This window comes from Pseudonaja textilis, chromosome 1 (assembly GCF_049901715.1).
Source record: "Pseudonaja textilis isolate UNSWEBS1 chromosome 1, rPseTex1.2, whole genome shotgun sequence".
Taxonomy (NCBI): Eukaryota; Metazoa; Chordata; class Lepidosauria; order Squamata; family Elapidae; genus Pseudonaja; species Pseudonaja textilis.
In genome coordinates this window covers 123,947,803-124,019,347 of record NC_141990.1, presented here as the reverse complement: position 1 = coordinate 124,019,347, position 71,545 = coordinate 123,947,803, and the positions used below count along the sequence as shown (strand labels likewise).

At 39.6% G+C, this 71,545-nt stretch overlaps 3 protein-coding genes across 7 annotated transcripts; all 3 read right to left on the bottom strand.

The window, feature by feature from the left end:
• Window positions 1-411: 411 nt before the first annotated feature.
• Window positions 412-9,301, bottom strand: LOC113432930 (glutathione S-transferase-like). Of its 2 annotated transcripts, none has more exons than XM_026695209.2 (7): window positions 9,131-9,301; window positions 7,843-7,990; window positions 6,841-6,892; window positions 6,112-6,244; window positions 3,988-4,129; window positions 2,847-2,978; window positions 412-917 (listed from the first exon to the last, which is right to left on the bottom strand). In XM_026695209.2, exons 2-7 carry the CDS (start codon window positions 7,927-7,929, stop codon window positions 795-797), a joined length of 669 nt encoding a protein of 222 aa, XP_026550994.1. In that variant the 5' UTR covers window positions 7,930-7,990; window positions 9,131-9,301; the 3' UTR covers window positions 412-794. The 2 variants fall into 2 exon arrangements, with proteins under 2 accessions (XP_026550994.1, XP_087772463.1); XM_087916337.1 differs by lacking the exon at window positions 9,131-9,301 and adding an exon at window positions 9,024-9,100.
• A 19,405-nt stretch (window positions 9,302-28,706) lies between these two features.
• Window positions 28,707-37,220, bottom strand: LOC113453894 (glutathione S-transferase-like). The gene is made up of 7 exons (XM_026725335.2): window positions 37,181-37,220; window positions 36,026-36,151; window positions 35,106-35,157; window positions 34,639-34,771; window positions 33,269-33,410; window positions 31,864-31,995; window positions 28,707-29,064 (listed from the first exon to the last, which is right to left on the bottom strand). Exons 2-7 carry the CDS (start codon window positions 36,110-36,112, stop codon window positions 28,945-28,947), a joined length of 666 nt encoding a protein of 221 aa, XP_026581120.2. The 5' UTR covers window positions 36,113-36,151; window positions 37,181-37,220; the 3' UTR covers window positions 28,707-28,944.
• A 3,494-nt stretch (window positions 37,221-40,714) lies between these two features.
• LOC113432929 (glutathione S-transferase 3-like) lies at window positions 40,715-59,848 on the bottom strand. 4 transcript variants are annotated; one of them, XM_087916308.1, is made up of 8 exons: window positions 59,763-59,848; window positions 59,381-59,428; window positions 56,318-56,425; window positions 55,306-55,357; window positions 49,951-50,083; window positions 45,633-45,774; window positions 43,470-43,601; window positions 40,715-41,203 (listed from the first exon to the last, which is right to left on the bottom strand). In XM_087916308.1, exons 3-8 carry the CDS (start codon window positions 56,402-56,404, stop codon window positions 41,072-41,074), a joined length of 678 nt encoding a protein of 225 aa, XP_087772434.1. In that variant the 5' UTR covers window positions 56,405-56,425; window positions 59,381-59,428; window positions 59,763-59,848; the 3' UTR covers window positions 40,715-41,071. The 4 variants fall into 4 exon arrangements, with proteins under 4 accessions (XP_087772434.1, XP_087772426.1, XP_087772441.1 ...); XM_087916300.1 differs by having other exon boundaries at window positions 59,745-59,827; XM_087916315.1 differs by having other exon boundaries at window positions 56,318-56,434; window positions 59,745-59,798.
• Window positions 59,849-71,545: the final 11,697 nt, after the last annotated feature.

The following is a 71,545-nucleotide window of genomic DNA, read 5'->3' as shown; positions in this document are numbered from 1 at the left end:
CTTTGTGTCAGGATTCTGGGGATTGCCCTAATTAATTCATGAGCCTCGAGCCAAGCTTCAAAAGAAACAAGCATAGGAATGTTTTATGAGTTGACACGTCAATGCTGCCCAAATCAGATTCTTCTGCAATGCTACCATTTATGTGGGGTGAGAACTGTGCTGTGTCTGTCCTCAGCTCCATCCTAGAAGGTCCAAGGGGTCAGGAGGGGGAGGGGTTTCCAGTGTGCCACGTGTGTTTTGCCAAAACAAACATGTCCACTTTCCAACTCCCAGGTGTGGGCTGGCTTGTTCACATCAGCAAAAGTTTGCAGTTTGAAGATTTCGTTGTTAGAGAAATGTCTGTAGACTAGAAGGCATTGCTGTCAATTGAAAGGATTAACTTCTGTATAGACTTGCGCAGAATTACATTTTACATGGTAACAAAAGAGAAATTTATTGACTTATTTTTCTTAAGTTATTACTATACAATAATTTCTATAGAGACAGAAGTTAATGACATTACATGTAAGGAATCACTGAGTTTCTTTTAAGGTATAACTGAAATAACATCATAAAATCATGGGGGGGGCATTATAACACATTAATTTTAGATACAAAACCTTCAAAAATATTTTTCATCTAAATTACTGATTTTTTTCACTGTTTCCAAAGGATTGTGATGATAAAACTAAAAAGAATTGCAATTGTACTTAGTTTATCTTTCTAATAATAGGGTCAGTTAAAATCAGCAATATAATGGGGCGGCGGGAGGGACATTTGTTAGTAGAAATATGCAGTATTTGGAAAAAAACCCTTTATAAATTCATTATTTTTTTTATTTGTGCCAGCAGGTTGTCATCCGGCGGAGGTTTCCTTTGACTTCCAGGCTGCAAGAATTTTTTTATTGTAGGAATGTTGCTTATTCTTGTTTTGAAAGCCTAGGAAAAAGAGAGAAAAATCCTCTTAAGAAACAATGAAAAGTAAGATACGAGTTTACCGCCTGAAAATGCTATCTATTTCTAGGTGCAAAATGAAAATGTAAGGCTAATTCAAAAAGTTGAAGTACTAAAATTTTTAAATGCTAATATTACAAAGTACTGTGAGAAAACATGACCAGTGGGGCGAGGCCAGAAATCTTAATTCAAAATATTCTTCTGAAAAGTAAATGGAAATTAGCAGAGGAACACACACTCCGTGAAAGCTTGAGGAACTGGTTGTTATTGCAGAACTATTGTGAGGTGAGATTTTCCTTTTCCCTTGTCCTTCAAATCTATACAATGAAATTCATAGGTTATTGGTGTTCATATAATTCCTCTGCAGAAACAAGATTCTTCAAATAATGCTCATGCCTCATTAATTAAGCAAGTTTATATTGACTAAGAATCATGTAAGACAGATAATATGTAGGCTTGTGGTTCTCCAAACTTGCTTTGTAATCTATCTCAGATGTTCTTGGTGGAAGACTCCCAAATCTTTCCAATATTTAAAAGGCCAAGAAATCATTGGGGAGTGGGGGGGTTACTACAAATCTATTTCTTTTTTTCCCTCTCTCCTTCACTCCTCTAGTCTTCCCCCTACGCTCCTTTTTGCCCATCCAATCACCTGATGGTTGAGCAACAATTGGAAATAGTGCGTAAGTATTGAGCAATCTGTACAGGTCCAAACTGCAATCCATGCTAAACTACAAAGGAAGAATCTGGCAAAGTATCAAAGCGCTGTGAAGCTTCATGATGTGTGCAGTGAGTGGGTGAGATTTTTAAAAGGAATTTTGCCTTATTGGATCTTTTTGATCTATACCCAATAATCAACTTCAAAGAAACATCAACTAGAGATAGTATTGATGAAAAGAGCCACAAGATTCTTCTGGAGCTAGACTGGGGAGATCTACCAGTGCAGAGTCTGGTGAATCAGGTAATATGCACATTTAAGGAAGAACAAGAAAGTACACTTAAGTGCTAGGTCCTCATGAAATTGACATTCAAAATCCTGATTGCACACGGAAAAGGTGTTGGGTTTTTTCCAAGTGTGTGCCATGTATCAGCATGGGCAGTGATTAGAAATACCTAGGTTTCAAAAGGGCTATACATGTAGTCCTCAACTTACAAAAGTTCATTTAGTGACCATTCAAAGTTACAACAGCACTGAAAAAAGTGACTTATGACCCTTTTTTCACAATTGCAACCTTTGCATCCCCATGATTCTGTGAGCAAAATTCAGATTCTTGGCAACTGGTTCATACTTAGGACCATTGCAGGGTAATCTGGGATCACGTGATCACTTTTTGCAACTTTCTGATGAGCAAAGTCAATGGGGAAGCCAGTTTCATTTAACAACCAGGTTACTAACTTATCAACCGCAGTGATTCCCTTAACAACCGTGGCGAGAAATGTCACAAAATGGGGCAAACCTCACTTTAAAAATTCTCAACCACATGAATTTTGGGCTCGGTTCTGGTCATAAGTTGAGGACTACCAGTACGTCATCCATATAAAGCAAATGTAAGGCATCCAGAAAGTATCCATGATATCAATCACTCTGAGACATTTTCTCTCCAATTGATTTATTTAGAAACAGATCTGGCATGTCAAAGGCAATTTCCCAAAGTGAAATTATTTTCACATGTTACACAGAATCTACTTTCAGCTGTCAGCAAAGAGATAGAACTTCATACTCATTCACTACATGAGATTGCAGATGTCAAAGCCATCATCATCATCATGGCATGCTGGTAGCTGCAGTGGTTCTTTTCAAGTAGTCTCCATCAGTGCCTGACCATCTAGTCTCTCTACACTCTGTGAAAATACAGATTGCCTTCTGCTGCAGTCACATGGCTTGCCAATTCCCAACAGTTTTAACAGTGTCCTTACCTGCAGCAGTGGGAATTTAGTGAGAACATCAGACTTGAATTCTTCAAGCATTAAGATAGCTTCCAAGAGATGAACATCTGCCCAACTGAACTGGTTACCAACCAGAAAATTTTGTCCATGATCTTTCAAAATCTGTAACATGAAGAGAAGATGAAGATATTTGTTCCCTAAGATTGCAAAAGGCAAATATATTATTTTAGACAGATAAACTTCCCTGGTACATTTTTTAAAATAAACTTTATTAATCTTTTATATTTTTAAAAAACAAACAAAAAGTGTAAATATCTTGACATTGACAGTTTGTGGCATTCATCTCTATATTTCTAATTCATGCATTATTTACAAATATACACAATTTATGAAAATGTAAACATTTAATCTATATGTTGCTTATCATTAATTCTTTCATCATCCATCTATCTTAGTTCAATCCAATCATACCATTTTTCCAAGTCCTATAATACTCGGACACCTCTTTCTCTTGCAACATCAGAATTAATTTATCCATCTTGGCACAAGCCATTATTTTCTGGATAATCAGTTCATCTGGTTGTATACTTTTATGCTTCCAACACTGGGTATAGGCAATTCTAGCTGCTGTTAAAATATGTAATACTATATATTTTATATTTGTCCCATATTTCTTTTTAAATATCCCCAGCAAGAATAATTCATTTAAATAATAATAATAATAATAATAATAATAATAATAATAATAATAATAATAATAATAATAATATTTGTTTCCCTAGTACATTTCTAACAGATGCAGTATTTGCAACAGGAGAAAAACAATTGCTTTGGCTACTGGTGCTATACAATAGATGGCTCCATATTCTTCAAAGGTAGCGTTAATGTCCAGTAACCATTGTTTTGGAGAGTATTCTGATTGCAAGATATAAATGCAATAAATAAATAAATTCTGCCACGTCCCATATTTACATCTTAGGAAACCTACACTGGAGGGTATAAGTTCTGAGCCAACCTTTCCAAGCTGGTATGTTTCAGACAGGCTGGATTACAACCCCCATCATCCTTAGCCAGTATAACCATGGGGATTATGAATGTTTTAGTTCAACCCAACTGGAAGGAAACACACGGGGAAGATGAGTTTTAAAGCCCCTGCCTCATTATCACTTACCTTCTCGTATGCTGGAAAATATCTGGTTGTAGCTCTTTCAATAATCAGGGCTCTTTGCTTTTCTTTGTTTTCAGCAGGCTGAAAAGGAAGCATCATTATCATTCCCATCAGATCAGTGGTTCCTTCCACATACATGTCAATCCTGAATGACATAGTTAAAGGGGAGAGAGAAAATATTTTTAAAATTAGGTGCCCCTGAGTTGGGTCCCAAGTGATTATAGGGACATGTCTCCACTAACTTGACCTGTATAAAAATTATTTAAAATTAGTAGTTAATTTTTTTTGGGGAAGCTACTTAAGAAATTTAAACCGGAACTTCCAGTTTGAAGGGCTTCAGTGACAGACAGAAATCCACGATCGTGCACGGTTTCTGTCTGGGCTCGCCGCTGGAATGCCCCGAGCCGGCTGGTTTCGGGGCTAAGCCACCTCGTAGAGGTGGTGAAGAGTGGGGAGACCACCAGCAGGGTTGAGGAGAGCCGCATCTCTCCTCCTCAGCTGGCCATTACTCCCTTTCCCGAAGGCGGTTGCAGCGGTGGTCAGAAATGGCCACCACACAGAAGAACTTGACCGGAAAAGAAGGTGCAGGAGGAAGATAAGAAGTGAAAGTTTTGGCTGACCGGGTTAAATTGTAAAAGCAACAACTAAGGTACCCTGGAATTTAAACTTACAAAAAATAACATCGCTCCCAAAGAAGAGTCGGAAGCAGCGAAGGAAAGTGAAAAGGGAAAGGTTTGGCTTTTTTTTTTCTTCTCTCTCCTTCCCTATACTGACAACTAAGAGACTTAAATAAGAAATCGGAAAAATTCGCTTTGACATCAATAGGCAATTAAGCTGAAAATAAAACAAAATGCCAAAGGCATAATAAAGATTTCTGGACATTAAAATCTTTCTTTTTCATAAGCAGGAAGGGAGAGAAAAAGAATAAGGGCAGGATCTGGAAGAGGGAGGAGACTGCCTGGAATTAAAAAGAATCTAAAGTAAAACTTCAACAAGACTTCTAAAAGATACATTTTAACTGAAACTTTGCAACTAAATAGTAACCCCAGGAAGAGAAAGTGAAAAAAAAGAGCAAAAAAGGAACAGCTTGCGTGTATTTGGATTATTTGGTGATCTTTGGATTTTTGGTTATTATATTTGAATGACTAAAATCAACTAGGTGGTTGTTTAAAAATTAATACAATGGCGCCACTTCTGGATGAATTGAAAATGGAACTTAAAAAGTACAAAGAAGATGCACAAGAAAGGAAGGGTTCTTTTGGCTTAGTCTTTCAATTTTTAGAAATGGAGATTTGGAACTATGAGAAACAACGAGAAAAGACTACAAAACAAGAAGACTGGGACAAAGAAGCCATCTTTAATGAACAAGTAATTCTATGTGGGGAAGAAAAAGGAAAGGGGGGAAAGAGAATGGAGAATTTAAGACTTAAAACAGTCGGTTCCTTTCCATAGATTGCCATTTATTAATGCATTAAAGGTGCATTAATAATTGGCAATCTATGGAAGGAAACTGACTATTTTGGCAAAAAGGGGATTTAAAACATCTTCCACAACTGCTATTCTATAAAAGTTATTTTTCTAAGATCACTGTGCAGGAACGGAACCTCACTGTTGGTACAACAGTGCTGACCTTTAAATCAAACACTCCAACCAACATGGCCAATATTGAGAAAAGCTGAACATTTTAACTCATTAACACCAGGAAGACCGTAAGTTTCTCATTCCTGCATCAGAGGAATGCTTTCAAAAAAAATAAAGGCTTGCTACATACACTTTACAGCTTGCCCTTTCAATCATTGTTTTCCTACTCATTGACAGATTGCTAAAAAGCTACATGTTCCAATCATTTGAAGTCCAAATGAAAATTTTTACCAAGCAGGCAAAATAATAATCTCACTGGATCTAGACTGCAAAAACTGGAGTGCCCAGCAGATGGAGCAAAGAGCTACAAAAAGATCCATCTCTTTTCTACCAACTAGTGGTTGTTTACAATACTGCAGTCTAACCTGTATTGTTGAATGCTAATATAAAGCTACACCTCAAACTACATCTGTACTACATGTTATATTTCTGTTACAACTTTGTAATCAATTCTAGATTTTAATCAACGTAGTCATAACCCCGTACAGTACTCTCTCTTTCAAATCCTTCCCATAGAGATTGTATTTTGCTGCAATATAGCTGAGAATGGCTCGGGTTTGCACCAGCTTCATCCCATCCATTTCCACCATAGGCACTTGCTGGAAAAGTAGCCATCCATCTGGTGAAAGACAAACAAGAAGAACAATTCAGAAAATAAGTTAAATCAAAATGTTAATTGAATATTTCAAATTGATTTGACTGGCCTATTTAATATGCTCTACTATTTTTAAAAAACTATGTGTTAAAAATGCAAGGATTACAACCTCAGGATATACAGCACCCTTAACCGAGAAACATCCATGTAAAACCAGGATAATATTTAATTGATCTGAATTAATTTCTGGGCTTCAACTCCCAGCAATTTAGGAACAATTTTGCTGGCTGAGGAAATCTAATCGAGCTCATTATAGGAAAGGCCCTTTTCTGAGAGCCACCAAGTTATTCACATCGTGGGGACAATTCTACTGATCCAAGTGTACAGATAAGAGATATGGAGTCCCCCTGGGGGCTAAGTAGTATAGTAGTTAAAAAAAAATATCCCTGCTTAGGATTGGATCTAGAAACAAGCTATCAACTGCCCAAGCTCCCAATAAATCTTTGCAAATCGGATGATGCCATTCAATTCACCTCAAAGCAGAGTGCCTATCAATTCTTGCCTTGATCTCATCACAAAGTGGATAATAAAATTGTATTCAAAATTTGCAGCCAACTCACCACTGCGCCACTTCTCCAAATCTTCTCTCGTTTCTAAAAAATGTTCTTCAAACTGCAATGCAGAAACAAAATGAAATGCTTTTTCCTTGTTTTATAAGATCATTTTGGAGAAAGTAGCTCATGCTTGGCATATATTTTTTTGAAATTAGTTGTGTTTAAAAAACAACAACCCAATACAACAGAAGCTTTCCCTATTTGGGGGTAGAGGCTGATTCATGTTTTTATGAAGAAGTAATAGTGACCTTTGCAAAATGGCTGTTGAAAGAGCCTTGTACATTTGCAAAGAGGCTGCCAGAACTATAGCACCAGTTAAAAAGATCCCAAATCTTTGAACAAGGTGACCTCAGTGCCTGTAATTTCAGCCTTGCAGTTTTCATGCCCACAATTTGCTTTCCTTGTTCTGGAATATTTTCTTCAATTTCCTCACCTAGCACATGGTCATGAACATTCCTGGTGCCCTTTATTTCAAATTCTAATCAAATTCAAGCCTGCTTAGCTTGTTGCAATCAACCAAGGTCAACTAAATGCAGCAAAAGGCTTTACCAGCATATCGTCTAAAAAGGAAATCAGCTCTGTATTTTTAATTCCATTGCAAAACATGACTTTGATCTGGAACCACTCTAATCCCCTTCCCGATTCTGATTTCACTATCCAGGCAGGTATATCAGCCTTCCCCAAACTTGCAACGTATCAGCTCTCTCTCTCTCTCTCTTTTGCACTCAGATGCTTTAAATTCACCAATCTAGAGCCCTTCCTAAGATTTTGAAAAGTCTGTTTCACAAGAGACAAGAAAGGGGAGCCCTGTCCCCCAAGGGAGAAAATATCCTATGAATGCTTTGATTCTTGCGCCTGTGGGTGAATCAACCCATCCATTTTGTGAAGAATCTGTTGCAAGGATGAATCATTAGTCAATCTCTGATGCTGGTTTTAAAATATCCTTTTGACATGCCAGCCAGAGCGCTAGCTGAATTCTATGCCTGCAAAAAGCATGGTAAAACAGACCTCAACTCCAGCTGCTGCCAGTAGCCAGCGGATAGATTCCATTTTTCCTCTCCCTCGAGTGTAGTACAGTTTAGGTTTCCCTGCCATCTTTTTAGAAATTCTTCAGACTCAAGCTCAGCGCAGTAGGATGATGGACTTTATGGATGTCCTAAAATAGAAGTGGAAGAGGAACCATTAAGAATTCAGAAGTAACTGCTTTTGTCACAGAAGCTAGAAAATACAGTCCATAGCAGGGGTCTCCACTCTCCAACCTTGGCAACTTTAAGACTTGTGGACTTCAACTCCCAGAATTCCTTAGCCAGCTTTGCTTTGCTGGCTGAGGAATTCTGGGAGTTGAAGTCCACAGGTCTTAAAGTTGCTAAGGTTGGAGACCTCTGGTCCATAGCATACCCTGAGCTGAACTTCAGGACTGGTCTTCTTCAAGAAGACCAGACTGTTGCTTAATGTTTGGGTTCTCATCTTGAGCAGATTAATTTTCCTCAATGCCACCAGTAGCTGGAAAACTTGGTATTCTTAAATTTCTACTTACCAGCGCCTCTTCAACAATGGAGAAACCTTGCTAAAAAAACAACCCTGCAGCCCATTTGAGCAGATGGCATTAGAAAATCTAAAACTACTTTTTGAAGTATCAACCTCTAACTTGAGAGTTAAGAAACCTGCAACAGAGCAGAACAGAATAATAGAGTTGGAAGGGACCTTGTAGGACATCTAGTCCAACCCCCCACCCAAGCGGGAGACCCTACACCATTTCTGACAAATGGCAGTCCAATCTCTTCTTGAAGGTCTCAAGTGATGGTGCTCCCATAACTTCCGAGGGCAAGCTGTTCCATTGGTTGATTGTTCTCACTGTCAGAAAGTTTCTCCTTATTTCCAGGTTAAATCTCTCCTTGTTCAGTTTCCATCCATTATTCCTTGTCTGGCCTACAGGTGCTTTAGAAAATAGCTTGACCCCTTCCTCTCTGTGGCAGCCCCTCAAATATCGGAAGACTGCTATTATGTTTCCCCTTATCCAATTACAGCTCTGTTATGGTTCAATTTTAAACTAGTATATCTCATCCGTCTCAATGCAATTTGTTTCAGCTTAGATACATCTCCCTCAAATCTACCAACTCCAGACAAGCTATCCATACAATCCCAAAAGTATCTAATATAATAGCATACATTGCAGGGCATGGATTTACCTGCAGTCACTTCCAGATGAGTCAAATGGCATAAATGTCCATGTAGATAACACTGATTATCATAGCAGGCACTGTAACTGACAGAAGAAGCAATTAAAAGCACTCACCAGGTGTAACTTCTCTGCTGTGTAATTGCTCTGAGAAATGACCCCCAAATCAGCAAGGAGCCTGAAGTCCTACCTGCTTTTGAACAGCAACTCTTCTTGGGAGGGGGAAACAGGGGGATTTAACCCAGTTTTTAAAATATGCTTAGTCATACCACATCTGCCTTCAAGGATGAAGGGATCCGAATTAATTTGTGAACGAAATTTTGCAACAATTAAAAAAAAAACAACTGACAGAGCAAATTATTAACTTGCATTTAGAGCTGGTGAAAGAAGGTCACTTATCAGGGTCATTCCTCAGCTATGTAACTGATAGGCCATTCAGCAGGAATATTGCCGTTTCTTTCACACAAGGAAAAGATGTATCAGTTGAATTTCATGCTGTCATGCAGCTGATAGAGGGAAAAAAATAATTCACCAGCCTTTTACTCCATCTTAGCTCCAATCCTGACAAATTACATTCACACAGTTGTCTTGGTTACAAGTTGGATCTGCCAATTGACTTGGGGCCCTTTTGGGAATAGTGAGTAGATTAGATAAAATCCTACCTCCACCCCGTTTACTCACTGGGATCCTTTTATCTAGTTGGTTACTGATGTTAATTTTTAATGCTTAATGTTTTAATATAACTTTGAATTGTCTTTATTGTTATTTATGATAAATAACAATAAATTGCCCAAAATTGATTGACAGTGAGGGGGATGGCAAATAAATTTAGTGTATAAATAAAAAATACAAAAATGGCTTGCTGTTTCTTTCTTCCAGAATATAATATCAAGCCCTTTACTTAATTTAAAGCACTAATCTTCCAAAGAGGTCTCTGACTGAAGCACAAACCAATTTTATCTCTCTTTAGCTTCCAAGATAAGCCAAAATGACTTAATGCCTGGTGAGGCTAACTAATCAATTATAGAGTTACCAATTTTATCAGAAAAAAGCAGGAGAGTTGTATTCTTGTTCTTCAAAAGATTGCTTGATATGAATAAACCAAGAAGCATTTTATTTTATGTCACACAAGCAAATAGTAAGGGATATTTAATAATCTCTCATTTCAAGAAATGTGTATGCAGGGCACACAATTAAGCCTATGATCAACTAGAAGATCCCAAGTTATCCCCCATTGTCATGCACCCCAGTGGTGGGTTTCAAAAATTTTTCCTACTGGTTTGGTGTGAGCGTGTGCTTTGTGCATGCACAGTGTTTGCAACTCATCTTCTGCTGCAAGCCCTGTGTGTAAAACAGCTGATGTGAGGCAATTGGATATGCCGTGCGAAGCACTTTGATTTCCTTATTTAAGGCGGGCAGTGGAACTTATGCAACTTTACACAGTGATCTTACTGGACATTCTACTGTTCAAGTATTGAATGACTAGCTTATTAAGAATACTTTCTACATACAGTAGATTACAAACAAAAAATAAAATCTATAGGTGGTTCAGTATTATACTGTTTTTGGTGGTGGTGGTGGAAATCAAGAGTTTACAAAGTAAGATTTTGGTGCTTCCAACTTCACACACTAATTCAGTTTTTTTTTTAATAACATGCAACCACTCAGAAACTCTCACGTTTCATCTACAGAGAGAGAGAGAGAGAGAGAGAGAGAGAAAACTAGATCTAACTGCCTTGGCCTGGTATTTTACAAAAAAATATGAATGTGATACTATGGAAGATGTTTCCAAAGGAATAAAAGAGACACATGTGACATCATACAAAAAAGTCAGCATCGAAGGCTAGAAAGCCCTTCCTATTGTTAAAAATTAAAAATAAGACAAAACAAAATTTGGAACATTTAAATTTTGGCATGTAGGCAACATGTAACAATGGAAAAAAAGGTAAAGAAGTAAAGAAGCCATAAGCATACAATGCTATGAAAAACCTTCAACTCTAAACACATACATATAAATAAAAAAAGGAATGATATTTAAGGCTCTTGATTATTAAGTTAATAAGTCAAATATACACAGTGATTAATAAAAAAAGAATTATTTACATAACTATACAAACTTCTACTTTTGACACATTTTCCTCTCAATTCTTCATTATTATTATTTTTACCAGCAACTGCTGACATGCATCTTCCTGGTCCCTCCTTTCCCCCAAACAAAGCAACAACAACAAAAAATTACAATAAAAAATAAATAATAAACTTTTCTTTGATAGTTGCTGTGGTTCTGAGCTGCAAAGGCACTTTCAAATACAGAACTAGTTGCATGTCACCATAAAACCCAATATACAAAAGAACTCTAATTCAATATATAAATAAAAACGTATTTTTTGTTCTAAGACTACAGATTGCGACGTCTCAAGAGAGAAGGTAATGTTAGCGCAATGTTCTTGATCATAAGAATCAGAACTGCAGCCATTTGTATTCTGCGTGCACGTAGGTCCTTCCCAACCTCCTTTGCAGACACACGTGAAAGACTCTCCACTTACAACACAGGTTCCCCCATTATGGCAAGGGTTTGACAGGCAGCTGCTGTTCCGTGCTATATTGCAAGTGGCTCCATCCCATCCTGCAGGATATATGCACTTGAAGACGTCACCCTCATCATAACAAGTCCGTCCATTCTGACACTGTCCCACACAGTCATCAATGTTTGTTTCACAATTCTGGCCAGTCCAGCCAGCAATGCAATTGCAGTAATAACTACCAATCAGGTTCCTTCAGGAATTGGCATTGATACAAGGTTTGCTCTCGCATTCATTGGCATCTATTTAACAAGTTTTACCAGTCCACTGGGGTGGGCAAACACATTTAAATCCATCAACTAGATCCTGGCAAGTTCCTCCATGCCCACAGGGGTTTGGAGAACAGTCATATTAAGCATGCAGGTTGGTGCTGCCCAGCCAAGTGCACAGGAGACATTCAAATCCAGTAGGGGTCTCCAGGCAGCTTCCTCCATTGGGGCAAGGATCCGAAAAACTGGCATTTTCTGCAATTTCACAGTTTTGTCCCAAATAGCCTTCAGGGCAGGAACACTGGTATTTGTCAGGGCCCGTGTTGCTACAGGTCCCTCCATTCAAACAAGGCGGGTGAGTCCCACAGTAGTTGAGATCTTTATTGCAGAATTGGCCACCCCAGTTGGTTTCACAGAGCCATTGCCACGGTTCGTTGTACGTTCCATGGACACAGCCCGGGTGTGAAATGCATTTATCGCAGTACTGGCCTTGCCAGCCATACTGACACCTGCATTCGCCGGGTATTTTACAAGAACCATGTCTGGGATTGCAACCCTGACGACAGATTGCTTTGTTACAGTGTGGTCCCATCCAGCCTTCCAAGCAGGTTTTATTACCATTCTGATCACTTTCTCTGTCAGCTGTTTGTCCGAGATTGAGGGGGTGACCAATAAGATATCAACTCACTCCTGTAGCTTTAGTGAAGTTTTTAAATTCATCTTCCACACCACAACAACAGGTAACAGTGATCAAATTATGTTTAATGTCAGCTCTGGGTTGCAACAAACCCCAGAGCTGTATTTATACTTGTTATACTTTGGATAACAATATAATTACTATAACATACCGTGTTTCTCATATAATAAGGCCGGGTCTTATTTTTTTTTGAGCCCCGAAAAAATGTCTAGGCCGTCTTTACGGGGGTGACTTAATTCCCCCCCCTTGAATCTTTGGGCGGGCAGGCGGCGACGGCTTGGATGTTGACCTCGGCATTGGTGGGGCACTTCATATCGGGGTCAATGCAGGCAGCACCATATCCGGGTGTGCAACAAAAGTACTTCCTAACAGCAAGCCCCCCTACCATTCTCCCCATTTTGCAGGTTTTAATATAGGCCTTAATTTGGGGGGAGGGGCTTAATTTTATTTCATGCCTATAAAACATGCTGGGACTTCCTATTGGGGGAGGCCGTATTGTTGGAGAAACAGGGTAGTAACTGCACCTTTCCCCTGCTCCACGAGCCTGTGTACCCTCATTTATTTCTTATCATTATTGCAACATCACCCCCTTGACATCCAGCCATGAATCATTATTATTACACCACTCCTTGTCAGGAAGCCGATGTTAGTTATTTGACGAATATTCATTATAGCGTCCATGTGCCAACACTTAGGTAGGTGAAAAAATATGGTCGTATCACATTCTGGCTGTCTCAGCACCAGTCCGTTCTTTATTGGAGTCGTGACACAACCATGGCTGCATCTCCACAGTAATGTGTTCAAAATTCACATGCTTGGCAACAGACTCATATGACTTTATGATGGTTGCAGTGTTCCTTTTGCAACCTTCTGACAAGCAAAGTCAATGGGGGACCAGATTCACTTAACAAAAGTTGAGAGGCCTACCCAACAAATGCAAAACGATTTTGCCAATCTGAGAGATACTTGATCATGAGTGTAGCCACTGGGTGGAAGTTGACTGGAGGAGCCCACCCAGGACATCACCCATCCATCCATACCCATTTGGGAAACGTATCTGAATGCCATACTGAGACCGAAGCAAAATTATGAAAGGCTGACAATTCATCGAGCGGTAAGAAAAGCTGAGTTCCAAGTTATCCCTCGTGAATGTTTTGATCTTTAAATGTTTGATAATACACGGTGAAGAAAACGTCTTTGAAGGCATGGAGACACATGGTCAGTGACTAGATGGTGTTTTCTGACCGGCCAGTCTAGATAAAGGAGATTATCCAGATAATCCACTTGCATTCTGGACAGCTGCTCCTCATAAATGAGCAGCAGGAATTGAGGTTTCTCTAGTCAGACCGTGAGTTGAACACCTCAGGGTTGAGCAAATTCCATCAAGCTCAAAGCAGAAATGTAATCCTTATACAGAAATGTATCCTCATTCCTCGATCACTTTGGGAAAAATGGGTCTTAGCAGCTTTTCAGCGATAAAGAATCTTACAGTTGGCAAATCTGATAATAGACATTGGGTGACTTCATGTCAATCCTTAGCAGAAAAAAAAAAGTTCTAAAGAATTTAAGGAAAAGAAAAAGACAACAACCCCCCTCTCCTCTTTTTGGGAATAAACAGCAGCAGGATGTTAATAGTCCAGATGGATTTGAAATAATATTTTGAAATTAATAATAAGAATCCTACCCATGGAAAAAATCTGTTTACATGTTAGTATGGGAATTTGAACATTGGACACTAGAGGGAACCAGAAGGAATTGCAGTTAAAGCAGAAAAACACTTTTTGACCCACTAATACAGAATGAAGCAAAATATTCTAATATTTGAAGAATAGTTACTATTTGAACAATATAACAAAGGATATTTTTGAACAATGGACCCAAAAGTTAATTTTTAATTGCCATTATACATAGACTGTGTTTAAAAGAAGTTTTGGAAGAGAAACAGGTTTTACCTAACTAGACTGATTTGAAAGTGGTTCCTGGGAAAAGAAAATGCCATATTTATTTATTTTTTTGTTTATTTACTTACTTACTTATTTACTAACTTACTTATTTGATTTTTATCCTGCTTTTATTACTTTAAAAATAATTCAAGGCAGCCAATACACACAATACTCTTTCCTCTTCCCATTTTCACTACAATAAACTGTGAGGTGAGTTGGGCTAAGAGAGAGTGACTGGCCCAAAGTCACCCAGCTGGCTTTCATGTCTAAAATGAGACTACAACTCACAGTCTCTTGGCCATTGGCTCAAAGTCACCCATTCATTCCTAAAGTGGGACTACAACTCACAATTTACTAGCTTCTAGGCCAGCACTTTAACCACTACACCAAACTGGTCTCCACAAGACTTTATGAAATAAATAAGAAGCATTCATAATAGGTTCTCATAAAGCAGCATAATATCAAAAGGGATAGTTCCCCTATTTGCAAGGTGAGGTGCTGAAAGGGAAAGTGCAGCCAATATGAATTTGGCCAGAAAGCATCTTGCCCTTTTTGGGAAATCGTCCCTTCTGGAACTGACTTAGTTGGACTGGATGGTTGAGAAACTGTGTCCTCCCAGCTGTTTATTTTCCTAGACCTGCCTTTCTGAAAACACTAGGTCAAGGGTCATGCAAGAAAACTGAAATGGGGATTGATTGAACCAGGAGTTTCAAAGTTTTGAAAGCCCTGTTATTTTTTTTTTAAATCCTGGAATAAGAGGCAGAATGATCATCCTTGGGGGTGGGGGATTGGGAGGGGTTGAATATCAGCCACAAACCTCACCCTTTCTGCTACACCTTAGAATTGTTATGGTTACCCTTGGTGGTGTTCAAGTGAGCTTTGTCGTTAAGACTCTCAGAGAAGCCTATCAAATTCAAACAAAGCTTTCAAAATCAGTCCTGGGAAAATGAAAGCCTAATACTGAGGCTTTAACACATGAATTCAGCTGTTTTCTCTTTTGTAAAAAAACACAACTATCAAGTCACTGTTACTTTCCAGATCACTTTTTCCCTCTGAATAAGTTGAATACTGTCAATCTATCAACAAAAGAAAGGATTTCCCACACCCTGAATAGGTGAGGAACGTCTATAACAGGAGCTCTTTAAAGGAGCTTAAATACCAACAGGGTATTTATTTATTTTATTTATTTACTCATTAAAAATTTATATAGCTGCTGCCCATCTCACACATGATGAGTAATCAAACTCTTCTTAATGAGTTTACGTAACTATGAACAACAGATGTTTGGTGAAACTAATTACTGTAAGGATATGTGACGAAAGTCAAAGCCATCAGAATTATTTTCTGAGGTAAAACAGTACCAATATGTGTATCTCTTGGTTCAAACATGGCAGCAATTTTGTGGTTTGCTAAGGTCACAGAAGATGGTAGAGGACAGGAAGGCCTGGAGGAACGTTGTCCATGGGGTCATGATGGGTGGGACACAACTTCACAACTAACAAGAAGGACTCCCAAAGGTGACCCAGAAACATGATTAAGAGCCAGTTTGGTGATGTGGTTGAGACACCAGGCTAGAAACCAGGAGGCTGTGATTATGGTTGTCCCAAAGGTGCTTTTTCAAGAGGCAACTGGACTTTCTGATTTTTCTTTTCTCTCCCAAAGAAAATCCAGAAAGTCCAGTTGCCTCTTGAAAAAAAGCACCTTTGGGACAGTAGATCATGAGTTCTAGTCCGGGTTTAGGCATAAATCCAGCTGGGTGACCATGGGTCAGTCAGTTTCTCAGAGCCCTAGGAAGGAGGCAAGAGTAAACCACTTCTGAAAATCTTGCCAAGGGAACTGCAGGGATTAATCCACGCAATTGTCATGAGTCAGCACTGACTTGAAGGCACGAAACCAGTGAGCCCCCAAAGTGGACTGTAATACAACTGAAGTAATGCCTTGATAACCATTTACGCACTGATTTCAGAAAGTTGATTCCTGAAGGGGCCTGGAATAGCTTCAGAGGAACAGAAGAAATTTAACCTTAGTCTTCCCAGTACTGCCAAGAAAAATTCCACATGTGAATAACTTTTTTAAAGTGTAACTCCTATGCAACTGGCCCTGGTGTATGTGTGTATGTGTGCATGTGTGTGTGTGTGTGTGTGTTTGTGTGTCTTTTACAGGTATTCCTCGACTTATAACCGTTCATTCACTGACCATTCCACATTATAACACCACTGAAAAAGTGACATGACTGTTTTTCATAAGTTGCAAAACGGTCACAGCATCCCCATAATCCTGTAATCAAAATTTAGGTGCTTGGCACCAGACCCATATTTATGACAGTTACATTCACTTAACAATTGTGTTACTAACTTCAGTGATTAACCCAGCAACTGTGTCAAGAAAAGGTTGAGAAATGGGGCAAAACTCACTTAACAACTGTCTCACTTTAACAACATAATTTTGGGGCTTTGTGATTATAAGTTGAGGACTAGCTGTAGAGGGCAGTTTAGGAGCATTAACAAACCACTCCCAGTGGCTGATAAGAATGGAATTGATAAATGGAGAAAAAATGGAAAGCTTAAAAAAAAAACTTGCAAGTCTGTCCTGCAGTTTCTTGGAGTGTCTTTTTTAAAAGAATGAATGAATGGAAAGAGATGAGCCAAGAGTTAAATTCTCCTGTTGGCTACGGGCACTACAAAATGGAAATTCCTCCCAAGCCAATGTTTAAACTAGTACTGTATTAGCAAATATTGGATTTCACCTAGAAGTTTCTAGCTGTCCACCCTCTTCCAAAGGGCAATCCTGGTATTTCTGGTTGACTTTTTGCAATCAGTTAACCAATTAACTAGCCTGAATATGCACTTTGAACAGTTCATTGCTCACCCGGCTGCAAAGGGCAACACTTGTCTTTAATATAGCAGTATGAAGAAGGCTTCACACAGCCCTGCCTTCTGCATATTGACTCAGAAAAATGCAGCTCCACGGTGTTTAAAAGCCCTTCTCAAAAGAGTTTTCAACAGAGATTAGCAGCCTGCCAAAATGAAAGCCTCATCAAAAGTTTTCCCTTAGATCCGCCAGAGTTTCATCTGTTGAATTGATCGCTGCCACAAAATACAATTTAGCCACTCTTCCTGAAAATAAGACTCCAAACTCCTGCTCTTTTGATACTTATTTAGTTGTTTCTAAAATCCATATGGGCTGCTTACTGAGTCTTGGGCAGCGAACAGCAGGTAAAGTTGTGTTGTGCAAGCAAGCTCCTTCGTCAGATAGCATTGGGGTTTCTTTTACATTTCTCTATTAATTAATGGTTTGTGTCACTTCTCCTACAGCTTGTCTAGTAGGAGTCTTTTATTTGAAAAATCCAAAAATAGCTTGCCAAATGTATTTCACACAGCCATTTCCTCCTTCTTCTTCCAGCCAATGTTTAATGCCTTTCAGATCTGCCCTTTGTCCCTTTCCAAGTTTGCCTTTACTTACTTGGAGTTCATCTCTCTCACACACATACACGCACACACACATACACACACACAATCTTTCCTGTTCTCTGAAATCCATGTCCCACTTTCTCTAACCAATATTGCCAACATTACAAAACATTAAAAAATGAGGGTTTAAGCTGAGACTGTAGCATTCGCCTTACTTCCCACTCAGTTTGGATTTTAAAATCAGGCAAAAGTAAAGTAAAAGTGATAATGTCCTATCTCATGCACAGAGGTGGATTTGTAGCTGTGCAGATGCAGATAGATAATTCTACAAGACACCCATAACGAAGTACATTTATTGGTACATCAGGTATCTTCATAACTCACATTTATGACAAAAATTCTTCTATAATGACCAATCCTTTGTATTTTAGTATTTATTTGATTTGTCAATCGCTTACAAGATACAGGTATAAGAATAAATATAGTTTTGAATACATGAGATAGATACTTATAAAAACATTAAAAAACAATAGGACAGGGACGGTAGGCACGATTGGTGCGCTTATGCACGCCCCCTAAAGGCCTCTTAGGAAGGGGTGAGTGGGTTTGTGGGATCTCTAACAATGCTTCAAGCTCTAAGCACATAGTGCTTATAAGCAGTATCCTGAATAACAGGAAGCGAGCTTCCCAGTGGTGGGATTCAAACTTTTTTACCACTGGTTCTATGGGCGTGGCTTGGTGGGCATGGCAGGGGAAGGATACTGTAAAACCTCCATTCAGAGGTTTATTTTATTTATTTATTTATTTATTTTTATTTGTCAATTGTTTACAAGATAATAAGTATAAGTGTATACATAATTATGAATACATGATATGGGTACATATAAGAAAAATAAAAGAAAAATAAAAGAAACAATAGGACAGGGACGGTAGGCACTTTGGTGCGCTTATGCACGCCCCCTACAGACCTCTTAGGAAAGGGGTGAGGTCAATAGTAGACAGTCTAAGGTTAAAGTTTTTGGGGTTTGGGGAAGAAACTACAGAGTCGGGTAGAGTATTCCAGACATTGACCACTCTGTTGCTGAAGTCGTATTTCCTGCAATCAAGCTTGGTGCGGTTAACCTTGAGTTTGTATCTGTTGTGTGCTCTTGTGTTGTTATGGTTGAAGCTGAAGTATTCATTGACAGGTAGGACATTGCAATGTATGATTTTATATACCATGCTTAAATCAGACCGAAGACGGTGTAATTCAAGGTTTTCTAGTTCTAGAATTTCAAGTCTGGTGGCATAAGGTATTCTACAACGAGTAGAGGAGTGGAGAACTCTTCTTGTGAAATATTTCTGGACTTTCTCAATTGTGCTAATATCAGATACGTAATGTGGGTTCCAGACTGATGAGCTGTATTCGAGTATTGGTCTAGCAAATGTTTTGTATGCTCTAGTTAGTAGTGTGATATTACCAGAGAAAAAGCTACGCAGGATTAGGTTAACAACTCTTAATGCCTTTTTGGCTATGTAGTTGCAGTGGGCCCTAGCACTTAGATCATTAGAGGTGAGTATTCCAAGGTCCTTTACAGAGCTTGGATCATCAACAAGATCTTGACTATTCAGCTTGTATTTTATTTTCAGATTTTTTTTGCCAATATGTAAGACAGAGCATTTATTTGTTGAGATTTGAAGTTGCCATTTGTTTGACCATTCTGATACACAGTCAAGATCTTTTTGAAGGGTAGCAGTATTGTCTGTGGTATTGAACAGCTTTACATCATCAGCGAAAAGAACGCAGTTGCTCTTAATATGATCACAGAGGTCATTTATGTAGAGTATGAAGAGAGTTGGTCCTAGAACACTGCCTTGGGGGACACCACTATTGACAGGTACAGAATTTGATAGGACACTCCCAATTTTGACCATTTGTTGTCTGTTTGACAGGAATGCTTCTATCCAGTTATGCAGTTGTCCAGAGATACCATAGGATTTTATTTTTAGTAGTAGTTTGTCATGTACCACTGAATCAAAGGCTTTACAGAAGTCTATGTAGATTGCATCTATTGTTTTGCCCTGATCAAGTTGTGTAGTCCATATGTTTTTGCAGTGTAAGAGTTGCAGATTACAGGATAGTTTTTCTGAAACCAAACTGTTTATTAGAGAGTAGGTTGTTTGTCTCTAAGTGGAGGATGATGGATTGGTTAATAATTGATTCCATGACTTTACAGGTGACGCAGCATAAGGAGATTGGTCTGTAATTTTCAACTAGGCAAGGGTCTCCCTTTTTGAAGATGGGGATGACTGTGGCTTGTGACCATAGGTTAGGCAAGGAACTGGTCCTGAAAGATTTTTCAAAGATTATGCTTAGAGGTTTGGCTATGGCAGTGGATAACTTTTTTAAGAAATAGGCACATATTCCATCCGGTCCAATAGATAGAGATGGTTTTAGATTGCGTAGTGCTTTTTCAACATTGTCTTCTGTAAAATCGATATGTATTAGATCACTGTAGTTATCTGTGGTTCGGCTAGGAAATACTGGGCATGATCCATTGCTGTTTACAAATACTGAGCCAAAAAATGTGTTAAAGATGTTGGCTTTAATGGTGTCGTCGTTGCAGTCTTTACCATTAGGTCCTATCAGGGGTGGGATGGACCTTGAATCTTTTAGTTTGTTGTTTACAAAATTGTAAAAAGCATTGGTGGAATTGGTGCTTAGGAGGTTTTCCTCTTGTTTAATGTGATAATTGGTGCATTCGGTCTTTATTTGGTGGCATAAATTTTTGTATCTGCTTTTGAAATTGGCAACGTGACCAGATTTGTTTTTCCGCCAGAGTGATCTCTTTTTGGATTGAAGTTTCCTTATTGTTATGGGCAATCTGTTTTTTTGTTTTGTTTTGGGAGTAGTTGTTGGTACATATAGTTTGATGACTCTTTTGACTTCAAGTAAAAATATGTTGTAATGGTCTTCAACAGTATTGCATCCAGTGAATAGAGATTGCCAATCAAGGGATGAGAGATCGTTGTTTATAAGATCATAGTTGCCTTTTTGAAATTATAATTGGGGATCACATCATTGTGGTGGTTTTTGTGTGGACGTATGTTGAGACAAAAGTCAATCATATTGTGGTCACTGCTGGAAAAGGGTTCTTTAGTTTGTATTCGTAAATTAAATTCAAACTATTGCAGAAGATGAGATCGAGGCAGTTGTTTAGTCTAGTGTTGTTGGTTACTAGTTGTTCCAGTCCCAGATTTGTAACAGCATTGTAAAAGGTTGCATGTATGGTTTCAGTTGTACATTCATTTAGGGTCCAGTCAATATGAGGCAGATTGAAATCACCAAGAAAGATAAAAGGGTATGGGCAGGATGCTGCCCATGTTAGTAGTGTATTTAGCTTGTTTACATGTTCGATGTCATAATCAGGTGCTCTGTAACATAGTAAGAATCGAATTGTGATATTTAAGGATAGTTCACAGATAATGGTCTCAGGAAGAGCAAGCTCCTGGGTAACTTGGATATTTTTAGATGTAAGGACTTTTTGTAGAAGATAGCAACACCACCTCCTCTACGAATTTCACGATCTGATCAGTAAACATGATAGTCTCTTACTGTGGTAATGGAGTCGGGAGAGATGCATTGAGCCATGTTTCACAGACAAATATAATGTCAAATTTAGCCATATTTAGTAGGAGGAAAAATTCAGGTATTTTATTTACAAGGCTTCTTGCATTGAGTAGCTTGCATTTAAGGCCAGCAGTAGTTGGAATTGAGGTAGTTAGGGGCGTGCGTGCCTAGTCTTGGGTGATGGTGGATTGGTTGAGGTAGGGTTGTGGTTGAAGGTTAAAGCTGAGTTGCGGGATGTGTGACTTACTTTTGATACAGTCAGCATGGTAGTCAATGTACAGGTCCTTCTCTCCATTGTCGAGACGTTTTTTGAGTTCAGTGTGGAGTACACGGGAGGGGGCACGTTGCTGTATGGTTAAGTCAGGGCGACAACGGAGGTTCTTATGGTTGGTGTTGGTTTTGGCGAGTGAATTTATAGTGTAAATGAATTTGCGTTTGCTTGATTCATTTTTGCAAATGACCCTGCAGAAGCGTGGGGTCACAGAGCCGTCACTGTTTTTGAGCTCTCGGCCAATGCGGGAAATGTCAAGTATTTCATCAGGGGAGATGGTTGATGCTTGATAATCACTGATGATGTTTCGGACAGTTGTGATGTCATCATTATCATTGATGCCCTCTAGACCAAATAAGATGGCGTTTGGACGTTTCCGTTCACGCTCAACAGCTTCTCTGATGAGGATTGGGATATCAATATTTGTCTGGGTTATGTTTTTTTGTGGATTGGGTTGTGGATTGGGTTGTGGTTGTTGAGTAGAGATGTGGTTTGTAGCTATTGGATGTTCAGGTTTTTGCGTTGTATATCAACCTTGCAGGTTATTCCCTAACCTTGATAGTTATTTCCTAACCCCTCTCTAGAGATAAGCTGCTTATCAGTTCATGAATGAACAGGCAAGAATGGAGAAAACCTCCCTCAACCCCTCGAGGGTCAGTTTAGTGACCAATCAAGATTGCAGATGTGGCCACGTGACATGAACTACATTTCCCAGGATACCTTTAACTACATTTACTATGATGCATTCTCTTAAGGGGACAGCTCACAATTCCTAAGTAACTATCCAACTCCCATAGACTGGCTGGGACAGCACAGATAAAACTAGCTTCTAAGCCCCCGTTTTTCCTTTGTTCCAACTCTGCTGCAAGTAGATTTGGCTTACAGTGAATCTGTATTACATTAACTCAGGAATATGAATGATCATCTTTCTATTGTACATCATTTGCAGGGAGCAAGGGGTATGAATCAACCCACCCCAGATTTCTTTACTAACCTCCAAATCTTGAGTCCAGCTGAAAGTTCTTGGTTGAGAACTTTATCAGGGTGTCTGTCACATTGTTCTGTGAATGTGCACAATGCCTGCTCCTCAACAAGTCAGGCACTTTTGTCTGAGGGGCCCAGCAATATTTGAAATCCAACTTTTATTTTGCTCAAACTTCCTCAGGCTAAGTGGAAAGGGCAATGCTCTGTTGGAGCCTTCTCAGATTCCAAAGGGATAATTCTTATGCAGTGAATACAACATGAACTTTATGGCTTCAGAAGTGAAATTTAGATTTATCCTGGTAGGCATTTTTGTATGCTAGAGCTCAGCAATGAGATGCAGTTACTTTTAATTCTCAGTGGCAATGACAGCAGAGAGAAAGAGGCTTACATTCTCACGCACTATAGCTACTATATTTCATGACTCTGTACCTCCATTTTTTTGTACACCCATGTACTACATATCTACATGTGTAGATGTGCATGGGTACATGCAGATTTGATAAACCTGGGCCAATATAATTCTCATTCCCCAATGAAAAGACAATGTTCTCTAATGTTAAAATCTTAGACTTGACATTCAGCACAATGCTGTGTCATAACCCAACTTGACATATCAACTTGAAGCAGACTAATCACGAATTCTCTGCTTAATCCATCTTGCACTGTTGTGGTGTGAATAAAATAACAAAAGACCTGCTGCCTTGAAGTCTTTCAAAAATGAAGGCCAGAATGATAGTTGATTGATATATAAACGATGCCATGCCCTCAGATCTTTCTGAAGGTGTAAGGAGGCTGGTGGTCGAGAAACTGTGCCCTCCCAGCTGTTTATTTTCCTAGACTTGCCTTTCTGCAAACACTAGGTCAAGGATCGTGCAAGAAAACTGAAATGGGGATTGACTGAACTAGGGGTTTCAAAGTTTTGCAAGCTCTGTTAATTTGGTTTTTTTAAAATCCTGGAATAAGAGGCAGAATGATCCTCCTTGGGGGTGTTGGGAGGGGTTGAATATCAGCCACAAACATCACCCTTTCTGCTACACCTTAGAATTGTTATGGTTACCCCCTGGTTGTATTCAAGTGAGCTTTGTCATTAAGGCCCTCAGAGAAGCCCATCAAATTCTGGTGGAATTCTGGATTTCTGTGGAATTAGTTTAAATAACTGATTCTGTACCTCCTAGCAGCCACATAGATTGATCTTCTCCATGACAGAAAACAGTTGGAAAAACAAGGCTTCAGCCTCCAGATATTCAAAGAGGCAATCATAGAATCAAAGGTTTGGAGGAACTTTGGAGGTTTTTATGTCCACTTCCTTGCCCAGTTCAGGAATGCACATCTTTCAATAAATAGTTCAAAGGTGACCCTGAAGATGGATCAGCCATGGATTTGGCAAGGAAACTCAGGTCTCAAATTTGCTAAGCTATTGGCCTTGGTCCTATTCAGCTGCTAATCTTACAAGCATTCTTTCTCCCCAGACATTTGGCTTATTATTAGTACCACTTCCAAGTTGCAGAAGATCAGACAAAGCAAACCTATAGAAGACGGGAGCCTGCCTCTGGGTCATTGTATTGTCTCCATTGTATTGCCCCTTAAACCTAGGTTCACATTTCTCTTGAGGCAGCTCCATGCTCCAAAAGGCTATGGCATCTGAGAAGAAGTGCCCAGATATTACACAATGTGTTTCTTGACAATGGTGTGATGATGCATGAAAACAGACTTGCGTGCTTAAATGTTGAAGTGAGCGGGTGGCCTTAGAAATTGAAAAGATAAATAAATCGATGCATGCCTAGGCACATCTCCTTTAATACAGGATATGTGTATATGAAAGAATCTATTTTGTGTCGGTCACGGTTATGAAATGAGAAATGCTGGTGCTTTTCTGTGAGTGGCTCCTGGGTGTGTGGGATAATGTCCAAGTAACACAAATCATTTGGCAAAGACTAACTGTGGGCAAACCCAGATAAGGCATTCACAACCTCTGCAAGAGCCAGGTCCATGGAACAGAGCCACATTTGAGGTCCTCTTCAACCACAAGCAGCAGTATTGTGAATTTTTAACTGTGAATTATAAAATTTGTACAGGTAGTCCTGTACGTGGTCCTTACAGCCATTCATTTAGTGCAGGGGTCACCAACCAGAGGGCCAGGGACCACTGGTGGGCCGTGAGAAAATTTTGGTGGTCCACAGAGAAATGTCACCCCCAAAGCAATTAATCCAGGCTGTGCAGGAACACAAGGCTGCACTGCCCACATGGCCCGCGGGAACACAAGGTTTGCATCCCTTGCATTGCGAACAACATGAGGTAGTGAGGGGAGGGAGGGAAATGGCAGGGGGGGAACTTGCCCCACGTGCCCGCAGCCATTCATTTAGTGCAGGGGTCACCAACCAGAGGGCCAGGGACCACCGGTGGGCCGTGAGAAAATTTTGGTGGTCCACAGAGAAATGTCACCCCCAAAGCAATTAATCCAGGCTGTGCAGGAACACAAGGCTACACTGCCCACATGGCCCGTGGGAACACAAGGTTTGCATCCCTTGCATTGCGAACAACATGAGGTAGTGAGGGGAGGGAGGGAAATGGCAGGGGGAAAACTTGCCCCACGTGCCCCAAACTCCACCAGAAATGAGTCTTTGAGACTCTGCAAGGCATCCTGCTCCAAGAGTCTGCGCCGGCAAAGACTCATTTCTGGCGGAGTTTGGGGGAGAGAAAGAAAGATTTTTGCTGCTTCTGCTGCTTTCCTTGCATGAAGCCAAAAGTCTTTCTCTGTCTCTCTCTCCCTGAGAATGGAGCTGGAGACAGTATCCTACGATCCAAAATAAAGAACAATCGATCGATAGGAAAACGGGGTGGGGAATTTTCCTGCAGACTTTTGGGGGGATTTTCCCAGAGTCTCTGGTCCACAGGATTTAAAATGATGAGTTTGGTGGTCCATGAGGTCCAAAAGGTTGGTGACTCCTGATTTAGTGACCATTTGAATTACAACAGTACTGAAAAAGATGACTTACGACAGCTTTTCACACTTATGACTGTTGCAGGATCCCTTGGTCACATGATCAAAATTCAGATGCTTGGCAACTTGCACATATTTATTATGGTTGTACAGTCCTACGGTCATGTGATTCTCTTAACAACTGTGATAGGAAAGGTTATAAAATGGGGCAAAACTAGCTTAACAAGTGTCTAGCTTAGCAACAGAAATTGTGGGTTCAATTGTGGTCATAAGTCAAGGATTACCTGTATGCCACCCAGAGTCATTGTGTGTGAGTTGGATGGCTATCTAAATTTATTTATTTAATAAATAAAGCTATTTACTAATGTTAGCAAATACACTGGAGTAAATGGGCAATATCCATGTGAGATTTCCAAGAGGACATGAAAACTAGTGTGATCATCGCAAGCTTTACTAAAAGTAAATATCTAGGGAGTAAACATGCAATGTTCCTTGCAATGGGCAACAAGTTTGTACAATATGCTGTGTTCTGCCATGGCACGTCCTTGCCAAGGGGCTGGCTTGTAAAGTTTTATAACCATTGTGCTGAGCAGGTGCAAAACAAGTTGGGTGAGAAACTGATCTATCAGCTGAGAAATGCCTTTCCTGTGACCTCCATAGTTTTTCTGCACCTGCATTTCCAGCTGTAGCTTCTGGTGTGCATCATACTAATTTTTTCACGCAGTGGTTAAACATGGTGTTAGCTTCAGGATACACAGTGAAGGATAGTTTGGTCCTCTTGTTCAGAAGCGGTCTTTTCACATGCTATTGTTGCTGTCCAAGCTGCTCTCTCTTCTTAAAAATCAGGCACAGCACTTCCGTATGTAAGTTGTATATAAATGTACGCAAAAAAGGGGTCAGTTTGGTGAATAGTTTGCATCATACTAATTTTTATATTAAAAGTTCACGCAGCGGTTAAACATGGTGTTTGCTTCAGGATACACAATGAAGGACAGTTCAATCCTCTTGTTCAGAAGCGGTCTTTTCACGTGCCATTGTTGCTGTCCAAGCTGTTCTCTCTTCTTAAGAACTCGTGCACATGACTTCTGTACGTAAGTTGTATATAAATGTACGCAAAAAATGAGGTAAATATATTGGTTACTGTTAGTGTGCAAGGAACTGCTGCTCTAGTGAAATGCAATCAAGTATCCATACAGCTACCAAGAGCTGAACTCAAGTGGAAGGTGTCTTTCTGTTATATAGTTTACTAGACAACCATGCCCTGCTGTGTCATTGTGATATAAAGATATTTCCTTATCTTAACAGAGAAACAAGACCAAGGGAGGGAAGAAAAGCAATGGGAACAGGAATGAGTTCTGAATCCTTCCCCATTGAGTTTCCTTGTGGGAAATTGACAGGGAGCATCAGAAATCCTCTTCCCTTCCCCTTTCCAGCAGGCACATCAATAGCTGCTCTTTGGTGGGAGAAGAGAGTGAGGGATTGTGAAACTGGCTGGGAAACTGTCACAATGACAATGACGATCAGCTGATTTCAGCGGCCCAGCAGCGCAGCAGGAGAGAGTTGGTCTGAAGCAGCCACAACTTTTCCAAATGTCATTTCTTCAGGCATCAGGGATCCCAGATTTTTGACATATTCTGTAAGTTAGCTCATTTGCCGTACCTTGGTTTAAAAATGGGCTGCCCTGTGATGCGTTGTTTCATCCAGTGAAAGGTCATGACAAGAGTTTTGGTAATATATAGATTTTCACAGATAGCTACATGCTTGCCCAATATTTTCGGCTTAATCATATTGGGTGAGGCTGATGGAAGTTCTGAAACATCCCAAGGGAATCTTACTGGGTTTTACTGAACCATTTCTAGATTCCGACTATATGGATAGATTCTAGATTCTGATACTATATCCAAGGTATCTTAAGAAGGGAAGCTCAAGTGGTGATTGTTGAATAGATCAGAGTTTCTACATCATGATAATTAGTTTAGTTTACTTTATTGTCATTGCACCTTGTACAATGAAATCAAACACCATCTTCATTGCACATCATCATAACCAAGAAAATAAACACAGACACATCCTTCAACCTCCAGATAATGACCCCCCGATACCGCACCAATACTGTACTATACAGCAGAATTCAAAAGAGCTACTGCCCTGGGATAGAAGCTGTTTTTCAGCCTATTTGTCCTTGTTTTTATTATTCTGTACTGTCTGCCAGATGGTAATAGTTCGAAAAAAGGCTCCCCAGGATGAGATGGATCTTTGAGAATGTTTTGAACTTTCTTATGGCAGTGGGATCAATAAAGCTCTTCCAAAGAGAGGAGAGGGCAACCAATGATCTTCTGGGCAATGACATTAACCCTCTGGAGTGCTTTCCTATCTGCCACTGTGCAATTGGCAAACCATACAGAGGTGCAGTATGTTAAAATGCTCTCTATGGTGCAGCGGTAGAAGGTCACCAGCAATTTTTCATTCAGTTGCCATTGTGAAATGATAAAAAGTGTTATATTTCTTTAAAATGAATGTAATTAATTGTGACATAAACTTACATGGAACCCAAGCTCAATCAGCTAATAATTGTGATGGACAAAACACAATGAAAGGGTTTCCACATTTCACTACACCCCAGTTGGGTCAGCCATATCGCAATTGGCCAGAATCTTTTGACATCTCCAGCCAAATCAAACCTGCTGCCTTATAGAGCTGAATGCTTTCTGTTCCTGATCCCCTCTTATTTGGTGGGAACCATTACCAGGAAATAATATTAATTAATTAATCTATTTGTTTGTTTGTTTGCTGCCCATCTACCAAACAGCTCTGGGTGGCTAATGTGTTCTTAAGGTGTTAATGGAAGATCAGACACCTTGTTATTCGGTTGCTAAGTCATGTCTTTGAGAACCCACAGCACGCCAGTTCACCCCATCCTCCCCTGTCTCCCAATTTCCCAAATTCATGTTCAATGTGTCAAATGTGTCAATTTAGGTACATTACTGACTGCTTAATTTGGAAGGGATGTGCCCACAATTAAATAAACAGATAAATATATACTACATTGGTTCAGAATGTTTTATTTCAGGTTAGTTTAATGGCAAAGTCTTATCTTTACACATCCTGATCTTTCTATTGAAGCTCACATCTTGATCTTTCCACTGTAATTATGTGGATTGATCCTGAAATACAGGCCTGCACAGTTATAGTCCCGTACAATCACTTGACATACAGTTACTGCCCCATCTAATGTTGACATTTTTATCTACAGTAGTGAATGGCCCCAGATTCCCAGTCCAAATTTAGTGGAATATTTTTATTGCTTCAGCTGCCATTTTCTCATCCAATGGAGGTTTTCGTGCACTGCCAGGCTGCAAAAATTTCTTAATTGTGGGGATGTTACTTATCCTCCCTTTAAAAGCCTGAAAAAGAAGAAAAAGGGGGGAAAGTTTAGAAGGAAAAAAAATGATTTTTTTAGGTTTTTATTTTTTTTCAAATGACATTGCTGAGTAAACGTTTTCATCTGAATAACAGAAATACCATGTTTTGAAGGGTCCTTGAATTCTGCTACTTGATCTCAGCTGCAAATTGTAATAATCAAGTGAGGTTTATATGTCAACAGAGGCTTGCACAATAAAATTGGTTAAAAGATTTGCTTTGTGTGTATGTTTTTGAGTAAGTGTTGATACCCTGTGACTGCCTGGAGAAATATTTGCAGGGTTTTTAAGCAATGTTTTCAGAAGTTGTTTGCGTTTGTCTGCTTCTTAAGGCTGAGGGACAAGGACTGGCCCAAGGTTACATAGCTGGCTTCGTACCTAAAGCAGGATAGAACCAGGGGTGGGATTCAGTGTTTTTAACAACCGGTTCTGTGGGCATGGCTTAGTTGGTGGCTGTGGCTTGGTGCTCATGTGACTGGGTGGGCCTGGCCAACTTGACATCACTCATGTCAAGGGGCGCTTCTCCTCGCCTGGTCTCTCATGACAGTGGGGATGCTGCAATGGTCATAAGTGTGAAAAATGGTCATAAGTCACTTTTTTCAGTGTCATTGTAACTTTGAATGGTCACTAAATTAACTGTTCTAAGTCAAGGATTACAAAAAGCTTCTTTGCTTGCAAAAAGTTGCCCTAAATACCAATCATTAGATTAAAAATACCTGCAAGCTGCAGTTACAAATCAGGCAGGGTGCTAGAGCACCTTGAGAAATGAAAATACTGTAGTCAAAATACAGTGATAACTATCAAGCAGCCAACTCTTGCTCATAAAGTGAAACCCTTTAGCAAAGAGGTCTAAGCTCTCCCGAAAAAGCACATCCAGTAAAAGCAATCCTTAGATCCATTTGTACCACTTAAAGATACCTGCTGATCTCACTCATCTCACAAGATATCCTAAGGAAATCATCCAGATTTAAGGAAAGGTCACATGTCCCCAAGAAAAGCAGTAAAAAAAATCAGTTCCAAGGTTGCATCCTGCCTCTTGGAAGTGCATCCCAAAAGAACAGTGCCAGATAACACTAAAGCAGTGAAGGAAGACCCTCTTCCCAGATAGAAAAAGAAAGCATGAGGCAGGAAAAAAATCAAACACAATATAAATCATTAAATCACAACAGTATTCAGCTTGTTGAAGCTGAATAGGGAAAATTATCCCATCAATGAACACAGGATTAAACGTCACCAAGCATGGAATTAACCTTCACCAAAAACCAGTTTTAGACCAAAACTCAGAAAGGGTATGTAAACGCACAGTTGAATGGCAATATTTCTAGCTAGCCAAGAAGCCTTGCTGAATGTCACTCATCTTGGTTCCGTGTCACTAAAAACTTTGCTTCATTATTCATTTATTTCTTCAAAGTGCTGATTGTCCAGGGAAGTATTTCCTCTCAAGTGCAGTGTAAAAATCTTAAAACACCCCTTCCCCTTTAAGAAAGTCAAGTCCCAGACGCTCCAGAGACAGGAAGTCTTGGCATACTGGCAAGAATGTAATAATGGTGGAAAAAAACAAAAGGAGATTGCTTCTAACTATCGGTTCTCCAAACTGCTTAGAAAGTTAACAAGGGGTTCTATAGAACCGGACAGAACTGGTAGAATCCCACCCCTGGATAGAACTCATGATCTCCTGAGTTTTACCCTGATGCTCTAAGTCTAAGCACTGCACCCACCTGGCTCTCAGGTTTGCTTTGAATGCCAATAGCTGTAGTCAGCAATTCAACACTGATGGAAGATGAAAATTATAATTCATAACACCTAGAGATCCTAGGTACATTTATCTAGTACCTAGGCACATTTGCCTAATAATAGCCTTTTGCATATAATTTAGCATATCCATACTGCCTGTACCTATTAAAGTTGAAGATACACATTAAAATATTACTAATAATATAAAGAACTAGAATTCTATGTATGCTGAAATGTGAGCATCCCAAGCAGTGGTGTGTTTCAAAATAGTTTACCACCGATTTGGTGGGTGTGGCTTGGTGGGCATGCTTTGTTTCCACTGATCTTCGGCACTACCAGTACGCCACAACCAGGCCAAACCGGTAGAATAGTACCACTGATCCCAAGTGATTATGTATATACATTAATGTTTTTGTGTTCATAAGATATGTGCAGATATTATTCTTATTTTAAGCCAGGTTCTACAATTGACAGAAGCAGACCAGAGACTACAGTGGTTTTAACTGAAATGTAAATTTAGTTAACATGGTTATACCTCATTCACATAACCATTATTATCGTCTGTCACAAACATCTGAGGATGCTTATAGGGAAGATTATCTAAAGCTTTGTGGATGCTTTAAACTATGGTATACAGGTTTTATACTTAAAATGTAAGTGAAGTAGTAGAGACTTATGCATATTACATGCAAATGTTTCAGCTGAACCATTAGGACAGCAATTTACTAATTTGTTGTAGCTGCTGTGACTGGGGGAAAAAAAGACGCAGATTCAAATGAAAGTCTAATACCAGAATAATTGCACATTATCTTTTGTAATCAGCCTGATGTGTGTCAACATACCAGGGGAATTAACTATGGGATATAATTATTACTGGCAGATTGATTTTGAATGGCAGCTGAAATGGCCACAGCTTATTATGCATGGTATAGCAAACTGCCTTGCACTTCTGTCATCACCATTTGGAGAACTTGGATCCAGGATCTGACTGGATTTTGATTCAGGGTTCTGCTGCGTGTTTCTATTGTTTGCCAAAGAGAAGTTGCTTACCTTTAATAAAGGAAATGTTGAGAGAATGTCTGCCTTCAACTCTTCCACCATCAAAATGCTTTCAAGGAGTTGAACATCTGCTCTGCTAAGCTGTTTTCCAACAAGGAAGTCTTGTCCATGATCTTTTAGCACCTTCAGAGCATAATACGTGTTAAAGGCTTATTGTATTCTAGATAAATATTCAGAATTGAAAAGAACTATTTGAAGATCCTGCAAGTTACCCAACTAGAGAAGGTTCCATCCTTTCACGGGGAACTGATTTTTTTTCTTTAATGTTAACTTACGAAGTGAGCTTTAATTTCAAGAGACACATCACAAGGGTTTCTTTAGGAAAACTAAAATGCAATCCTATGCAAAGAGAATGAGTAGAATTACCCCACTTGCCCACTTTTCAATTTTGGAAAATACGCAGCGAGGTGAAGTTTTTCATTTGTCCTTGTCCTCTTAGCTTAGAGAGACTCTATTATTCTACTAGTATTCTACTTAGAGAGATTCTACCATTTTTTTCTGGCTTCCAGGAACTCAAATGTTTATATATATTTTCCCTGTTGTTTGAGAAGCCATTTGAGTAACCACTTTTTGATAAGGATTTCCCATGTAGCACATGGAAGCGATATGAGTAGTGGTACAGGGGCCTAGGGGTGGAGCTCTCGCCTCACAATCAGGAGGCTGTGAGTTCAATCCTAGGTAAAGGCAAATATTTCTCTCTCAGGGCCTGTTGAAAATATATCTTCTGTATATAACTCTGCATTGGTGATAGGAAGGGCATCCGGCCAGTAAACGCTCACCAACATTCAGTTGCCCGACTCTATACCCCACAAGGGATTATGGGGTCGTTAAAAGGAGGTGACATGGAAGTGATATGACATAGGCAATTGGACATGTGACATACAGTATTTCAATAGTGAACACAATTATGTTTTGGGACAATGCGAGATTTTGTACTTCCTGCTCCAACCATTATTGTAAACCTTCCCGATCAAGAGAAAGGTATCTTTCAATAGGTTGAATAGTATTCATTACTATCCTGACCAAACGTATCACACGCCCTGTCTACCAGGCAGTTAAACACGTATAATTGTAAATTAAAACCCAATATTGACCACATGCTATCTTTCATAATATTCAAAAGCTGTTGCTGAGAGCAGTGTCTTTTCCACCTGATGGTAAGGTCAGATAAACTCCTATTCTGAACAAACATTTCTGCCAGGCCTTCAGAGGAAAGTATTGACTGAAGATATGAACTTGGCAGAATGTACTCTCACTGGGGGAAGTTCCCAGCATTTTTAATTGGTCTACACCAACTTGAAGAAGAAAATTTAGGGTTTGGTTGTCGCTATTATTTGTTGTGCGCCATTTCTGAAATCACAACGTCCATCACCTTAGCTTCCATTTCCTCCCCTACCTTTTCATAGACTGGGAAATATCTGGTGGAGACTTTTTCCAGGATTGCCTGTAACTCTTTCTCCTTGGTGTCAGCTGGCTTGAACGGAAGCATCATAATTCCCTCGTTGAGATCTACAGTACCTTCACAATACATGTCAATCCTGATAATGAAAAAAAGATCCCTGTGAGTCTAGACAGCTGTGAATGCAGAGCTTCCCCCATTGAATTCCAGATGCAGAGTTGTTGGAATGACTCGGTTCAGTCTTCCAATACAAGAGTTCCTCCTTTCAATTATGCAACCATCAATTAAAAGCATCAACAGAACTTTGTATTTCAGTTTCAAGTAATTGTCACACTTCACATGTTTTGTATCTCCTGCATTGTACTGACAATAATATACTGTATGACGTTTAGTCAATCCTTAATAGGATGGATGTAGCTTAAAATCAGTCATGGTAGTCCTTGACTTGCTACCATAATTGACTAAAATTTCTGTTGCTAAGCAACACTGTTGTTAAGTGAATTTTACTCCATTTTGCTCTTCTTGCCAAGTGAATCACTGCAATTGTTAAGTGAGTAACAAGGTTCTTTAGTGAATCTGGCTCCCCCATTGATGTTGCTTCTCAGAAGGGCGTAAAGAAATGATCACATGACCCTGGGACACTGCAACCATCATCAATAAGGGCCCATTGCCAGGTGCCTAAATTTTGATCATGTGACCGTGGGGATTCTGCACCAGTCATCAGTGTGAAAAAACAATGCTAAGTCCTTTTTTTAGTGCCGTAACTTCAAACATCACTAAACTGTTGTAAATCAAGGATTACCTGTGTCTGAAGTGTATTTGCAACGTGCTTCTGTTTATACTGAATTTTCCAGGTGAAACTTCCTTTCCTGTAAGTTTTGATGTTCCTTTAGCTAGTGTTTTATTCCTGCTACTCCTTTCCAGACAAAGAAAGGGGGTGGTGTTCTAGGATACCCATTTAGCACCATAGGAGTGGTACCCAACCATACTCCTTGGCAGAGAAAGATTTGGATGCTATTTAGCCCAGAAGATCTTCAAAAGCCATCTTTTCAGTGAAGAAGAACTCGAGGGAGGGAGAGGGGAAACAGCTGTTTTAGAAGCAAATAAATACATAAAACTTAGGAAAGCAGCACAGACCTCATTTACAAGGCTTAAATAGCTCCAAGGAATGCCCTGACTTTTAATGATCTCATTTAAATGAACTGCCTTTTGCAGAAGGCTTCTGTCCTACTTGGAAGTCACTGAGAACCAAAATTTGCTGACTCATGCTATGTCAGCCGAACACACGCCAGCTCTCATGGTTTGCCAAGAACTGCCTGTTCCTCCTCATATGATATATAGGAAATAGTTATAAAATGTTACATTACAGTGCTCTCTCCTTCAGGTCCTTCCCATAGAGGTTGTATTTTCCTGCAATGTAATTGAGAATGGCTCGTGTTTGCACCAGCTTCATCCCATCAATTTCCACCATGGGCACTTGCTGGAAAAGCAGCCATCCATCTGGTAAATGAAAAGGACACATTAATGGAAGGGTTCTCCCCAATTATTAGCACGGCAGGTGAGTAGAGATGCATTTGATAGGGCAACAGTGGGGAACAATGGCCCTTTTATGACTTTTCGACTTCCAACTCCCAGAATTCCATGCTGGCTCAGTTCATGGGTCATAAAGAGGCCATCGTTCCCCACCTCTGTTAGGGTATGCTAGAAATTTCAATTCTTCCTCTTTACTTCAGAGGAGAAGTCACTTGCTTAATATTTAGATCAAAAGTCTAATGAGAGAATTCTGCTGAATGTTGAACACAAACACACACAAACACAGTAATGTTATGCTCACCGTTTTTTAACTTTTCAAGAGCTGCTTTTGAGTCAATGTATTGTTCTTCAAACTAGTAAATGGTAAAGACAAAAGGTTTCCATTACTTCCAAAAAGAATTGCAAGTGCCAAATTCATTCCAAGGTCCATCATCCCGGGCAGAGATTTGTAAAAAAAAAGGGAACTCCCTACTCCAAGAGGGAGCTGGAGAGCTGGATTCACTGACTTAAGTTGTGACAACCCGGCCAATTAGCCATGTCTAAGAGAAGCATAGGTTAACATGGGGTAGGAACCCAACAAATGAGCCACAAGCTTGATGATGATAAAGTAGTGGAAGTTAATCACTTACTACATTTTAGGGGGAAAAATATGGATTTCCCTAATGTCATCATCATGGTGTTTGTAGCTCATTTGCCCATTACAGATTTGTATCTGAGAACTAAAATAGTGAAATAGGTTATGTCTGAATTAATCAGCTGTTGTTTCTCCATCACTTTAAATCCTTATTTTTTTTAGATTGGACGAGTTATTTTGACAATGACATAAAAAAAATGCCACAAGTGGCTCTTCTGAGAGTACAAAATGCAAAACTGTATTATTTGCATTGTCACATATTTTGTTTTTGAGTGGGGACATACACAATTCTCCATTTTATCTTCATAAATGCCTGACAAACACTGACAGGCTCAGATTCAAATCTAGATTCTTATCTTATTTTCCTCACATTAAATCATATATCTGCTGCCATGTCTTTTGCCTATATTTTAATAATAATAACTTAATGGTAGGACAGCCCCTAATGTAGGGGTCTTACAAATGGAGATGTGTTGGTTGAAAATGATAACATTTATCTTCAAAATTGAGAGAAACAGATTGTCCACATTGGCGGCAATAGATTCCGAAACAAACCTTATTAAGTAAGAGAAGTTTGGAGGACTCACCTCAATCCCAGCTGCACTCAACATCCACCTTATGGTTTCCATTCTCCCTCTTCCATTGAAGTAGTGAAGCTTTGGTTTTCCAGCCATGGTCTTACTAAACTGTTATCCTGTGTAGTGGAAGGTGGTCTGGATTCCCAGGAGCAACAGAATGTATTCCAGAGGAATAGGAGACAATGAAGTTTAGATTGAGTGGCTTGGAGAAAGAGAGTTAAGACGCCTCCTAGCAATTCTCAGAGAATACCTTTAATGATGCAAGTAGTTGCTTTATTTTGGCAAGATTTTTGTCTATAGGTGAGGAACAATAAAGGAAACTGCTTAGAAATAACTCCATTTGTCTTTATTGGTTTTGGGAGCCTGACACCTACTACATTAAATATATAAATGTAAATCTTATGAAGATACAGATATCCTCAGGCAGAGGAATCTGCATTTTGAAATGTTCCTTTATACATTGGTTTTAGCAAGAAACAATTTTATAGCAGCATCTTCTTCTAAAAAAAATCCATATTATGTTGAGCAGGTGTATGTACAACCTGCCCCTGTAGGCACAAAACTATAGCCATTCCTTCCCGTCTCCCTTTTTTGGGATGATATTTTCACTATTGTAAAACTTTGTCACGTGCAACAATTTAAGACCAATCCAGAATAGCTACTTGAAATGCATTCTCACCCCCGCCACCTCTACTCCACTGGGAGTAACTGGTTATCTTTTGGACTAGTGATAAGTAAATATTAGCATTATCCAATATATGTTTCCTCCAAAGGAAATTCTACTGAGTTCAATGTCCATTACCTCATAGATAAGCAGGCATAGGATTGCAACATCTATTTATTAGTGCAATTCTATTAAAATAATTAACAGAGTAACACTTTGCTCACCTAACCTGAAAGACATGTTGGTTTCAAAGACTCATAAACCCATGACAGTTTTTATTTCTGACAAATCCCTTCTTCAGCTCCACATAATTCTGCTTTTCCCCCCAATACTTCCTTTGGACCTTCAGAGAAGAATCTTGCAATCATTTCCATCCTGGTTTATTAATCAACACTAAACAACATTTTGACAATCAATAAGCAAGAAGATGACAAACTTTAAGATTACAGGATTGCCCCTACCACCACTTTCTTCTCAAGTTTCTACGTTTGTCTACTGACCTGCTGAAAAGCCTCAGTAAGTGCAGGTTCTTCTTAGGGCAAGTGAAGTATTCCACACTCCTTCAATATATAAAGCTCCCAAGCTCCACCTTCTGACAGAAGACAAATAAGGAGCAGCCCAGATGGAGGAGGAACTTCACCGGTGGCCAACAGAAGAATTTCTGGGCTTTTTTCCCAGAAGAACTGACTTTCAAATCAATCATCATTGGGGAAAATTGGCCCTCACACAGAGCATGATGCAGCTTGGTTATGCAACTGCCTGGGCAGGTATATTAAAGGCATATAGCATTTTGTTTTTTGATATAATTGCCTCTAAACCTGCTTGGGTTTTTTGGTATAACCTCATTTAAACCTTCTTCAGTCACTAGGCAAGTAAAGCAAGAAAAGCCCTCTACATAAAAAGATCCTTTACAGGGGTGGGATTCTACCAATTCTGTCCAGCTCTGTAGAACCAGTAGCTCTGAACTGGTTCTATGTCTGCTGTTGTTTTGGTCTGCCTGCCCACCTGGGCTCTTTCCTGACCTTTATTTCCTGCTTTTTCAACCTCAGCTGCCGTGTGAGGCACAGCTGCAGTTGAAAAAGCAGGAAAAAAAAATGCTTTTTCAAATGCTGCTTCCCTGCATGCAGTGCTGCTCGTGTCCAGGCAGCAAGTGATGAAGATTTACACGTGCCTGCAGCATGCAGGGAAGCACATCATAAATCACCAAACCGGTAGTTAACCCTGTCGGATCCCACCCCTGATCCTTTGGCTGGCGAGGGGTCAGTTGGTTAATAGTTTGCTTAAAATGTTTGCCTCGTGTAGGACCTTTGCTGCAGTGGTTGGATTCAACAATTTTTACTACCGGTTCTGTGGGTGTGGTTTGGTGGGCGTGACAAGGGAAGGATACTGTAAAATCCCCATTCTCTCCTAGGGGAAGGATACTGAAATAATCCCACTTCCTCCATATCCCTCTAGCAAAAGAAGACCCAGCCGATCAGCTGGGACTCAGGAGGCAGAGAATAGATGGGGGCAGGCCCAGTCAGAGGTGGTATTTGCCGGTTCTTCGAACAACTCAAAATTTCCACTACCGGTTCTCCAGAACTGGTCAGAACCTGCTCAATACCACCTCTGGTTTGCTGTTATTGTTCATTTGCTAAGTCATGTCCAGTTCTTCGTGAGCCCATGGACCACAGCATGCCAGGCTTCCCCATTCCACCACCACCCCGCATCTCCAGTTTGCCCAAGTTCATGTGCATTGCACCAATTACACTATCTAATCATCTCCATCCCCTTCCCCTTTTTGCCTTCCATCTTTCCCAACATCAGGGTCTTTTCCAAGGAGTCCTCTCTTCTCACTACGTAGCCAAAGAATTTTTGTTAAATGAAGTAAAAATGTAACCAGACATGTTAGGGCTTTGTTCCATGCCTCAAATGCCTTGCTTGTTTACCAGTCACATTACAGCATTTGACAGAATGCCTATGGAGATATTCAGTCATCCATGCCATGGTTGTCCCATAGATGCTTTTTTCAAGAAGCAACTGGATTTTCTGATTTTTCTTTGAAGACATTTCACTTCTCATCCAAGAAGCTTCTTCAGCTTCTTCCATTCCCACACTATCCAGTCAGAGCTGAAGAAGCTTCTTGGATGAGAAGTGAAATGTCTTCAAAGAAAAAGCAGAAAATCCAGTTGCCTTTTGAAAAAAAGCATCTTTGGGACATTTGTCAGAATGGCTCCTCGCTTGACCAAAATGCCCTGGGGTAGGTCCTATGCTGGTTGGTCTTTGGCAAGGATGGGCAGGTTCTCAAAATCCTGAAGATGCCCCTTTTCTTTTTACTTTTGATTTTCACAGTTTACCAATAAACTTATTGGAAAGGACAATGTCAAGTAATAGAAGGAACCAATGCAAAAACATCATACAAAATGTCCGTCTATGTAAACCATGTGTCTTGAAAGATCTGCCTATGGAAAGGAAAGCAATTGGTGCTTTCTTTTCCCAGCATGGGACAGAGAGGTAAAGAAGGGGAATCCAGCAATCAGGACCTGTGGCAAATACAATCCAGACATGACATCAGACCATCACTGCAGCTGAAGCAGAGAATGGGGTTGACATTCTGAATGGGATTTCTTAAGCTGTCTTCATCCCTAGGTACTTTATACACAGGAGTTGGGCAATTTAAAGCTGCAGTGTGGAAAATTTCTCCATTGGACAAATTAAAATTGTGATGAAGTGTTGCCTGGATTCCCAGGAGGGAGGGAGGGCATTCCAGAGGTCCAAGAGACAGCACAGTTTAGATACTTTGTTTGGGAGAAAGAGAGTGGAGACGGCTCCTCCCTAATAGTTCCCAGGGTATATGTTTTATGGTGCAAGTAATTGGTTTAGTTGGGCAAGAGCATTGTCTATAGATGAGTAACAATAAAGGAAACTGCTTAAAAGAGTCTCAACATGTGTTTCTTGGGTCTTGGAGATAGATATTTATCTAGCCCTTGAAGTCCTGCACAGAATATTGGAAGGCCTCCATGCAAATTTTTCCATGCAGATCCTGGCTAGCAGGTTCCCAGGAAAGCTTACTGGTGATATCGATCTGCCATGGGCACCCAACAGCCCCCACCAGTTTTGAAACGATTGGTTCAAACAGGTTTGAATCACAATGTTAAACATAATTAAATTAATTTTGTGGTAGAATTTGGTTTGGGAAACACTCATTTTTAAGCTAGTAATGAATTATAATCAATGTCTTTAAGACTTATCAGATTTAAGATCAAGACTAATTTGCTCTAATTTTAGGAACAGCAGAAACAGTAACTCTGAGCAGACATGATCTTTGCTTTAAGGCAGCTGTCTCAAACTCAATTTACCTGGGGGTCACTGGAGGCAGAGTCTGGGTAAGGCTGGGCCGCATAAGGGATTCCACAAAAAACGTTGTTAAAAAAATTTCCTCAAATGCCGCACTAATATTATACTTTCATATCACAGTGGGGGCCACAGGATATTGTCCTGCGGGCCACAATTGGCCCGCAGGCCGCGAGAATGAGACCTCTGCTTTAAGGGTTGAATTGGGATAAAATCTTTTTGAAGCAATGATAGATAACCCATGACCCCACACAGATGAAGCATAGCTCCCATTCAATTCTAATTACTATTTATGTCAACTGGGCTGATGAGCTTTGGAATCAAATGACTTTATACACACTCCCATGCACACTTATTTACTGGAAGCAGATTCTAGGTGAAGGTCCAGAAAAAACTTTTTAAAAATAAGAGCTGTTCAACACCAAAATGACTTTTCCTTTACTAGGCATGTTTATGCAGAGACCTCATAGCCATCTGTCAAAGTTTGAATTCCAGAATCCACCAGAATTGGGTGGTAGATAAATGTAAACAAACAATTTGAATTATAGTACTGAGCTCAATGGCTTCTTCCAGACCTATGATTTTACTGTACGTGAGCAACATATATGAATGGATGGATGGATGGATGGTCATTTTCCAGGAGAAAGAAAAAAATTTCTTTATGTCAAATTGTTTGAATGCAAGAACTTAATACACTTAACTATTTGCACCAAAGAGTAAGCCATTTATTATTTTTGATCCCAGCAGATAATCTTTTGCTTATAAGAAAACAAACAGAGGGTTTTGAATTATCACCCAGATGAGGGGTAGGCAAGCTCCATGCCTTTAGCACATCTGGAAGCACTGTGTCATGATAAACAACCGTGGGGATGCTCTGTGGCCAAACATCGTTGCATATAAACCAGGGTGGGAGATGGACCACCATCTGAGGTTAAGTCATCAAAGGAATCCTTTGGGACAGCTTATAAAGATTGGGGTGCATTCCTTGTTGCCTGATGGAAACCTTGTTGGCTTGTGCTGGGTCTGATTATCTGATGCTCTGGCAAGCAGACATGATGTTACGATAACTTCAACTGCAAAACCTTCAGCACAACAGCTACATAAGCATCATCAGAGATGGGTTTTCTTTGGCTTCCGGGTTCTAGGAATTTCTTAATGGTGGGAAAAGAGCTTATCCTTGCTTTGAAAGCCTAAAGCAATAAATAAGCAATGTTAATCATATTGAATTTATAACACACACATTCTCAAGCCAAGACAGCTCCTAGTGGTTGACAACATAAATCCAAAGCATTGATAAAACCCAGCCATCATAAAACACAGTCAAACTTCAAAACACAATAGAAATCTGTAAATAAAATAATGTCCAAAAACGTGTACAAATATAACTAAATATCTAGTGCTGTTTACACCCAGGAAATGCAAATTCCTGTGACAAGAAGGCTTGAGCCTTTTCTTTGAACAAACTAGGGAAGGAGCATACAGGTAGTCCTTGACTTGCAATAGTTCATTTAGTGACTGCTCAAAGTTACAACAGCACTGTAAAGAGGCTTATGACTGTTTTTCACACTTACGACCATTGTAGCATCCCCATGATCACATGATAAAACTTTGGGTGCTTGATAATGGCAGGAATTTTGACAGGTCCTGGGGTCATGTGATCAACTCTTGTGACCTGACATGCAGTTAATGGGGAAGCCAGATGTTCTTTACAAACGTGTTACAAATTTAATAACTGCAGTGATTCATTTAATAACTCTGCCAAGAAAGGTCTAAAATGGGGCAAACTATTTCTGCAGTTAAGCAGGTTTTAAGGTTTTAGAGATTTATAAATAAAAAGGCACCTTGTGTATAATCCAGACATCTACACATAGCCAGGGCAACTTGGCCAAACGGTGTTGCATACTCTCATATAGAAGCAACTGACAGAAGTTTGGCCATCATATTCTGGATCCAGGGTAATTTTCAGGGTTCTTTCAAGGGCATCCCCCCTTCAAATGGGTTACAGTGGTCAGATCATGGATAATAGTGGTCAAGTTGGATAAATAAATAGTTGAGAGATCATTTGTTCATCAGTGGTTCCTTGCACTGTGTTGACTTATGTACTGAAGGAAAGCACAGTGTCCAAGAACAATGCCCAGGTTGCATGACTGCTCCTTGAAAGGAAAAGAAACTAAACTAAAGTCCCATCTCTTTGAACTGACTCCCCCACTTATCATGTACACTGCATTGTTTGGATTCAGCTTTAGACTACTTGATTCCCTCAATCTGCAATACAGGCCAAATAAACACCCACTAGATAGCCTGGAAGACTCTGATCATCTCTCCCAACTTGTTCATATAGATATAAAATTCCCAGGAGGATGAATAAAAAGCCAGAGGCTACCTCAAGATTATAATCTGAAAATGCCCCTGAGATAAGAGAGGACATGTGATTAAAGTGTGGTTCCAACTTCTCAAGGCAATTTGGAAGGATCCAAATTCAAAGATGTCAATCCAGGAATCTAAGCAGAGAAAGATTAGCACTGTGCCCCTTCAACAGATTGTTAGAGCAACCTGTTATTATCTCATGCCATGATCCAGCCTGAAATGGATCCCAAATATCACTTGCATCTAGAAGGACCTCAAACTAACCACCATTGACCTCACCCCATTCCTAAGATGTCTGTAAGGGGCGTGCATAAGTGCACCATCGTGCCTACCATCCCTGTCCTATTGTCCCCATTTATTCGTACCTATTTCCTGTATTCTTACTCATGTTTATACTTATATCTATTATCTTGTAAGCGATTGACAAATCAAATAAATAAATAAATAAATAAATAAGCTGCTTGGCCACTATTCATTCCACAATCTTGGCCAGAAATGACAAATTTAAAATTGCCCTAGAGTTAATAAAAAGGGAGGAATCTGGCAATGGTTTTTTTCAACAGAGGTAGAATTGCCTCCATCAGAGATGGTGCCATCCTTTGGTTGACAAAGGCATAATTTATTGTCTTCAAAAAGTCTGTTCCAGACACTATTACCAATAGTCAAAAGAGAACTGTATCTAAAAGACATATGATGATCCAAGCTTACCCAAGCACCTTGTCCCCATCTTCAAGGTGTACAGGAGAAAACCAAGGAAGATGAGATACATTAAGCCCTTCCCTTCTATCTGCCTAAACAACCCTGTGAATCCACTGGTAGATATAAACAATTTTAGAAAATAAATAAATAAATCCTTCAAACACAGATTGTTCAAATAGGCCCTCCAGAATCTTCTGGCACAAATTCTTGAACTACCCACAAAGTTCCTTCTTGTGGGCAAAATGGAATCATCATCATCATCATCACCATTGCTGAACTTCAGTACCTATGATCTCCCATTTGTGGCTTAAGTGACAGCGTAAGTCAGAACCAGCATGTTTATTTATATTATGCGAGGAACAGCTGGTGTGATAATCACTACTAGATTACCTGTAGTTGAGGGAATGGTGCAAGAATGTCAGCTTTTTTCTCTTCCAACATTAAAATTGCTTCAAGCAATTGTATATCTGCCAAGCTGAGTTGATTACCAACTAGGAATTCTTGGTTATGATGTTTCAGAGCCTATAAAATATAAAAACCTCACAGTTGAACCACAAGGTAAATTAACTGAACGGTGTCCAAAGTTTTGATTATTAATTTACTCTCCTCAGAAGAAATATAACTTATAAGCAGGGGTGGGATTCTACCAGTTCGCACCTATTCGCTAGAACCGGTTGTTAACATTCTAAGCAGTTTGGAGAACCAGTTGTTAGAAGAAATTACTGACCTAATCCTGTAAGGAAGGCAGAAAGGAAACATTCTGGTGTTGCTTACAGAAACTGCCTCTCCGTTAATCCTTATTACATTCCTGGCAGGACTAGACTTCCTGTCTCAGGAACATCTCTGGAGTTTTTTTCTCCTCCTTTGCTGGTACTTTGCTTGTGTGGAGTGACCATTGAAAAAAGTGACTTATGACCATTTTTCACACTTACGACTGTTGCAGCATCCCCACAGTCATGAGAGGCCAGGCGAGGAGATGTGTGCCTCGATGGGAGTGATATTGAGTTGGCCACACCTGGCCAATAATATGACCACCAAGCCGTGTCTACCCAGTCACATGACCACCAAGCCCCGCCTACCACCTAAGCCCCGCCCAGAGAACCAGTTGTTAAAAATTTTGAATCCCACCCCTGCTTATAACCTACTACAAGCATCCTATGGTTATTTAATAGGGACCTAAAAGAATAGTTTCTCTATACAATAAAACATGCGTATATACATATCAAACTCTAAAATGGAAAAATATTTGGAAGCAAAGAAGAAAGAAGACTCTTTGAATGTTTTGTCACATTTATTTAAATTCTAGGGCAGAAATCCAAATCAGTTAGGAAAGCAATTAATAATGGATATTATTAAAAACAAAGAGGAAATATAGCACAATTATTAACAGTTCACACAAGGCTAATAATCAGAAACACTCTTGCATTTCCCAAAGTTTAATCAATGGCTTAGCTCTCCTCAGCTTTTCAATTGTTCTTTTTTAAGTATGATTTTCATTAAGAATTTTGATTACATTAGTAAAAACTAATACAAACTAAAGTTAGAAAAATGAGAAGAGAAAAAATAATTAAAAATGCAGAAAAGGGAAAAATATAATAAAGAATAAGAAAAGAAATTTATAAAGAAGTAAAAAACAATCTTCACCCCTTGTATACACATATTTAGTTACTCTTCATCCCCTATAAGATTACAAACAGATACTTCTTCATCACATAACTCATCTCTTATCTATAAGCAAATCCATAAAATGTCAACTTTTCAATCCTGTCAGCAAAATGTCAACTTTTCAATTTGTCAGCAAAAAGTCTCTAATAACTTTAAGATGGTTAATAGGCAATTTCAAATGTGATTTTAAAATGAGGCTTGCAAACTTAGTGTCCTTTAAAAGGCTTAACTCTGGCTGATCTCATCTTCAAACCCATGGAAAATCATTGACCTAGTCTCCTCACCATCTGGAGCACATGTGGGCCATTTTCCATCCTCTCCTTATCTGGAGAGGTTCCAAGGAACTGGTCTATTCACCAGTTCTTTGACCTCTGTCATGGTGATTGGCTCCACTTTCACAGAGCCATCTTCTGCTCACCATATCTTCTTCAAAGGTCACTTTCCAGTGATTCATATTCATAATGTAATTTAAATACATCATTTGTTCAAACCAGGAAGCTGATGTGTTGTCAGCACATTCAACTATGTAATGAACAAAGTATTTAATAAGAATATTTCATTCATTCAGATCTAGGATGTCTTATTTTTGTGTTCCCTTTATTTTTTTGAGCAGTGTACTTTAGGCCGGAATCACACAATACATGGTTAAACAAACTATTTGGCTGCTTCAAATAACAGGTAAAGCTAAACCTAAGCAAAATACCTAACTGCCTGGGATACTGTGTGAACGTGGCTTAATTTCAAAGGGAGAAAGACAAAAACAGTCTGATATTTTAAAGAAAAATGCCTAAAAATCTGCCTTTCATGTATGCGTGGATGTTCTAAAGCCAATGCCATTTGTCTAAATGAAGGGATAATTGCTAGAAGAAATGTTAAGTGTGGGCCTACCTTTTCATAGACTGGGAGGTACCTGGTCTCAGCTTTTTCAATAAAGGCAGCAAGTTGCTTCTCCTTTTGCTCAGGTGGAGTAAAGGGGTAGATCAAAATAAGGTTCATCAGGTCCATGGTCCCTTCCACATACATGTCAATTCTGTGAAGATAGACAGGAGAAATGTTACATTGCACTTCAACAAGCATTAAATTTAACAGCTTACTATTGTCTACATACTTGTGTCAGACATTGGGACTCTCAAATATCTAATGGGAAGATTTGTGTCACAATGTCACAATGTTGTCATTTTGATGTCATCTTGGCTTGCTGCAGAAATCTTGTCTTGGCTATAGCAGCTGATCCCCAGCTTCAATAGTCACATGTGAAATGCCTATTTTCCTGAAAAGGGTCATTGTCTGGGGCCATTTTCTGTATTACAGTTGCCCAATACTCTATCTGATGGCTTTCGTAGAAATGCCATAGCTCTTTTTCTCCACTGAGACTGGAAAAACAGAAACACTGTACTCTGACCAAAGCTAATTCAGTGCAAGATGGCAGGCTGTGATGGAGTGAAACCATAGCCTTTGTGAGCATAGACTCAAATGTGCACTAAAAAGAGACTTCTTATTTTGCCCTCGCTTACATATTTCACTGTTGAAGAGCTTAGAGATGAATAAGATGCATAAGTGCACCATCGTGCCTACCGTCCCTGTCCTATTGTCCCCATTTATTCGTATCTATTTCCTGTATTCTTATATACTTATACCTATTATCTTGTAAGCGATTGACAAATCAAATAAACAAATAAAGGACAACTCCACTGACAATAGGGACTGTGGAAGAAATTTCAGAAGACAATTGCCAGAGAATAATTGTATCAAGAACAGGGTCTATCAAATAGAACCACTCTCTGCATGTGCCTGATTCCTTCAAAAGGTGTTGGGCTAAACATGACGATGTTGGCTTGGAATGATGGGCACTGTAATCCACTTTACCTGAAAACTGGAGGTAGCTCTAGTGGCCTGTATACATACTTGCCTCCCTGAGTCTCTGCCTCTATTCCCATGGAGTAACACAAAAACAGTGAACTACTGTATGGCTATTAGATAAAAGAGGGAAAAGATGGCTAGTACAAAAACTTTGCACAAGTTGTGTGTTCCCAGCCTTTTAAACTGCAAAATGAGGTCTTAAGGGGAGAGATGGCCAACTGAAGACAACTTCACAGGCCGAGCTGACAACTGCAACTTTGTACAAGGAATCCAAAGCAGATCAGCAATCTTTGATCCCTGGATCAAAGAGAATGGTGTGAGATTGCCCAAGCTGTTTCTCTTATGATCATTCTTTTTCTTATGGTCATGCCTAATAGGGAACCACCTATTAATGGATTAAAAAAATTAAACACCTTCAGAATGACATAATTGAAAACACTGGAGAATGAATGCTCTTAATCCTCAATATAAGAATATGAAGATGTACCTTTATAATTTTTAAAATAAAGAGTAAAAGTCAATGTAAGGTTTTGGCTACAGAAAGTTCTGAGGATTCAAAAACTTTAAATATATGGACTTTAAATATGAAGATTTTGAAATTATTTTTCAAAAAATTAAGCGTATGTTTGTAGAAAAGACAAATTGCTAGAGTTTGAAGTTAAAAGACAAACAATTTATAATAGCATTTAGAGAATAAATAAGAGAATAACAGAGTTGTTATGAAGAGTTTTATATTTGTTACCCAAGAAAAGGTGATGTTTATGGTCATCACAAAGGGGTCAGGAGTCATTTTCTAAGGGCAGGAGGGCTTTCTATTCTCTTTAAATATTTTTGTCATTTTTTTCCTTTCTCTTAGCCTCTGTTATCTTTTATGGTTTTATTCAACCCTTCAATAAAATTATTTGAAAAAATAAAATAAAATTACAGGATGCATATCACGTGAACTATGCGATGGCACAGTGTTCCCCAACCAGCACATTTTCTACATTTTCTAAAATCTGCAAAAATATAAAATATCTCCTGATCCAGGATTTTCCAAGCCAGCATAATCATTGCTCCCCAAATTCTATGAACGAAGGAATTAACTGTGAATTCTGTCCCCTTTCGCAATTATTTCATTTGTTGGTAGAAAAGCTGCAAAACCAGACCATTCCAGTTCTACCTTCACTCAATTGCTTGTCTGGTTGTGTGCAGAGCTGGCATCGTTACCTCTGGTCCCGTTTCTACACAAAAAACCCTGAGTCATGGATTGTCAGCAGGATTGACAAGGCAGGTTCAGACAGGCAAAGCTAATATTGATATTGGCAATCGGACCAAAACGAGGATTTCAGAATCAACTTTGAATGTGATAGTGGAACTTGCTTGTACCAAAAGAAAGAGGAAAATATGCATTATATTCTGCAAGGAAAGACAGAAGGGCTGTCCTGCAGATAAAATTACAGGTTATCTAAAATTGATTTTGATCTTTCTTGTGTTAGACAAGCCACTGGATTGCAGTCCAGAAGAGTAAATTGCACTTTCACCAAGGAAGCTAATTGCTCTCTTTTGAAAAGCTGGGCTTTTCAGCGAGAGGTCGAAGGTAATGGTCTCTTTCCTGCAAAGCATTTTTTTTCCAAGTTATTGGCTCTGATCATGGATAGGAGACAACCAAATTGTGCAAGAAGTCAAATGTGACATCTAAAAAAAAGTATGCTGTACAAATTGCTTTAGGTGAAAAGCCAAATTACACATAATGTTAAACTTGGTATTTAACCTACTAGCTTTTCAAAATGCACCTTTTTATGGGAGGGAGGGAAGGGGAAGTATCTGTGAAATGTGGGACAGGATTTAACACTTGTCTTGGATTCATTGGCTGGTATGTCAATTATAGCCCTTGGTGGGCATGGTGTGGCTTGGTGGGTGTGGCAGGGGAAGGATATTATAAAATCTCCATTCCCTCCCCACTCCTGGGGGAAAGGTTACTGCAAAATCCCATTCGCTCCCCATCTCACTAATCTGCTTTCCAGCTCCGTTCTTCCCTGCAGGGCAACAAAAGAAGACCCAGCCCATCAGCTGGGACTTGGGACGCAGAGAATAGGTGGGAGCGGGGCCAGTCAGAGGTGGTATTTGTTGGTTCTTCGAACTACTCAAAATTTCTGCTACCAGTTCTCCAGAACTGGTCAGAACCTGCTGAATACCATCTCTGCTTTCATTGCGTGTGGGATTGCTCTGAAAAATCACACGTCAACTGTAGTTTGTACAAAATGCCATAGTCTGATTGTTGGCCAATATTCACCAAGGGCTGATTATATCCGTGATTTGATATCTCCATTGTTGTCATTAGATTTTCACATGCAATTCAAAATTCTGGTTTAACTCATGATGGCATGCATAATTCATATACAGTAGAACCTCTGGTCACGAACGCCTCTGGTCACAAATCGGGTTCCGACCAAAAAATTCATAAAATGTTTGAAACTGGTCATGAACTCATACTCGGGTGGCAATCAAACACAACCCCTGATCCAAAAATTCCTGAAGACAAAATATTAGAAGACGAAGCAATCACCAAAGTTATGGAACTTCTGCTAATACCAAGCTGTGCTGTTTTTCAGCTGTTGCTCTGGCTATTTTTGTCTTGCATTTTGGCTGCATGATTTATTTAGTTATTATTATGATACTATATTTGCTTACCATTCGGATTTAAATGGTGTTTACTACGGACATTTAATCGACTGTATGATTCATAGAGTCATTTTTTTAAAACAAAATTGCTAGTAGAATAAATAACAAATAATAAATAGTAAATTTATGCTGGTAGAATAAATAAAATCATATGTAACAAAAGGTATAGAATTAATTTGAAATAAATAAAAAAAATTCTAATGGGATGCCCTAATCTTAGAAAGCTCATTAGAAATAGGTTGGGAACTACTCAAATTATTTCCCTGGAAATGATTGCCATTTATAGAAAGCCTAATAGCTTCCAATGTGCAAAGATGTAGGTTGGGGGGAGGGATGGGGGACTGGACAATTATTACAGAGATACTTTAACCTTTCAATGCTCTCTCTTAACAACCCCAATGATGCTGCTTCATTTAACTTCTCACAACTAGATGCAAAAATCAGGAGCACGTGCCAATAGAACGTTAATGGTGACATGGGACTGGCAAAACATTTACCAGGCGTTCCAGGACTAATTTATATACTACACCAGAAATAAATGATCTAAAACCTTTTTCTTCTTGGCCCACAAAAACTATTTCTCCTTCACAGTCAATGCACATTGGTGAGCATGTGGGAATGCGGGTAATATTAAGGGAGAGATTTTGGATCAGGTCTAAGATGAGGAATTGCAATACTGTACTGTGCTCGTTCTTTCAGATCCTTCCCAAGCAGATTATATTTCCCCGCAATGTAATTGAGAATAGCTTTGGTCTGGACCAGCTTCAGCCCATCCATCTCCACCAGGGGGACTTGATCAAACAGCAGGTATCCATCTGGAGGAAGCGGGGAGAGAAGGAAAGAAAAGAAACAGCATCACTGATTTTTAGAGTTTTACAGACTGAAACAATATTTATTATTATTATTATTATTATTATTATTATTATTATTATTATTATTATTATTATCTGAATTTATATTGCCGCCCATTCACCCATGGCGACTCAAGGTGGCTTACAGAATATAAAACCACATTTAAGCAATAAAAACTAACAAAAAGAACCAAATAAAATCACCCAACTCCCATCCCCTGCCCCGACGATAGCATATATGCAAGATGGATGCTAGCATATAATCCGCCTTCCAGACTGAATTTAATCAGCTAGCACATATAACAGCTCTTTGTGCGAAATAAAGCAAAAGCTGCACCCCAAATGTTGCTGCAGATTCAAAAGTAGGCTCCGCCAAGCTCAGAAAAAGAGAATGGTATCTGTTATTAGGAATAATTACTTTAATCCTTTCCACATCTTCATGGTTCCATTTTATTTATTTATTTATTCAATGTATATGGCACCCATTTCACTGTTCCACCAACTCCGGGCAGCTTACAATGTGATAAAAAGGTGAAAAACATAATACAAAATGATTAAAAGTAAGAAAGATTAAATAAAGACTGAAAACCAAGGGGGACAGGTGACATGGGGGTAGGGATCTCAACTCTATCCAGGTGGCCATCCCCAGTATACAGCGCCTGTTATTGGGGGCCCATGTTTTCATCTCTTCTGAAAGGCCAGAGGGGTGTGTGTGTGTGTGTGTGTGTGTGTAAAATAAAAGAGATTAGACAGACATATTTATAATGGTCAGCCCTGTGCTCCACCCTTTACAACAGATATCTTGCACTGATCACCTATTTCTCAAACTTCACTCATATTCAAATTTCTACAGGTAAGACATGTTCAACCTCATTTACCAGTAAAGTGCCATGCTCATGTTCCCCACCTTATCCTTGTTGACTGGAAAGAAGCGGTGAACTGATGCATGCTTGCCCTATATCCCTGATTCGCATTCCCTTGTGAACAACTGGATGGGAGGGAGGAAAGCTTTACAATTTGTTATAAAAGCTGCATGATGCAAGACCCACAAACCATTATTTGTATTTATTTGATTTGTCAATCGCTTACAAGATACAGGTATAAGAATAAACATAGTTTTGAACACATTAGATTCTTACTTATAAGAAAAATAAAAAGAAACAATAGGACAGGGACGGTAGGCATGATTGGTGCGCTTATGCACGCCCCCTACAGGCCTCTTAGGAAGGGGGTGAGGTCAATAGTAGACAGTCTAAGGTTAAAGTTTTTGGGGTTTGGGGAAGAAACCACAGAGTCAGGTAGAGTATTCCAGACATTGACCACTCTGTTGCTGAAGTCGTATTTCCGGCAGTCAAGTTTGGTGCGGTTAATCTTGAGTTTATATCTATTATGTGCTCTTGTATTGTTATGGTTGAAGCTGAAGTATTCATTTGCAGGTAGGACATTGCAATGTATGATTTTATATACTATATTTAGATCAGACCGGAGGTGGCATAGTTCTAGGTTTTGTAGGTCTAGAGTTTCAAGTCTGGTGGCATAAGGTATTCTGCAATGAGTAGAGGAGCGGAGAACTCTTCTTGTGAAATATTTCTGGACTTTTTCAATTGTGTTAATATCAGATACATGATATGGGTTCCAGACTGATGAGCTGTATTCAACTATAGGTCTAGCAAATGTTTTGTAAGCTCTAGTTAGTAGTGTGATATTACCAGAGAAGAAGATACGTAGGATTAGATTAACAACTCTTAATGCCTTTTTGGCTATGTAGTTACAGTGGGCTCTAGCACTTACATAATTAGAGATAAGTACTCCAAGGTCCTTGACAGAGTTTGGATCCTCAACAAGGTCTTGACTATTTAGCCTGTATTTTATTTTCTGATTTTTTTGCCAATATGTAAGACAGAGCATTTATTTGTTGAGATTTGAAGTTGCCATTTGATTGACCATTCTGATACATAGTCAAGATCTTTTTGAAGGGTAGCAGTATTGTCAGTGGTGTTGAATAACTTTACATCATCAGTGAAAAGAACGCAGTTGCTCTTAATATGATCACAGAGGTCATTTATGTAGGGTATGAAGAAAGTTGGTCCTAAAACACTGCCTTGGGGGACACCACTATTAACAGGTACAGAATTTGATAGGACGTTCCCAATTTTGACCATTTGTTGTCTGTTTGACAGGAATGCTTCTATCCAGTTATGTAGGTGTCCAGAGATACCATAAGACTTTAGTTTTAGTAGTAGTTTGTCATGTTGCACTGAATCAAAGGCTTTACAGAAGTCTATGTAGATTGCATCTATTGCTTTGCCTTGATCAAGTTGTTTAGTCCATATGTTTTTTAAGTGGGGGGAGGAGGGGAGTCCTTGTGGAGTCCTCTGAGAGCACCAAGAATTCCACATCTCAACCCTGAGCTACCAATATTATCTTCTGTTGCATTATCTGATGTTTGGACATGATGAGACAACTTCCTTGTTGGTTTTAGCAGCTGAGTGAAATGAAAGCTCCACCAATTCCAAATACATAGCAAATTGCACTCTTGGCACAGATTTCTCCGCTGCATGTCATGGCTAGAGGCTACCTTAGAAAGTCACTTTTTCTGCCAATCCTTTGCTGCCAGTTTCTAAGACCTGCTTCCCTGGGGCAACTTCATCATTCTGCTTCAGGACATGGCTCACAAAGCTAAACCCATGAATGTAGGTTGCAGCCGGCCGCTCATTATACAACATGTGCATGCAAATGTGCCACCTGCTCTAACGCATGCCAGCAAAACATGGACACTAACCTCACCATCGACACAAAAGCTACGAGTGGCACATAAGAGCCATGGAAAGATGCATGCTCGGCATCACAAGACAAGTTAGAAAGACCTGCACATGGATTAGAGAACAAATGAAAATATATGATGTGTTCAAAAGACTAAAAGAATAGAAATGGAAATGGGCTGGTCACATAGCAAGAAGAACTGATGGAAGGTAGGTAAAGGCAGTCACAGAACGGATCCTACTTGATAAAAAGTGTCCATGAAAAAGACCTAAAACAAGATGGATTGATGACATCAGCAAGTATTGCGGGCCCAATTGGCAAAGGAAACCTCAAGACCATATTGGTTGGCAACATGCAGAAGAGGCCTTCATCCTGCAGTGGATAGGCAATGGCTAAAGTGATGAAGATGACAATGGTGATGATGGTGATAAAGAAGAACACAAATGACTTCTCTTTTCATGTAGACCACAGATGACTCATTGAACAAACACTACAGTCTCTTATGCCTTTTGTAGTTGACTTCACTCATGGAGGACAGAGAGAGGAGAGCAACAATGATTTCCTGAATCATTTTATCACAGCACTGAAAAATGTGACTTATGACCATTTTTCACAGTCACAACCTTTGCAGAATCCCCGCAATCATGTGATCAAATTTCAGCTGCTTGCCAACTGGTTCATACTTATGATTGTTGCTGTGCCCCAAGTCATGTGATCATCTTTTGTGCACTTCTGACAAGCAAAGTCAATGGTGGAGCCAGATTCTCTTAACAACTGGGTCACTAATGGATCAACTGCAGTGGTTCACTTAACAACGGTAGTAAGAAAGCTTGTAAAATGGGGCAAAAGTCACTTAACAAATGTCAATTGTAGTCATAAGGTGAGGACTACCTGTAGCTCCATATAGAAAGGAACAAAAGGGAAGGTAGGAAATATAGGAAATCTTCCAGAAAATTATGCTGAACACATCTAATGCACCATTAGTCTAGATCAGGGGTGTCAAATTCGTGTCGTCAGTGTCATAATGTGACATATTGTGACTTTTCTCCCCTTCGCTAAACCAGGTGTGGGTGTGGCATGGGCCACAAGTTGGACATCCCTGATCTAGACCGATTTTTAAGTATTGCTAACAACTTCAGTATCAGATTGTCATATTTCTCTATAAGAAGTTTAACTTAAAATTCTAAAGTGAATCAGGATCTTAAGGCTACCTTATAAATCTCCCTCTCAAAATTAGGCCAATTAAGTAGCCTAAACAAAATCATTGTTCAAAAATGGGGTGATACAATTCAGTGGTGCAATCTATATCCCAATCACCTGAATTCGGTCTCATTCGGGAATTTCAGAGTGAGAGTTTATAATCTGGGGCCATTCGGTACACAGAAATGAGAGACTAAGGCAGTCAAATGAAGAAATTAATTTACATTTAAAGTTTGTTTGGAGTCAAAACAAACTATAAGTATAAATTAAAATTCTCAAAGGAGTCCTTGGAAATCATTTTTCTACTGTAAAAAGTATATATTTTGATAACACTGATCACCAGCTGTAATATTTTATTTCTTGGTAAAAAGGTTTAGTCGGGACTAAAGTTAGTTAGTTAGTAACACCCGTCAAACTGAAGGTATAGTTAATGATAGAGTGTAGTGTATTTATTGGAGGAAGGTAGAAAATAAATTCACATTAAATTAAGATGAATGCAACTCAAAAAAGTCCTGTCTTTGTATGTTCTCCATCCTCTTCCATCTTTGCAACCGTTTCAAGTTCCCATTCACTAAGCTGCTTTTCTTTTGTTTTTCTACCACATTCAAAGGATCCATGAGTGCCAAGGGGGTGGGAAGCAAAAAGCCCAGAAGACAGCTGTGACCTCATGGTTTCTAAGGAAGTTTCTGCCTTATGGAACCCTCTTTTTCCTGAAGTTCCTCAGGCCTCCACCCTCTTACCCTCCCATATAGCTTTTCCCTCAAGGGCTGGGAGAAGATTGAATGATTGCGCATTAGAAGTTTGACCTGGCACCAAGTCTTTGTTGTTTTTAATGCTGATTTAATATGATTTCAAATGTTGTTTTAACTTTTGACTGAGAGCCACCCATAATTTGTTGGAAGATGGTCAACTATTTAAAAAGCCACCTCGAGTCGCCATGGGAAAATAGGCGGCAATATAAAATAAATAAATAAATAAAATAAATAATAAATGCTTTGAATAAATGAATGAATGTATGAATGGTCAACGCTTCCCCACTCTACAATGCATGTAAAAAATAAGTACTGTACAACTTAAATTGTGTAGCTTTCATCTTGAACTTTTTTTGATTCTACTCCAACCCCATCTCTGCAGTCACCCAGATCTCATTCAAGCATAAGTCCCCAAGTCACTTACCAAACTTATTTTAATGATAATCCCTAAAGAATAGTTGCTGTATTTACCTTTGATTAATTTCAAATATTGTTCCCTTGTTTCCAAAAACACTTCTTCAAACTGGGAAAAAGGGAGGAAAAAAAATGTTTTAACTTTGTATCACAGGGCACAGAATTTTGAAAATTTGGTTTAAAATACCTTTGGGGCAATGGTGGGATGCTGCCAGTTCAGACCAGTTCTAGCGAACCGGTATCTCCAACGATCAGCTGGCCCCGTCCACCCACCCCTGCCCCTTATATTTCTGCTCAGCTGATTCACGCGGCACAGTGGATTCCCACAGTGGATTCCCACCTCTCAGCTGTTTTACTTACCGGGGCTGCCCTAGAAGGTAAGCTGTAGTGCTTTCTCATAGAACCGGTAGTAAAAAAAATTGAATCCCACCACTGCTTTGGAGACTCCTAATCCCCCAAAGTTGAGAAAAGTTGGCTCAATGGGAGAAAAGTTAAATCTCTCGTTTCATTTCTTAACTCCTTCCAAAGCTCCACTCCCTGACCCAAATCAGATTTGGCCTCTGCCTAACCTTGAGTAGGGCTACTAGATCTAAGCTGGTTAGATAAACAGGGCTTGAGCCTCTTCCAAGAAACTAATTTTAGTCTGAGGCCTTGCCCTAATTCACACAAAGATGAAGTGAGGAGAAAAGAAGCATATTCAGACTTGCAAAATTCAATTACTATACCTATTTACGATGGGGTGTACTCCGGTTCCTAGGAGAGAGGTGGTGCGTTCCGGAGGAACAGGCAACAAGTCAGTTCAGATAGTTTGTGTGAGAGAAAGAGGGTTAACATGGGTCTCTCCCAATAGTTGCAAGGATATATGTTTAAAGCGGGGGGGTATTGGCATGCTTTAGTTTGGCAAGATTCTGTCTATTGGTGAGAAAAAATCTTCTTGGAAGAATCCCAGTATGTCCTTCTTCGATTTTGAACCCTGACACTGTTAGAATGAAAGTAGTCTCGATTTGTGTGGCTTTGGTTCCTTTGTCTGGTCTACCTTACAGGTCTGACAAAAATAGAAGAAACAAACCTCAACTCCAGATGCTGCTAAGAGCCAGCGTATAGATTCCATTCGTCCTCTGCCATTGAAATAGGTCAGTTTGGGTTTCTCAGACATATTTTGCAAGTTTTGGTTCTCCTGATAAATTTCAAGGTAGAAAATAAATTTAATATAACCCATTACTGTGTTTATTTCTAATAAAATGTATACAACCTTGCAGAAAAATCAAATCATAAGTCTTGTGAGAATTTAGCTGCAGGTAGAGTTAGTCTACCTGGAGAAATGTGAAAATATGGGTGTGGTCTGCGTATAGACTGACAATGCAATTCACATAAGGTGTGTGTGAGAATGGTGTCTGTTCTTGACAGTGAAAGAATGCCATTATGTTCTCCATAGTTGTGGAAGGCTACAAGGAAATTGGTTTGTTTAATATGCCTGGGAGTTTGATACAATTCTGATTGAAATGGTTTCAAGGATGAGATGGCAATTAGGCAAGTTTGGAGAGGAAAGGTTTTATGCCTGGAAGTGATGCACAGATCATATTTCTATTCTTCTTCAATGTATAAATCTGATAAATTTATTGTGCAACTGTTGTTTTAAAGCAAGTATCGATAAAGTGAATAGTCTTGAATTATGCAATATTTTACATCAATGTGCAGCTGAATATTGGTTACTGAGTATTGGTTGATATATAATGGAAAGGCATGCATGAGAATAAAGGGAAGATTTAGCAAATTATGCAACATTAAACTGGGAGTAAGACAGGATATGCTTTGATCCTTCGGTTGTTTGATGTATTTATTGCTGCATGCATAAGAATTGATTGAAACAATGTTAGAAATGTGTTGATTAAAGGTACATACATGTGTATTCAGTACTCTTGTATGTGAGTGAAGCAGTTTTAGGCTCAGAATCCAAATGATCTGCCATATTAGATATGATTCTACAAGAAATATGGATCTGAAAATGTATGTAGCAAATCCCAAGACTGTCATATTGGGCTTTGACAAGAAATGCATCTTGACAAAAAGACAAGAAAAATGGACAAAATGATTGTAAGTTTTACCTAAATGAACAATAAATAAATATATAAAATAAACGAATTGAATAATTTGGTAGAACATTTACTGCAGACTGAAAATAGATGGAGAAAGTTTAAGATGTGTCAATGGTGACAAAAAGACGGTAGATAGCATGTGATCTGTGGTGAGAAGCAAAACTTCGTCAAAAGAGATAATAGCTGTGCTGAGGGAACAGAGAGTGGCTGCGTCAGGACAAATAAAACTGAATGCAGTACAAATGGATACTTAATAAATACGTGGTGATGAGTGAATTAAATAAACAAGTGAGTCACAATTATGAAAAATACACTGAGGAACTTTGAGCATAAACTACTTTTAGCTATATTCCCTTTACTTATCTCATGCCTTTAACTGCCTTTGCTTACCACTTATTACTTTTTTTCTATACTTATAACAGAAGGGATGTGTTGTGGGCCAAGGAGCTTAATTTGGCAAGATCCATGAGGGAAGCCTTTTCGGCCATGGCGCCTGCCCTCTGGAGCATCATTCCCTCCAAGGTAAGATTGGCCGCAATCCTATTGGCCTACTGGGGATATGTGAGAAAGACCTTCACAGACAGGAGGGAGACTGCAGATAGGACAACTGGTGTGTAAAAGATGTGTCAGCCCACAAAAGGGGTGGGTGGGTTGAATGGGAAACATTTCAAAAGGGGCCCTTCCTAGTTGCCCACAGTGTAAGAAGAAAGGAGGGGAAGAAACATTATCAGTCTCGCGAGATTCTGGTAATATAAGCTCACAATAAAGATAGCGCTAGTGCTTCTGGTTTCTCTTCTTGTGTAGATTACCTCATGGCTTAACAGGGAAGCTTTCCTTTCTTCTTACACTCTGGAAAACTAGGAAAGATCCTTTTGAAATGTTTCCCGTTCAGTCCCCCCTTTTGTGGGCTGAGACATCTTTTACATGCCAATTGTCCTATCTGCAGCCTCCCTCCTGTCTGCGGAGGCCATTCCCACATAAAATATGGTATCGTCATTGGGCCCGGGGAATCCCATGGAAGGGTTAAATGGCCATCCTGTGTGTAAGCTCAGAATGGGCTCTCCTGTATTTGTTGCTGTTGTTATTAGAGTTTTAATTGTTTTGATTGCATTTTAATGCTTTCATTTTTTAATTATATAGATTGTTTGGGAGTGTTTGTTTTTTTGTTGTTCTTTTTGCGCTACCTTGAGTCACAACCTGTATTAGGAAGTGAGGCTAGATGAATGTTGAAAATGGACACTAGAGGGAACCAAAGACAGAAAAGAGTTTAAAGCTGGTATAAAACTTTTTTTTGCTTTAAAGAAAGGTTTTTTAAAAAGTGAACTGAAATATTAATTAATTAAAATTTCAGAAAGCATAGAGATTTCAGTGGATAAATTTGAAAGACCCCTCTTAAATGCCAAAGATTCATGGAAGATCAAATACAGAGATGCCATTGGAATAATTTAAATGTCAAAAAATTTCTGTTTTTTGATATTTCTAAGATAAAGACAAGCCAAAAAGGAATTAATATAAAGTTTCAGTATTTGATCAACAATAAGTTTGATACTTCTAGCAATTCCTAATGAAGTTTTTGCTGAAACAGGATTGAAAAGAGGTCAATTTCTGGGCTTAGACAAAAAGTTAGACTCGGGGGAGAAAAACATTTTTATGTGTAACTCTTAAAAACTGTGTTTATGCTCAATGTGATGAAGGCAAGGAGTCACTTATTTCTTACTGTCTTTGTTCCTACTTTTTTTCTTTCCTAATTGTTTTCCTTTTTTTCTACAGCTTCCGATTTTTTTTCTTTTTCCTTCTAGTTTAGTTTGTATTAGTTTTTACTACAGAGATTAAAAATTTCAATAAAAGTGTTAAAAAAAATGAACAAACACTGGATTAGGCATTGCTAAATGGACTGCTTTCACTCATCCCTAAACATTTTCAAGTACCTTATTCCACGGACAATTTTCTTCTGCATAATAGAAACTCACCTTTAATGAAGTTTCTTTTCTCTACAAAAAAAAAATACAGCACTGCACACTGTGCAGAAAACCTACCTTCTTTCTTTTCCCTTCTACTCCAACTGGGAGAAGATGTTGTTGCTGCTGCAATTCAAAACAAAGAAGACAGTTTTAATTCTTGCCTAATCATTTTGCAATAAAAGTTGTTCTGCTTACAACTAATGCAACTTCAGTCTCTCTTTATTTCATTCATTATCCTTTATCCTATCTAATCTACTGCTTGAATAACTGATTCTGTAATTTCTCTTTCTCCTATTGAAGATCTGCAAATAGCTAAACAAATAAGCTAAAGTATTTCTGTGCTGCCTTTAGGCAATTAACTGTTTCTCTCCATTGTAATCCCATTATGCCTCCAATAGCTCATATACAAGATCTGAAAGTTGTAAAGGTAATTCCATACCAAAATGTCAATACTAACTGCAAAGCCTGATCTTATTTGTACCTCCACCAAGAAATCGTTCGAAGAAATGAAGCTCTGACTACTTGGTATATATATAGTCTGATTCTCCTGTCAGAAGGAGGCGTTCCCACTGAACTATCTGTTTATCACAACATAGATTGAACCTGGGAGCAAAATATGTTGGATTAGGAGCAATTACAAAATGAATGGATTGACTCCTTCATTGTGAACAGTGCCTAGAATTGTCTACTGTTATTGATGCTACAGGATTACACTGTTTGGGCAACACAGTATTTAAAAATCTCTAAACAACCTGGAAGAAATAAAATGGAGCAAATTAAATACACTATAAACACAACTACTAGAATATAAATGTTTTCTGAAGATAGTTAAAACTATCCCATCTAATTCTAAAACTATTTTGTAAACAGAATATTAAATTGCTAAATTATGAAACGAACAAAATATTTTATTAGTCCATTAAGCTTCTTGATACTGCTTTGAAAAGGTGCTACACTCTTGAAATACTTACTAGATCCGCAATCCCTTGGGGTTTAAGGGAATGACAATGACCAATCACTTCTGGAAAACTTCAAATATAGTTAGGACTAAACAAAGAGTGGGTGTCAAATAAGTCAAAACGGCAGCTAAACAAATGATTTCAGGCAACTAACAACATGAATGAGATTACGTTCTGTCTCTATCAGAGGTGAGTCAAACAAAATACACCATACAAGCCAGGTAGTCCTCAACAGATTGTTTAGTGATTGTTCAAAGTTACAGCAGCACTGAAAAAAGTGACTTACGACTATTTTTCAGACTTATGACCAATGCGTCATCCCCATGGTCATGGGATCAAAAATTTGGATGCTTGGCAACCAAGTCATATTTGTGATGGTTGCGGTATCCCAGGGTCATATGATCATTTTTTGGGACCTCCCAACAAGCAAAGTCCACGGAGAAGCCAGATTATCTTAACAACCCTGTTACCAGGGGTGGGATTCTACTGGTTTGGACTGGTTTGGGCGAATAGGATGTTAAAGTTACAGCTGGTTCGCTGAACCGGTATTTCAACCGACTCCCCTCCCGCCCCTCCCCTCCCAGAAGTCTCCACACGGCCCATTTTCAATGGAGGTAAGTGCAGAGCCTCTGGGAGGGGGGGGAAATGGACCTTCTGGAAGTCTGGAAATGGACCTGTTTCTGGTTTCAGGAGGGCCTCCAGAGCCTGGGGGATACTATTTTCGCCCTCCCAGAAGCCCAGGGGAAGCCTCTGGACCCTTTGGGAGGGCGAAAATGGCCTCCCCCAGGCTCTGGAGGCCCACCAGAAGCCGGAAACAGGATGTTCTAGTAAGCCCCGACCACCATGACCCCGCCTACCCAGCAACTGCGTAGCAAATTGGTTGCTGGGATTTTTGAATCCTACCCCTGCCTGTTACTAATTTAACAACTGTAGTGATCCACTAAACAACTGCAGCAAGAAAGGTCATAAAATGGGACAAATTCACTTAAGAAATGCCTCACTTAGCACCAAAATTTGGGGCTCCATTGTGATTGTAAGTCAAGGACTACCTATAAAATGGGGAACTTGCATTTGCAGACTACTTACCTTCTGTAGTAAACAACCATCTTTTCTCATTTGCATTAAAAAAATGATGCTGACCCAGAAAAAATTAGGAGTTCTATGGAAAGAGCAAAATCCAAACCTATACAATGGCTGCATTGCCTGAACCCAACTTAAAGCTGCCTATTTGGATTCTCCAGTTCTCAGGACAGTATCTGAGCTACAAAAATCCAGAGGACAATACAGCAGCTAAGCTCTACGGAAATCTGAATTTTTCCTGCTACTATCTAAATTTTTGCAGCATGGGCCCCACGAAGTTCATGTTACTATGCAATCTGGCACATGAGGAAAGCTTCAGCGAAATTTTTCATTTTAAATTGTAGTCATATCTCTATAAAAAGAAATTAATTTTAGAGAAGGGAAAGATATTAAAAGCCCGGAAAAGGAGCAAGCGTGTCCCCAGAATTACAACAAAATAAATAAAGACAGTATAATCACCATAAAGAAAGAAAGTCTAATCACCAGTATATTGCACAAAACTAACAGGATCTGTTTTTACAAGAAGCGGAACATTAATGGCACCACAGATTTCTACCCTGGTCAAAGTTTTCACAGCTATTTTATTTTCTGGAGCTGACCTTAAACTAATTTAAGAGTGACTGAGCTGAGACAATTTATGTGCAATGAGTGTTTTTTTGTACTTTGTATTTTCAGAAATCAGCTAATTACTCTTTTGATGTTACATATTATGATCTGGTAGGATCCCTAAACAATTAACACTATCTGTGTGCAAACATTTAATTATAAAAATCATCACAAAGGGAAAGAATAACTTCCATATTTATTGGAAAGAAATCAAGTTCTGAAGTTTTATCACATCATTTGATGAATGATACTTAAACGAAGGTATGAAAGTTTACTATAGGTTATATTCCAGAAAAACTACACAAAATAGATCCCAATGAGCACTAATAATATGGAAACAATTCTATCTGTTCATTGGACTTTCCCTATGTGTAGTGTCCTCTTGGTCAAATTTTGCATGAGATCATCTTTTGGGGAAAAAGTGAAGAAACCTCAACTGCATCAAATTGCAACTTTTTTCTAAACTTCATTGCTCGCTCGCTCGCTCTCCTCTTAACAGGTAAATATGATCTTACTGTGTTACCAACTTTCAAGACAGACATTTATTCTCAAGGCATTTCCATACCGTTGCTTCCATTTTGCAATCCCACAAAACCGGCTTGAAGATGGCTCATTGTAATCTTCTCTTTTGACAACTCTGAAGCGTGGAGAACAGAAAGCAAAAAATGTCATTTAATTACTACCCCACCTTTTGAAGGATTACAGTTCTTAGAATTACACAAAGGCTCTTTTCAACTCAAGTTATAGCATGCTAATAACTCATTCCAATGATAACAAATCATTTAAAACTGCATAACTGGATATTATTTCCCTATTTTAAAAAGCTGGGAAAAGGAGCTAGGGTTTGAACTACTATTTTCAACTACTTCTGTCACTTCTCTAATCCCCTGGTGATGATATGTGAAATTAAGAAAACTGGGGTGGTGGGGAATGCAAGGGAAGTGACTCCTTAGTTGCCAATTCCTTATTAAACTTCTACCTATTTCTTGCAAAATGTCTATAAGGGGTTTTCCTCAGCGTCTGATTTTTGGATGACAAGATGGGTACATTTTTTTGACACATGCCCAAAGGTCTTCTGGAAGATCAGTGCATAGATATCTGAACATATTAGTTAAAAGTTTAATTTGGTCAAAGAGGTAGTCCTAGGATAACAACCAATCATTTAAGGACTATTCAAACCTATGATGCCACTGAAAGAGGGGTCCTCAAAGTTGCAGCCATTGCAGTGTCCGTGTGGTCATGTGATGATGAGTCTGACCTTGCCATCTGGTTCACAGTTATTATGGTTACACTGTCCTGCAGTCACACAATCACCATTTGCGACTTTTCCTACTGGCTTCCCCCAAGCAAAGTTAATGGGAAAAATGGCAAGAGATTGCAAGTTGCTCCCACAAGTCATTCCTGCTCCTGGCACTTTTTCTCCTGAGAAGCCTCAAGCAGCATGGGTATCTCATGCTCCATAGCTCCTGTCTGCCTATCCTCTATAGCAGGGTTGTCAAACTCCAAGCCCATGGGCCGGATGCTGGTCATGCCCACACCTGGTTTAGCAAAGGGAGAAAAAGTCCCGATACATCATGTGACGCTGCCATAACGTGAGTTTGAAACCCCTGCTCTGTAGCACTTGCCCACCATACCTGTCTACCCTGGTCTGTTTTCACTCTGCAGCCCACCCTACATGCCCAGCTGCACTCTGGAACACCTGGCACAGCACCTGTACACCACAATGTCCACGCACCCACCTACCCATCCATAGCTCTCATCCACCAGTCTGCATGCCTGGGATGCAAATTCTTCCCATGTCAGTCACATGAAGCCCTCTCACTTAAAAGACCTGTGCAATCCTCGCTTAATGATAGCAAGAGAGGCTGTTAGAATTGCTGTCACTAAGTAACGTGTTCGCATGATGTCGTGCTTTGTAACTGCTTTGCTTATCATCAAAGATTTCAATCCAAATTGCTGTCCTCACCCGAAGACTATACAACTGCTTAAAAGTAGAAGAGACAGGTCAGATGTGAAAATACAAGCTAAAAATAGAATACTATTACATCAGTTACCAATATAAATTGTGTCTCTGAACCAAGAAGCAAGCTGTCATCTGTCTTCAGTACTTAATATTAGTGACATAAAACTAAGGTTCTCAGAAGTAGGCAAAAAGTAAAAAATATCCATGTTTGTACTTGGAATTTGTTTTATTTATCACATTTCTGTACCACCCATCTCACTTGGATCAGTTTATAGCAAAAAGTTATTCAAGAGTTATTAAAACATTACACAAGTATTAACCAGTTCTGCTACATTACAGATTCCATGGCACCTTCAGCTGACGGCAGGAAATTAAACCAAGCCATTGTCACAGCTCTTTTTAACTTAGATCATGATATAATTTAAATATGTTATCAATTTGAGAATCTTAAAGAAAACATTTTCTGGTCACTGCTGTCTAAGCAGGACAGACTGGTCTCGTTGCTTTCCATGTCCAGAACGTGTGTTTTGTCAGAATTTTCTTGGCTTCTTCATACCCCAAGGGCAGGAGAAAGTCTCTTGAAAAAAGCCATGAAAGTACCATTTATCTATCTTTTCCATCTAACATTGCAATTATTTGCTAGTGTCAGGGAGCTTAGTCCTATGGAGAAAAAATAATCTTCAGCCAATTCATGAAGGTTAGCCAAATCTTCAACTCCATCTTAATTGAACCCTTTTAATGGTGGAAAGTAACATTAGAGATGCACCCTGGTACCTGGAGGATATTTCTTAAAGAATTTGCACTGCATAATTTCTAATTTTGAAAACAATTGCCACCATTAAGCAAGAACAACACAATTGGTCATTTGCAACCTCCTACTGGCTTCCCCATTGACTCTGCTTGTCAGAAACTGGCAAAGGAGTTTGCAAATTGTGATCATGTGACTGCAAGACACTGCAACAGTTTAACTGCAAGCCTGGGGTCAAGCACCTGGACTGCAATCCCATGACCATGAAGAACTTTGAAAACCGTTCATAAGTCTGAATGGTCACTTAATGAGTCACCATTAACTGGGGGCCACCTATAATTCATATCTTAAGGACAGTGCTTGCTCTATATTTTGTGAGGAAGGTTGAGCTGAGAGTGACTGCTCCAAAATCACCCAGTGAACCTCTGTGGCTAAAGATGAACTAGAACCTGGGTCTTTCCATGCTTGCCCAATACCTTTGCCATTAGACCAGATCTGCTGCTTTTACTCCAAATCAGTTTTCATGGCTGATATTAAATTATTTTAAAAATCTGGTGCATCTATCTGCCTCCATTATTAAAGCACTGTGATGCTGATCTCAAAAGATAGGGTAGAAAAGATTCGAATAGTTGGCTGCAGATGTTCCAGCTTCCAGATCTTCCCATGCTGTAGAGAAAAAAAAATCAAATTTTGATACTACAATCTTGATTGCAGAGGTATATGCAGTATGCATGTCAAAATAGTCAGGATGTTGCCTTTTTTGATGCCCCAGTCTGTGTGCATTCCTACACTTAAGAAACTTTGCTCGTTTTCAATTTTTAACAAAAGCTTAGAACTCGGCTAAACTGCACTACAGACATGTTGCAAGACAATCTGCTCTTTTACATCTAGGAAAGGAAATTGATTGTTCCTTCTCTCCTGCCATTAAAATGATCTCAATCAGGTGGATTTCTGCCCAGGTCATCTTGGAACCAAGAAGAAAACATTCTCCACTGTTTTAAAACCTAAGTCAAATTTAGCATATGAAAAAAGATTAGTCATTATTTGCTTATTACATTTATAGCTTTCTTTCTCCCACATATATCCCAGTGTATAGTAATAGTTTATAATCTAAGGTGTGTAATAGAAAAAGAGCTACAGAGGAAGAAGAAGAAAGATCTTAGATCAGTGTTTTTCAGACTTGGCAATTGTAAGATATGTGGACTTCTATTCCTAAAATTCAATTCCAGGCTGGGGAATTCTAGGAGTTGAAGTCCACACATCTTACAATTGCCGAATTTTAAAAACACTGATCTAGATCCTGTTGGAAGAATTATCCTTCTGGGTTCAATTCCAAGTGGGGAAAAAGGCACTGGAAACATGGAGGTTGTTTGGAAAGATGGTTTAATGGTGGGCAGGATCACATGGCTTGGAGCTCCAAAGAAGGAAGGGCTGAGGTGCTGAAAGTGCCTGGGTTTTATACCCTCTGTTGGGATTTGAATTTGAGCTTGTATTCTGATTGGTTGTCAGACTCCCATGGGGCCATGCAGGGGAAACTCTGTAGGCTGTCCTGAGTCCCAGGTTTGGTTGAGCCTTGCTGGGTGATGATGCTTTGGGCAATTCCTATTATAGCTCTACCTGGAGAACTTTGTTATGTAAAATAGGCTGGCCTAGGCCAGAGTAATGACCCATTAGCAAAGGTGGGGGGCGGGGCTTAGTTTCTGCTTCTGAGGTGAGTTTCTGCTTCTGAGTTTCTACTCTTTTTAGGGGAAACGTTCTGACTTTTTAATATTTCCTAGGATATTTCATTTTTCTAGGAGAGGGGTGGGTAACAACTTCCTACAATCCTATCCTATTATTTTTCAGATGATGTAAGATGGGCTAGGTGTTACAACTTAGCTAAGCCATGGTTTTGTATCTCCATATTAATTCAAGGACTATTGAATTAATTATATTCAATATAGTATATATTAATTCAATTCCATTGCATGGAATTGTCATTATAGAAATTGGTTATCAAAAGGGAGTATCAAAGGCTTTTCACAAATTGAGGGAGGGAGGACTCATTAAGTGTTTCTAAAACTTTGCAATACCTGCACAATCACATAACACATTCACCAAGTAGCTAAGAAGACCCCTCTATAAAATCAAATAACTATTAGAAGCTATTAAGTTTGTTCCCAGGTTGGGCTACAATAAAAGGAAAATACTTGGAGGGGGGGGGGAATCAGAAAATTGTTTATTGCAGTAAAGCACTAATCAGCAAGCAGGCAGAGATGGGTCAACTCTGGCCATCCCTCGCCACTCTCTTATAAATGTCTAATTCAAACAGTTAAGCTAATTATTAACAATGCAGACAAAAGGCATTGAGTTTTCCCATATTCTCTTCATCTGTTTACGCTTTCTGAGCATGGATATCTTGTGGGCAGCTCCCTTCCCTTCTTATCTCTGGTTAGCCTCAAAGGCTTCAGAGGCAGCCTAAGTTAAACCACAATGCCTTAAGTCTTTAATCTTTCCTAAACACACACATTGTGATGTGCTCACTTACCCATCCCGCCAAATGCATTACTACTGATCACGATACCTGTCAGCAAGGCTTATGCTACTTTAGTTATTATTCTAAACAACAATATTTCAACATTACTTTTTTCCAATAATTTTTATTAAAAGTTACGTAAGTAAAACTTATTCAACTATAAAAATAGAAAAATACACTTAAAAAAATTAAAATTAAAAAACGAAGCAGAAAAAGAAAATAGAAAAACAGAGCCCCTCATTCAGCACCACTACGTATAACCTACATTAACATTTTATCACTATCCCTTAAAATATAAGCAAATCTCTCTTCATTTCATATATCACCCCAATTTCTGTACAATTTCACTAGAACCTCATCTCTCCCTATTAAAGAAGCAGAAGTCCACTAAGGATTACAGAAATAACATAAATATCACAAATTATATCTATTACATCGAATCCTTCGTTTCCCTTTCAACAAATCCCTCCATTTCCTCACTTCAAACAATCAAAATCCAGTCCCACTCAAAACACAATTAAACATTAACAGTAATAATCAACATCATTCACCCCTAATTGAAAAACCATTAGCCATCCCTTCAAATAATAACCCATTATTTTAACCTTGATCAAATAAATCAACTTTCTTCTTTCTTCTTCCTGTATTTCTTTAAAATCCTCAAAATTCTAGCATCTACCTTCTCAGTCTTTTCTCTCTAAAATAATTTTCTTCATCTTTGTCAAGCCCCCTTCCAATGTAGCAACTCCAGCAAATCCCTCTCCTAAATCTAGCATAAATAATCCAAATTGCTCCTATGATTTGTTACTGTGTTTCTCCAACAATACAGCCTCCCCCAATAGGAAGTCCCAGCATGTTTTATAGGCATAAAATGAAATTAAGCCCCTCCCCCCCAAATTAAGGCCTATATTAAACATGCGAAATGGGGGGGAATGGCGGGGGGGGGGGCTTGCCGTTAGGAAGTACTTTTGTTACATACCCAGATATGGTGCTGCCTGCATTGACCTCGGCGTTGGTGGAGCACTTCGTATCGGGAGACCTTCTGCTACCGTTGCTTTCCCTTCTCACCATGCTGACGCAGTGTTTAGAGCAACACCACAGCATTTGGCACAGCCACGTGGCATTTGGCATAGCCACGCAGCGTTTGGCACAGCCACACGTGGCCAGCCAGGGCTCCTCCCTGCAACTGGAGCCCGGTGGAGACACTCGGCTTCAGGCGCTCCTGTCGCTGACTTCCCAGGCATCATTCGAAGGCAAAGCCCATTCTTTTAAAAATGACGCCCTACTATGACAAAGCCTCCCCTACTTGAGAGGGCAGCCCAACCCCATGTGGGGAGGCGAATCACTAGAGGTGCAGCAGAGGATCGGCCCAACCCAGGAGAAGTGCCCAGCCGCCATCCCTGCCTGGCGCCAGGCAGAGTGCAAAGAGCTTTGCCTGGGGCGCCCAGCGCAGCTGACAGGCGGGCCCTCCTGCCCGGTGGAGCTCTCACCAAAGCAGCAAGTGCCTCCCCGCTGGGCCCTCCGCTCATCCCGCCAGGGCCGCGCTGGAGCCAGGTGGACTGGGCAGAGCTGGGAAAGCGAGTCATGGGTGTGCGCCCACCTGCCAAGCGAAAGAGCCGGGCCGACCCGAACTTGGCTTCCTTCTCAAGTCCCTCCAGCCCAACCCCAAAGGGGCCACTGGGAGAGGCTGCCCGAGGCAGTGATAGCACACACTCATCCGTGGACAGGGAGGCAAAGCGACAGCCCGTGCTCACCCTCCGAGGTGAGTCCCGCCAAGTGGGTGCCTTTGCCTGATGCCACTGCAGTGTTTGGAGCTGCCGGCGCATTTGGAGATGCATGGGGATGGGACGGGCTGGGCAAGGGGTGGAAAGGATGGGCAACTTTGGGCTCTCTCCACTGGACCCACTGGCCAGGGAAGTAGTGCTGCCATTGCCTCACCTCCTTGTCCCTGGGCAGGTGGGTGCTATCACTGCCTCAGGCAGCCTCTCCCCATGGCCCCTTTGGGTTTGGGTTGGGTTGGAGGGACTTGAAAAGGAAGCCAAGTTCGGGTCGGCCTGGCTCTTTCGCTTGGCAGGTGGGCGCACACCCACAACTCGCTTTCCCGGCTCTGCCCAGCCCACCTGGCTCCGGCGCGCCCTGGCGGGATGAGCGGAGGGCCCGGTGGGGAGGCGCTTGCTGCCTAGGCGAGAGCTCCACAGCCGGGCAGGAGGGCCCGCCTGTCAGCTGCACTGGGCGCCCCAGGCGAAGCTCTTTCACTCTGTCCGGCACCAGGCTTGGATGGTGGCTGGGCGCTTCTCCTGGGGTGGGCCATTCCTGTGCTGCAGCCCCGGAAGATTCGCCTCCCCATGTGGGGTTGGGCTGCCCTCTCGGGCAGGGGAGGCTTTGTCGTAGTAGGGCATCGTTTTTAAAAGAATGGGCTTTGCTTTCAAATGATGCCCAGGAAGGCGGCAACAGGAGCGCCTGAAGCCGAGTGTCTCTGCTGGGCTCTGGTTGCAGGGAGGAGCCCTGGCTAGCCCTGCATGACTGCACCAATGCCGCATGGCTGCGCCAAATGCCGTGGCATTGCTCTAAACACCGTGGCAGCACAGGGAGAAGGGAAAGCAACGGTGACAGAAGGTCTCCCGATACGAAGTGCCCCACCAACGTCAAGGTCAACATCCAAGCCGTCGCCACCCACCCGCCCGATGCAAGGGAGGGAAATTAAGTCACCCCTGAAAAGTCGGCCTAGCTGTTTTTTCGGGGGTCAAAAAAAGAATAAGGCCCGGACTTATTTTGTGAAAAACACAGTATATGTTATCATCTTTTGTTTGTAAGTCCATTATTTCCATCTCCTTTTCTTAAGCTGTAATTTTTAATTCCACATGTAAGTCGGATTTAGGTTTATTCAACGGGGCTTGATTCTCTGTAATTTTTTGTATCCATTTCATGTATTCATAACCATGTTTCTACTTATACCTGTTATCTAATACTTGCTTGACCAAAATAAATAAATAAATAATACCGCAAATGCTAGTAAAGAGTTAAATAGTTCAAAAACCTCCTGTAGTCATAGATCAAACATTTCTTTTAAGATAGTCATTTGGTGCCCTCTTGTGTCTAATCTTCAAAGTTTTGTTATCCACTTCAGATGCAATCAATGCATCAATAAAATCCAATGCATTATCAAAACATTGCAACATTAAGACAACAACGATGATATTGAGCGGTACCTGAAAATGAATGTATTTAAAAGCTAACAGGATCAGATACATAACATGACTCTTCAGAAAGGAACTCTGTCTCTTAGTCTCAGAGGTCACAATCAAGACCTTCAAAGATTGAATTCAGGGCTGTCAGAGAGGCTGGCCATTCAGCAAATAAACCAGCCCCAAACTTGAGAACTTTAAAACTAATTTCTATTTATCTTCCCAGAAAGGGTCCTCCATTTGTATAAATCAACTATTGAACGAGGCTCTAATTTCTTATGTGTCAGTTTAATAAATCTTGATGCTCATTTTAGGCATCTAGGCATCAGTTGAGAATATCTTAAGACCAACTGCAAGGATCTGGCAAGTAGCAATACAAATAAACGCAGGCAGTCCTGCAAATAAATTAGTGCCAAATAATTTTGGCTTTTCAAAATAACTACTCGGATTTGAAATAGGACTAAGAAAAATGCAACTGTTCCAGCATCACCCAGCTTTACTCTTTGCTAAGTCATGTTTCCAAATCATTTCATCTAACAGAAACTGGATTACTCTATACAGTATTGTTAGAGCAGATGACTTGCAATCATAGCTTCAAATGCATCACCCTTTGCTTATTTTCAATGCTGTTCTTGAAGGTTGATTTACCTTCACTCTACGCAATGTATATAATTATTATGACCGTCCTAGAGGCTTCAGCAGCTTCAAAAGTACCAGTAATTTTAGCTTTAGAGGATATTGCACTTGAATAAAAACCAATAATTCGATTTTGTAAGGGATTAAAGAATGAAAATTAATATTTGATCTGTAGAAAGAACTACTGAATATCCAATTATGAAAAATCAGGTAAATCCAGACAATCTATAATCAGGGGTCACCAATCTTTTGGACCTCAGGGACTACCAAACTCATACTTTTAAATCCCGAGGACCACTAATATGGTTTTTTTTTAAAAAAAGATAATATATTCAATATAAATTTTTTATTTTTTATATTAAGTATAAATTTAACATTAAAAATTATGTGTGTGTGTGTGTGTGTGTGTGTGTGCTTATTTAAAATGCTTATTTAAATGCTTATTTAATTATAACAAAATCATAAATGCTTAATCATAATTGTGTGGCAGAGCAGGGGCCTCTCATCCTTTGGGAAGAAAGAAGGGCCTGGAGGCTGGGAAGATCTGT

What these genes read in the sequence shown, in the direction of transcription:
- LOC113432930 (XM_026695209.2), bottom strand. Translation starts at nt 7,929, where the DNA reads ATGGCAGGGAAACCTAAACTGTACTACACTCGAGGGAGAGGAAAAATG. An exon ending in GATTTGAAAGAGAGAGTACT is followed by an intron (nt 4,130 to 6,111) that starts GTACGGGGTTAT and finishes TATGTCATTCAG; the next exon opens with GATTGACATGTATGTGGAAG. An exon ending in CTAAATTCCCACTGCTGCAG is followed by an intron (nt 918 to 2,846) that starts GTAAGGACACTG and finishes TCTTTTTCCTAG; the next exon opens with GCTTTCAAAACAAGAATAAG.
- LOC113432929 (XM_087916308.1), bottom strand. Translation starts at nt 56,404, where the DNA reads ATGTCTGAGAAACCCAAACTGACCTATTTCAATGGCAGAGGACGAATG. An exon ending in ACCTCCCAGTCTATGAAAAG is followed by an intron (nt 43,602 to 45,632) that starts GTAGGCCCACAC and finishes TATATTTTATAG; the next exon opens with GCTCTGAAACATCATAACCA. An exon ending in CACCATTCCCTCAACTACAG is followed by an intron (nt 41,204 to 43,469) that starts GTAATCTAGTAG and finishes TTATTGCTTTAG; the next exon opens with GCTTTCAAAGCAAGGATAAG.
- LOC113453894 (XM_026725335.2), bottom strand. Translation starts at nt 36,112, where the DNA reads ATGGCTGGAAAACCAAAGCTTCACTACTTCAATGGAAGAGGGAGAATG. An exon ending in TGAGTGCAGCTGGGATTGAG is followed by an intron (nt 35,158 to 36,025) that starts GTGAGTCCTCCA and finishes ACCATTTACTAG; the next exon opens with TTTGAAGAACAATACATTGA. An exon ending in GACCTGAAGGAGAGAGCACT is followed by an intron (nt 33,411 to 34,638) that starts GTAATGTAACAT and finishes TTTCATTATCAG; the next exon opens with GATTGACATGTATTGTGAAG.